This window comes from Coloeus monedula, assembly GCF_965178545.1.
Source record: "Coloeus monedula genome assembly, chromosome: 28".
NCBI classification, from domain to species: Eukaryota; Metazoa; Chordata; class Aves; order Passeriformes; family Corvidae; genus Coloeus; species Coloeus monedula.
In genome coordinates, this window is record NC_138808.1 from 5045226 (window position 1) to 5103751 (window position 58526).

Sequence of the window (58526 nt, forward strand, 5' to 3'; positions counted from 1 at the left end):
GCTGGTCTCAACCAGTGCAGGCACAAGGCCCACGTGTGATGCCAGTTCAGTGCTGGAGTGGGACTGAGCCACGCTGGAGTGCCAGCCCGGTGGTCAGCAGCTCAGTGCCCGCCTGGGCTGGTGCAGCATTGTTGCTGTGCCTGGCACAGGCTGGTCATGCTGGAGCTGAGCAGAGCCGTGCCACATGTGGGCCAGACCCACACGGACCCACACCCGTGCCAAACTGTGTCGGGCTGTGCTGGAGCCCAGTCTGGGCCCTCACAGGTGCTGGGCTGTGCCCGTGCCATACTGGAGCAGAGCCCACATCGGTGCCAAGCTGTGCCAGACGTGCCCGAGCCCAGTCAAGGCCACACCCGTGCGGGACTGAGCCAGACGATGCCAGGGCAGAGCACACATTCGCGGCAGGATGTGCCACACAAGTGCTGGGCCGTGCCAGAGTCGAGTCAGCCCACTATCGGCTTGGGCTGGGCTGTGCCGGGCCGGGTTCGTGCCGGTGCCGGGCCGGGTTCGTGCCGGTGCCGGTGCCGGGCCCGGCCAAGCTGTTCCCGTGCCGGTGCCGGTGCCGGGCCCGGCCATGCTGTTCCCGGTGCCGGTGCCGGCCATGCTGTTCCCGTGCCGGCCATGCTGTTCCCGGTGCCGGTGCCGGTGCCGGCCATGCTGTTCCCGTGCCGGCCATGCTGTTCCCGGCGCCGGTGCCGGGCTCGGCCATGCTTTTCCCGTGCCGGTGCCGGGCCCGGCCAAACTGTTCCCGTGCCGGTGCCGGTGCCGGGCCCGGCCATGCTGTTCCCGTGTCGGGCCCGGCCATGCTGTTCCCGGTGCCGGTGCCGGTGCCGGCCATGCTGTTCCCGTGCCGGCCATGCTGTTCCCGGTGCCGGTGCCGGTGCCGGCCATGCTGTTCCCGGTGCCGGTGCCACCGTCCCTCCCCCCGGGGCCGCCGAGCGCGCACGTGGTTCTCAGGCGCGGGGGGCGGGGCGGGCCCGGGCTCTGAGCTCGGCGCTGTCCAATGGCGGCGCGGCCCCGCCCCCTCCACCGGCGAGCGGACCAATGGCGAGCGAGGGCGGGCCCGGGCCGGCGGGAGGGGCGGGGCCGCGGTCACGTGGGGGCGGAGGGCGGCGTTAAAGCGCGCCGGGCGCCCGTGGCCGCGTCAGTGCGGGCGGCGGGGGCGGGCGGCGCCGGCGGGAGCGGCCGCGAGTGGAGCGGCGGAGCGGGGCCGGAGCGGCAGCGAAGCGGGACCGCAGTTGGGGCTTCCCGGTTAGCGCGGCGCGGCCCGGCCCAGCCGGTGAGCTGAGATGACGGGCAGGGGCGGACGCACGTACACATGGCGGCGGGAGGGGGCGGTGGCGCGCGCGGGAGCGGCCGTTACCGGCGGCGGGAAGGGCCGGTGTCCGGTGCTCGCCCCGCTGAGCTCTTGTCTTTCCCGCAGGATGAAGAGCGGCGCAGGCCATGGCGCGGCACCCAGTCCCCAGCCCCTGCGACCGACGGGCCTGTAGGACGTCGCAGCTCCCCCGAGCCCTATAGCGATCCCTCTATTTAATTTTATACCTAATTTATTAACCCATCGCCCCGCCCCCGCCATGGAGCCGACCCCCGCGGTGCCCACCGCCCCCATGGCTGACTTCCTCTGGATGCTGGTCCTGGGCTTCATCATTGCTTTCGTCCTGGCCTTCTCTGTTGGTGCAAACGATGTGGCTAACTCCTTTGGCACTGCTGTGGGCTCGGGGGTGGTGACCCTGCGGCAGGCCTGCATCCTGGCCAGCATCTTTGAGACCGTGGGCTCTGTCCTGCTGGGAGCCAAGGTCAGCGAGACTATCCGGAAGGGGCTGATTGATGTAGAGATGTACAACTCCACACAGGAGCTGCTGATGGCTGGTTCGATCTGCGCCATGTCTGGTAAGGAGCAGGGAGGTCACAATGTAGGGGCAGTGTGTCCCATGGTGCCCTGGTGATGGCTTTCTTAGGCTGCTTCTTCTCCAGGATCAGCTGTGTGGCAGCTGATGGCTTCATTCTTGAAGCTCCCCATTTCTGGTACCCACTGCATCGTTGGAGCAACCATTGGCTTCTCACTGGTTGCTCAAGGACAAGAAGGTGTCAAGTGGTCTGAGTTGCTGAAGATTGGTAAGTCCAGCTGGTGAGACCACCCCAGCCATGTCCCTCATGTGTCCCTGGGCTTCCTTTTCCAGCAGCAGGATGCTGATTGTGCCTCCCACTTTCTAGTGTTGTCCTGGTTCATCTCACCCCTTCTTTCGGGCATCATGTCTGCTATCCTGTTCTTCCTCGTCCAGAGATTCATCCTCTGTAAGGTAAGGGCTATCTGCCCTGCTTTCTGTCACTTTGGGGCTCTTGGCTGTTCTCAATGGACTCGTTAGTCGGCTTATGGTCACCAGGGATTCTCCTGGCACATCCTGGAATGTGTGTGTTGGCACCAGGGGAGCCCTTTGGGAGCTGAAGAGGTGAGAAAATGAGGCCTGTGGCCACTCCACAGAGTGGACCTGGAGGGTTTTGGGGCATCATCTCCCCTCTGAAAAATGGGAGTTGTCTTGCCTGGCTTCAGCAGGAACAGCCCTGTTTCCCAGTAGTGAAGTAGCCCAGAATTGATAAGACCTGAGCTGTCAGCTGGGCATTTCCAAAAGCCTGGTGTAAGGATTTTTTTCCTTGGGATAGGCTGCAGGTGAAGGTGGTGATCCACAGCCATGGCTTTCCTTAGCTGGGAGGGACAGAATTGTTCCTGGGGCTGGGGAAACCACATTCTTTCCACCTGGAACCCCAGCTATGCAGAGAAACTCCTGCATACCTGAGGTTAAATTCCTTTAGGTCTTACCTCTAATGATTCAAGAGACATTAAGATCTTATCACTGGCCAGCCCTTTAAAACAGCTCAGCATCACCACTGTCACAGTAACCTTGTGTAACCAGCCTCCCAAAGTGGGGCTGGCCCTGTCAGCTCCATTCTGGTGCTGAACAGTCCAGTTGCTCCGTGCTGCTTGGCATTCAGGAAGGCTTGGTGTGCTTGTCCTGGTGCCAAACCCCAATTGCTGGGCAGCAGTGGGGATTAAATGCTCCTGCTGCTGGGGTGAGGGCCTTGCTGTCAGGTATGTGGTCAAATAAGCTCCTTTGTGAGTAATGGACTTTTTGTTTTGTCCAAGTCAGCTGGAAAGAGGTAAAAGCTTTGAAAGTTCCTGGGGAGTTGAAAGAAAAATGTATGTGGATGTGGCAGTTTGGGGAGCCGAGGAAAGGGTTCAGAAGCTAGGTAGAGATGAGTTACTCCAGGCTTGGGAGTGCTGGAACCTTGGGCCTGCCTTGGCTCTCTGGGGAGCCTTGTGGGACCCAGGGTATTGTGCTACCTCCTGCCCTCCCAGCCCGGGGGGCATTTGACTGTGGGTTGTTCCCTAAAGGCTGCTGGGAGCTGCCATCTGTAGGTGACTGAGGGCACAAACCCCTTCTGGAAAGGATCTGTTGCTGAGCTGCTCCTTGGCTGCTGCACAGCCCCCCAGTCTACCTCTCTACAGCACTGATTTGTGTTTTCCAGGCAGATCCTGTTCCCAACGGCCTGCGAGCTTTGCCCGTCTTCTATGCTTGCACTGTGGGAATCAACCTCTTCTCCATCATGTACACTGGGGCGCCCTGTAAGTGCACCGAAGAATGCTTGAACGTGAATTTTGAAATTCTTTCTAAAGCCTCCATTAAATGCACGATTTACCCCTTTTTTGCTTTACAGGGCTGAGATCTCCTAGAAGGCGGCTGGCCTGTGCCAGTTACGGAAGGCGGCAGGCTGGCCTGCACTGTCTGGGCTAGGTAGTTGCCCAACCAAAGAGACCTGCTCAAACTAAACTCCTCCAGACCTTTCTCCTTAGACTTGCCAGGACTGGCCAATAACATGACTTCCCCTTCCCTTCTCTTACCTGTGCTAAAACTCAGGTATCTGCTGGCTGCTGAAGAGACTCTTCAGGCCGCCAGTAGTGGCACTAGGAGCAAGGTTGGGGGCTGTGCCTCCTGATTCCTCTTGTCCCTAAAAACAAGCTAATTACTCCCTTTGAGAAGAGCTGGCCTGTCTGCTGCAGAGTCTGAGTTTCAGTTGGAAAAGCCAAACTAAGGTGCTGTGTGGCAGGGGACAGGTCACGAGCAGGACTAGGAAAGGGCTCAGCAGGGACAGGAGGGATTTTGCCCGCAGAGCCAGAGGCTCAGTTACATCCGTTGTTTGCTGGGATGACTCGGCCTGAGCTGTTTTTTGGTGTGAGCGTGGGTTTCCTGTTGTGGAAGAGCCTCTGGAGGTGGGATGCGGGCAGGCAGTGCTGGCTCTGGCAGGGTTTGCACTGTAAACAGTGGCTGGAAAAATTTTTGGAGGGATGTCAGCTTCCCCTTCCCTGGGCTCTCCAACATGGGAGAGAGGAGGACAGGCCTGCAGTGGTGCTGCTGGGGGCACTGGGGCTGCTCCAAAATCACTAGATCACTTGGCATGCCCAAAATGGATCTGTGTTTATCCTGAGCCCTGAATTGCTGAGTGAGCTCTAGGTTGCTTGAGCACAGGGTTTGCAGGCAGACCTGTGCCTGGGTGAGGTGTCTGGTCTGCTTTAGGAGCAGTAAATGCAGTGTCTGCCTGCAGCAGCAAATGCAGATGCTGATGCCCTACCTGGGGTTGCGTGATGCCAGTCTTCTGCTCAAAGTCAGGCTGCCTGTGAGAACGCTCCTAAGCGGGTCATGTATCACCTCAGATGCCGTGAAGCCTAAATTCCCATTGACTCCTGGAGCAGAAGAGCTGCCCTCCCCAGCAGCCGGAGGGGCTGGTGACCTCCTGTGGCAGCAGCCCAAGCTTCCCTGTCCTCTCCAGAGCAGGGAAGCAGCAGTGGCGCTGCAGCAGCCAAGCTGGGAGGTGTTTTTTCCTTTGACATTGCAGCAAATGAGGAGACAGGAGCTGTGTGGAGCCAGGGGCATGCACCACTCCCGACAGGGTTTGGCTGGGGGAAGGGGCTGTGAAGGGTCAGCTGCTGATGGGAATATGACCCATGGGGCTGCTCAGAGAGTATACCTGGGGTCTCGGCGTGGTCAGTGATGCCTTCCCAGCAGTGTTTCTCCCTGGCAGGTGGATTAGCTCAGGGCTGTTGCAGGGGATGGGAATCCCTGTGCCTGGGAAAACCAAAGTCATATATTGAGGAGGGTTTTGCCCAGAGGTTTTCAAAGATCCATTGTTTTATTTCCTAGTGCTGGGCTTTGACAAACTTCCTCTGTGGGGTATCCTCCTAATATCGGCGGGGAGTGCTGTTGTCTGTGCTCTCGTCGTCTGGTTCTTTGTATGTCCGAGAATGAAGAAGAAAATTGACCGTAAGTACCGCGTCCCTCTGCAATCCTCGGGGAAGGGCAAACTCTGGCTAACAGACTTCTCTTCCCAGTGGGAGATCCCATTAGCTCTGGGGCTGTTATTAGCAGAATCCTTATCTTCGCTCTGGGATTAACCTGCTCTGAGTCACTGGGGCACTCACCACACTGGGCTCTGCCTGCTCCCAACCAAGGCACCCAAAACCCCCCAGGAGCAGCTGTTGTGCTGCTGAGCAGTGTCTGGGGGCTGATTGATCTGCGGGGTGATCTCTCCAGGAGCTGTGGGCAGTATCAGACAGCTTGTCCCACTCTAAGAGAGGAGAGAGAAGGGCAAGAGACAATGTGCCTGTTGTAACCTTTAATCTTCTCATACCTGCTGAGCAATCCTTGGCCTGGCTGGTGCAGATCACAAGTTTAAAGCTGACAAAATCTTTTCCCTGTAGCAAAAAAACCCAAAACACTGTATTGAAAGGCATCCAAAGGAGCAGCCCTGAGGTCTGCCTCCAGAGCCATGCCTGGAACTGCATGTGGTCCTGAATATCAATGATGTGTGCAAGCTGGGGCCTCGGGAGTTGGTGATGAGGGGATGTCCTCGTTGTGCTGGCGTAATTGGGGTGTGACTAACAGCTTTATGGCTGCTCTTGACAATCCTCCAGCTGTTCAACTTAACTCCTGCCTGTGAGGTGAGGTGGGCTCTTCTGCCAGCCAGACGTGCTCCCGGCCTGCCCACAGCATCCCTGGGAGGAGGTGGGCATGCAGGGAGAGACAGTTCTGCTGGGACTCGATGCCAGGGTCAAGGGTTGATGCCACAACCCAGCCCTTGAGGCAAACAAAGTGACAGGGAAGTGGTCATGTTTATGACAAGAAGGTGGTTTTGGCTGTTGTGTGAAGGAGCTGACCTCATGTTTTCACCTGGAGAAAACATGCTTTTCCTGGTAGAGGTGGAGGAACAGCCTCAGCTTCCCGGGCTGGGTGCTGCTGGCTTGGTTCCTCAGGGTGGACAGGAAACCAGGCTGCCTTTGGGAGGTGGAGGCCAGCTCCTCTTTGGGTTTGCCATTCACCAGTGGAAGCTGGAGAGGAGCCCAGGCTGGAGCTGCTGGGCTGGAAGAGGAGCTGGGCTCTTCTGGGTGCCTTTTTGTCAGCTTCAGGGGTCATAGCTGCTCCAGAAGTGAGTCCAGAGCATCCCACTGCCCGCAGGGATGGGACAAACATGGCCCAAAGAGGAACCTCTGCACTAGACATTACTGACATAAAAGCCCCATAATGGTGTTCACCACACCCCGTGTGGGTGGGGGTGTCTAAAAATAGGGGATGAGCTGGCTTAGATGGTTTGGCTGTTGTGACTGGGACAAGGTGTGACTGCCCAGCAGTTTCCAAAGTTCAGGATGGGAGTGAGCTGGAAATTTTATTTGGCTGCCATAAATCTGAGTGGCAAGGGGTGTGTGGGCTTGTTGCTGGCATTGGGTACAGTGGTGGAAAGGGGTTTGATTGCAGCTGCCCCCCCCCCCCCCCCTTCACAGGAGAGATAAAATCGAGTCCTTCTGAAAGCCCCTTGATGGAGAAGAATGTTGGCTCAAAGGAGGAGCAAGAGGAGGCCAAGATGCCCCTGGGTGATGCCAAGAGCCCTGCTGCCGATGCAGAGTCGGCCATGCCGCCCCGGGCAGCAGTGGAAGAGAGGGTGGTCTCCTTCAACCTGGGTGAGCTGGAGGAGGCCCCAGAGCAGGAGAGGCTTCCCAGCCTCGACCTGAAGGAAACAAGTATTGACAGCGGTAAGTAGCAGGGGGTGATACAGTTGGTAAGACTTCCCCAGCCCCAGGCACCCCTTGGTGCTAACCCCTTCACCCACTGTCCCCATTGGCAGGAGCTGTGCGGCTGCCCAATGGCAACCTGGTCCACCTGAGCCAGGCTGTGGGCCACCAACTGGGCTCAGGCGGGCAATACCAGTACCACACTGTGCACAAGGACTCCGGCCTCTACAAGGAGCTGCTGCACAAGCTGCACCTAGCCAAGATGGGGGACTGCATGGGGGACTCGGGGGACAAGCCCCTGCGGCGCAATAACAGCTATACCTCCTACACCATGGCCATCTGTGGCATGCCCCTGGACTCGCTGCGTGCCAGGGATACCGAGGAGGGGGAGAAGCTGAGCTGGTCTGTGGCGGACACTAAGAAGAGGGTCCGCATGGACAGCTACACAAGCTACTGCAACGCAGTGGCAGATGCCCACCCGGCTGCAGATGTGGACCTGAACACAGCCCAGGCAGAGCTGGGTGCCAGTGCCCACAAGGGCAGCAGCAGCTCCCTGGAAGAGTGGCATGAGCAGGACAAGCCTGAGGTGTCCCTACTCTTCCAGTTCCTGCAGATCCTCACGGCCTGCTTTGGCTCCTTCGCTCATGGTGGCAATGATGTCAGGTCAGTGGGAGTCAGTGGGAGCCAGGGAGGCTGCTAGCTGGAGCTAGTGCTTACAGAGAATCATGGAATCACAAAATAGTTTGGGTTGGAAAGGACCTTTAATATTGTCTTGTTTCAACCCCCTGCCATGGACATGTTCCTCTTGACCTGGTTGCTCCATGCCCCATCCAACCAGGCCTTGAACACTTCCAGGGATAGTCTATCTTGCCAAGAGCCTCTGGTCCTCTAGACCAGATCCCCTTTCTCTTCCAGCAATGCCATTGGGCCCCTGGTCGCACTCTTCCTGGTCTATCAGACGGGCGATGTGGCTACCAAGGTGGCAACTCCCATCTGGCTGCTTCTCTATGGGGGTGCAGGAATTTGCATCGGCTTGTGGGTCTGGGGAAGGAGAGTCATTCAGACGATGGGGAAGGACCTGACTCCCATCACACCATCCAGGTAAGGGCTGCCATGGAGCAGAGGGGAGGCTCCAGGCAGCCTGAGAGCTGCATTCTGCTCCAGGAGCCCCTCTTCCTTCTCTCTTGGGAGTTTCAGTGGTCAAGCTGGGGTGTGTGTAGCTCCAACACCTCACTGCATCCTGGGGGGTTCAGCTGGGGCTCTGGAGAGCCAAGCTGTGCTGCCTTGAGCTGAGCCCATGGGATGTTTTGGAGTATCCAGTGCCCCTGTTCTGATCTGCTTTTTGTCTGCAGCGGCTTCAGCATTGAGCTGGCATCAGCACTGACGGTGGTCATTGCCTCCAATGTTGGCCTCCCAATCAGCACAACCCACTGCAAGGTAGGAGGGGGTGGCAGGGGGATGGCTTTGGCTCAGTGTGAGCTCAGCATTCCTGAATCTTAGTGTTCATAGGGCTGAGCTGTGTGGGAGGCCCCTCTCTGGGCTGCTGGCCACTGTCAGCTCCCAGCTCTGCCTCTTGCATCTCAATGTGAGGTGGCAGTGGCTGCCTAGGCTCAGGGTGGGTCCCTGGGCCACTTGGGAGATGATGGGAGAACAAAACCCCTTTCATGGTCCCCTAGGCTCTGCCAAGAGGCCATGGGAACCCAAGTGCCACAGGGTCCTGGTCCTGTCACCCCTCTGGGTGGCAGCTCCTTGCCTTGCACTCTGCCCTGCTCGGAGAGGTCCCTACAGACTGGAGCAGGACCCAGGGCTCTGGGTGGGGGTGAAGGAGTGCATGTTTGGGGGGTGCAAATGCCTGCTCTGGTGCTGAGCTGTGTGCCCTGACTCTTTGGGCAGGTGGGCTCAGTGGTCTCGGTGGGCTGGCTGCGCTCCAGGAAGGCAGTAGACTGGCGCCTCTTCCGAAACATCTTCATGGCGTGGTTCGTCACCGTGCCCATCTCTGGCCTCATTAGTGCTGCCATCATGGCTGTCTTCAAGTTCGCTGTCCTGAAGGTGTGAGGGCATCAGGGCTCCCACCACTCCTGCTTCCCACTGCTGTCCTCCCTCGAGGAGCCACTGAGGCTGCCTGCTGTGGGGTGGGGGCTGCGCCCATCTGCGCATAGTGCTGTCACTGAAGTATCTTTTTTTTTTTTTTTTTTAATATAACTGTCTTGGCGCTAACTTTGGGGGGGGGGTGTACTGCCATGGCTGTATCTGCCCCCAGGTGCCCCCCCCACCCCCCCTGATCTGCTGTAGCTGTAGATAAGCAGTTACTGGGGGCGACTTTCTCACTTATAATACTCCCCTGGCAGTGCTCTCTTGGGGGAAGGACAGAGGATTGTCCTTGCCTGTCCTGGAACAAAGGGCTGGGGAGTTGTAGGGTACCCCCCTTGCAGACTGTGCAGTGTTCAGCTTTGCCTCCATTGCCGCAGTGCTGTGGACACCATCCTGCTCGGGGGCCCTGGGGGCTGCCCTCTGGCCCTCTGTCACTGCTGCTACCTCGGACTCAATAAAGATTTCCTTCGTATGCCAGTGCTGCCTGTGGTTCTGGGGGTTTGGGATACAGTGGGGGCCCCAGGTGCTGCCCCATAGCCCTCCCTGCCTTGGCCCTGTGCCCCAGGAGGGAGCTGGGGACAAAGATAAGAGCCCCACGTGCCCCCTGTGTCGGGGGAGGGGCTGTAAACAGCCCTGCGCAGGGGTTATCAGGGCCCCACACCTGGGGGCGGCTCCTGCTCATCTCACCAGCCCCACTCCCGGTGTTGAGGGGTGGATGTGTGTGTGTGTCTGGCCGTGGGTCCGTCCCTCCCCAGCCCTGGGCCAACAACTGCTCCGCTGCCCCCCTCCCTGTGCCCTGGGCTGCTCCTTCCTGCCTGGGTCAAGGCCAGGCCCGGGGCCCTATGTCAGCGGCCCCGGGGTGTCGCAAGAGGCACGGTGGGGGCGGCCGCGAGTGCTGGGGGCGGGAGCCACACGCAGCGTTCGAGAGGTGCTTTGGGTGCTGCGTGGGGCGCAAACTCAGCACCCCAGGGGTCGGAGGGCGCTGTGTCCCACGGGCCGTGGGTGCTCCATCCTGTCCCGATCGCCCCGCGGTATCCGCCCCGGCCCTGCTCCCGGCCTCGGGGCGGTGGCGAGGCCGGTCCCTGACCCCGGTTAATGATTCGCCGCCGGGCGCTTCCCGCTGCCAGCGGCGCCGCTGGGCAAACAGCGGCCCGGGGCTCCGGGCTCGGGGAAAGGGGGCGGGGGTGGCACGGGCGGGGAGCCCCGTTCAGGGGGCCACGGGGAGCACTCCCCGTGTGCGGGGGCCACGCTTGGGGAGGTGTCAGTACCCCATGGGCGGAGCACGGGGGGATGTCTGCCCCATTTGGGGGTCACTGCCTTCGGGGTGCCCCGGGTCCGTCCCGGCTGTGCTGCCCGAGGGGGGCCGGGCCCGGCCGATGGCCAGGGCGGGGCGGTTCCGCAGGCCCCCGTTAAAGCGGCGGCGGCCGGAGGCGGTGGCCGGAGGCGGTGGCGATGGGCAGCGAGGGGCAGCGGGGCCCGGCGGCGGCCCGGGGTCCGGGGCAGGGCGACCCGCGGGCCCTGCGGAGGGACTGCCAGCACCGGTGGGCTGGGGACTGGCGGGCAATGGGGGCAGCAGGACTGGGGATGCGGGGCGAGGGCTTGGGGAAGGACAGGTGGGGAGAGCACATGGGGAGGGGAGCAGAACCCGAAGGAAGGGCCCGGCGGTTCAGGTACGGGAGAGGACCCTTGGCGGACCGGGAGGGGGCAGAGGCCCTGGGCGTCATGTAGACATGCCGGGGTGGGGGCAGGTCGAAACAGGGGCTCACTATCCCCCCCCCCCCCCTGCGCTGCACACCCTCTGCCTCCCCCCCCATCCCCCCCACCCCAGCTCCATTTCCAGCTCTACAGCCCATTTTTCTGCTCCAGTAATTTGCTGTGGGGGCCCTGGGCTGGGATGAGCACACGACCCTCCCAGAGCACTGACCAGGGACTGGGATAGGGAAACACGACCCTGTCTCCCTCTGTGCCACCCCAGCCCTAAACCTCTCCTCACCCCGTAACTCCTGCCGTGATCACCCCCAGGATCTTTGTCAACCGGAGCTTGGCACTGGAGAAGATCAAGTGCTTTGGCTTTGACATGGACTACACCTTGGCCGGTGCGTTTTGGAGGAGCCCTAAGGCAGGGTGGGGTGGTAGTGGGAGCCCCTGCCCACATCGCCCCTTCCCCCCATACAGTGTACAAGTCCCCTGACTACGAGGAGTTGGCCTTCAACCTGTTGCTGGAGCACCTCGTTGCCATTGGGTACCCTCCTGAGATCCTTGCCTACAAATATGACCCCACCTTCCCCACCCGGTGAGTTTGTGGAGGGGGTCCCGGAGCCGGGAGGGGGAGGGAAGTGAGCCCCCCACGCACTGACAGCTGTGTGGTGCAGGGGGCTGGTGTTCGATGCCCTGTACGGGAACCTGCTGAAGGTGGATTCCCACGGGAACCTGCTGGTCTGTGCTCATGGCTTCCGCTTCCTCAAAGGGTGAGTCTGGGAATCCCCCACCCCTGGGGCAGGGGGGGGTTGGGGGCCCCTCAGGGTGGAGTGCAGCTCCATGCTCCCTCCCCAGAGCCGAAATCCTGCACTATTATCCCAACAAGTTCATCCAGCGGGATGACATGAAGCGCTTCCACATCCTCAACACCCTCTTCAACCTCACAGGTGAGTGAGAACCCCTATCGTCCTGGCCCTCCCACCACCTTGGGGCGCTGTCCTGTCCCGCACCCCCTCTCATAGCCCCCTCCCCCACAGAGGCCCACCTCTATGCCTGTCTGGTGGACTTCTTCACCAACTGCTCCAGATATGTCAAGTAAGAGGGAGGTGATGGGTAGGGGCTTGGATCGGACAGGGGGTAAACCCTGGAGGGAGTTTCCCTTGGCAGGGCAGCCCCTTCACCTCTTCTATTCCTGACTGTTGCAGCTGTGACACCGGCTACAAGCATGGGAACCTCTTCATGTCCTTCCGCAGCATGTTCCAGGATGTGCGCGAGGCCATGGACCATGTCCACCTCTCTGTGGGTGCAATGGGCAGGGGGCTGCTGGTGGTGGGAGCTGAGAGTGCTGGGGTTTTCCCACACGCACACCCTGCAAGATTTTGGTCAGCCCCACCCCGTCCCTTCTGCAGGGCTGCCTCAAGGAAAAGACGCTAGAGAACCTGGAGAAATATGTGGTGAAGGATGTGAGTTGTGCAGACCCCCATAGACTCCTCCCTCCTCTGCTCCCCTCAGTCAGTTCCTCGTGGCCCCCCCGGGCTCGCTCCCACTGACTTGCCCCACACCAGCCCCGTGTGCCACTGCTGCTGAGCCGCATGAAGGAGGTGGGGAAGGTCTTCCTGGCCACCAACAGTGACTACACCTACACTGACGTGAGTTAGGGGTGTCTGTGTCCCCCACCACCAGGTCCAGCTTGCCCTGGATGGGGGAGGCAGAGGGGATGTGCTGAAGCACAGGCAGGGTCTGCCTGCCCTGGGGGCAGCAGTGATGATGCCAGATGTCCTTGCAGGCCATCATGTCCTACCTGTTTGACTTCAGCCAGGGGGACAAGGTGAGTCTGTCCTCACTGTGGGCTGGGTGGAGGACGCAGAGTGCCATCAGCATTCTCCTGTTGACCCCCTCCCCGGCATCCACAGGCTGACGTCCCACAACGCCCCTGGAGGTCCTATTTCGACCTGATTGTGGTGGACACTCGCAAGCCCCTCTTCTTTGCTGAGGGCACCGTCCTGCGCCAAGTCGACACGGTGGGGACCTCTCCCCTGCTACGGGGCTAGTTGGGGTGGTGGGCACTGTTTAGGCACTGAGGGGGCTCCTGTGAGTACAGCAGGGTAGATTTCATGGCTGATTGGGCACCAAGCAGGCACAGATACCAGTGTCCCCATCCTGGAGTCCTCTTGTCTTGCAGGACACGGGGAAGCTGCGCATTGGGACATATACCGGCCCCCTCCAGCACTGCGCTGTCTACTCCGGTGGTAAGCGCCCAGCTGGGCTCTGTCTGGGCTCTGTGGGTGGCACGGGGGAACACGCCCACTCGCCCCCCACCTTGACCCCCGGCTGTTGCAGGCTCCTCAGATGTGGTGTGTGACCTCCTGGGTGTGAAGGGCAAAGACATCCTCTACATGGGTGACCACATCTTTGGGGACATCCTCAAATCCAAGAAGCGGCAGGGCTGGCGCACCTTTCTGGTGGTGCCTGAGCTGGCCCGCGAGCTGCAGGTCTGGACAGAGAAGAGCGGTGAGCAGTGTCAGGCTGGGGACACAGACTTTGCCATGCAAGGGGAGGTGGCCTGGAGCCTCCTACACCCCTCGATGGCAAAACTGCGTCAGTAGGCCGTGCCCTGACCCTCTTTGTCAATCACGCTGGGCAGTGGGTGACGCTCCTGCACTGAGCTGGCCCCATTGCACTTGCAGAGCTGTTTGAGGAGCTGAGGAGCCTGGATCTCTTCCTGGCTGAGCTGTACCAGTGAGTTGGTTGAGATGGGATAGAGGCAGGGGTGGGAACACCTGTGGGGAACCCTCCAGGTGAGCCCTCAGCTGGGTCTGTTCCATTCCAGGCACTTGGACAGTGGCAGCAGCGAGCGCCCGGACATCAGCTCCATCAAGCGTCGAATCCAGGTGACACGCAGCTGACACACAGCTCAGCTCCCCACCCTGCCACAGCTTCCTCCGTGGGGGGGCCCCCAGGGGGCGTTGGGGGCCCTGACTGTCCTGCTGTGCCCACAGAAAGTCACACATGAGATGGACATGTGCTATGGAAAGATGGGCAGCCTCTTCCGCTGTGGCTCACGTCAGACGCTCTTTGCCAACCAGCTGATGCGCTATGCAGATCTCTATGCTGCCTCCTTCATCAACTTCCTCTATTACCCCTTCAGCTACCTCTTCCGGGCACCCCCTGTCCTGGTACGCAGCCCCCAGCCCCTGCTGCTCACCTGCTGTGCCTCAGTTTCCCTCCCTGAGGGGGGCATGGGGCTGATAGAGGTGTTGGGTGGGCACCCAACCCCTTGGCTGGCTGGTGCCAGCCTCTCTCTGGGAGCCTTGTCCACCCCCCTGCAGATGGCCCATGAGTCAACAGTGGAGCACTCTCGCCTGGACTCAGGGGATGCGGTCACTGCCTTTCCTCCCTGGCTGGCCCAGCACAGTGACCCTGGCCAGCAGGTGGGTGGCAGGGAACAGAGGGGCAGAAGGACATGGGCATCCTGCCACCCTGATGCCCTCAGGGTCCTGTGCCCACTGAGCCCTGTCTGTTCTGTCTCAGGTCCCCCAGGACTCGAGTGGGGAGGAGGAAGATGATGGAGAAGCCTGAGCACACCCCAGCTGCTGCCATGGCAGGTGCCAGCCTCACGGGAGGGCATTTGGGGGCCCTGGACCACTTGCACTGCCAGATGGAAGCTATCCACGGTCATCTACCACCTCTGGTGGCCACAGGATGGCTGCTGGCCCTGACCCATGGCCCCTGTCACACCTGTCCCTGGGCAGTTGGGACCTTCTCCTGACTGTGCCCAGAGCCAGGAGAGGGCCCCCCCAAGCCTGCCAGCTCCTGCCCCTTTAACTCATATTTCTCCCACCAGCTCAGTGCCAGCCTGGGGCCACCCCACACCAGGGTGAATGGGCAGTGCCACTGCTCCAGTATCACTGGAAGCCCCACCGCAGCAGTCGGGGTCCCAGCAGCTCCTGCCCCTTCAGTCTCTGGGCCTGGCCCTGAGCACTGCAGTGCTGGGTGGAGGGGGTGGGGCTCTGGAGGTGACAGCTGCTCCAGGGGAACCCTCTTCACCAGCTGTTCCCCTCTTCTTTTTTCTACCCTTTTCTATTTATAAAGATACTCAAACCTCCTGGCACCAAAGAGACATAACATTGACTGTTTTAAAGGAAAACTGCTTTGTCCCTGCACCTGAGAGGTGGGGGCAAAAGGGCAGTCCCCAAATCCTTGTCCAGCAGCTGGGACAAGTGCAAGCCCCTGGGCAGAAGGTGGTAGCCCCGAGCTATCCCCACATCTGCAGAGGAGGGCCAGGCCAGCAGCACTCCACAGAGTGGAGCCAGCCCCGTGCCAGAACTCCAGCACGCTGCTCCCAGACTTCTTCCAGCATCCATGACTCAACAGAGATGCTGAGGCAAGGCTGGGGTTGGGTGCATTGTGAGGGAGAGAGGAGGCAAAAGACCGTGATGGGGCCAGGACCACTGCTTGCTGGGGCTGGGTGGATGACAGTAGGGCTCCCCTTCTGCAGCTGCCATATGGTCACTGTTCACAGCAGAGAGCACCTGCCAATCCCCTCACCAACCTCTTGCCTGGTACCTTGTGCCGCTGCCTGCTCCAAGTGCAGGGACAGCAGTGGAGGGGGCCCAAGTGCCCTTACAGGGCTCATCTGTCCCCAGACCCCCACCCCATGTCCAGGTGTTGGGGGCCTGGCCTGCTGCACCCCAAGGTCCTCTGCAACCCTTGGTGCTGCTATCAGTCTTGGGACCTGCACAGAAGCTGCTGGAGCACTGCAGGTCCCCCAGCCCCTCAGGCACAAGCACCTGTGCTTCTGGACACCAGGTCTGCACATGCCTCTCAGTAGGGGACATACAGATGCTGTCCAGGCAGGGCACAAGGCAGCTCCAGAGAACGTTCCTCAGGACATTGCTTCTGAACACTGGGAGGTACCTGGAATATTGCAGTCCAACTGACACCATTCTACAGCAGGAAAACCACAGTGTGTGTTGTGGCAGAGGAGCTGAGGGCAGTCCTGGGGAGACAATCCCAGGAGACGCAGCTGGTGTCTCCACACCACTCACTAGCTGACACACATCTCTACTGCAAATTTTAAACCAGCATTTAGATATTTGATACAATGCCATCCCCCTCGCCTCTACATCTGAGGGGCAGCAAGAGCAGTCAGTGGAGCAGCACAGTGGCCAGGTGGCCTGCCCCTCCTGGGAACCCCTCAGGAGCTCTTGGGGGGATATGAACTCAAATCCTCCAGCTCTGTCACTTCTGGCAAAGCCAGGTTTTTCCGGAAGAAGAAGCAAGTCTCCTCCTCAGCATCCAGGATTTCCCTGAGGGATGACACCACAGGGTCATGGTCCTTCAGCATCTCTGGGTAGAGACTCACAGCTCGCTCAATCCGTAGCGAGCGCCGCACGGGCGTCAAAAATTTCAATTCTGGGCCTTCTGGGAACTCCCTTCCTCTATGGAGAGGACAAGAGCCTTGGTTAAACCCTGTGGAGGAGCACTGACATGGAGGGTGTGTGCTACCAGGAGCAGGAGATTCAGCCTTACCTGGATGCAGACGTAACCTGTAACTTGATTGAGGGGGGAAGTGAGGTCAGGGGCCTCCCCATCAGGCCTGGAGTCGATGCTGTGGGCTGCCTCTCACCTGGACAAGGTGTCGTAGGCCCCCAAGGAATGGGTTCCTCGGCCTTTTCTCCTGGCAGGAGAGGAAAAGGGCAATGCAGTTGCAGAGAGCAGCAGCTGGCACTCTGGACAGGGGCCAGGGCGCATGGCTGTAGAGACTTGCCAGTCCAGGACCCTCCCTAGCCCAGGCAGAGTAACATTGTCCCATTTTTGAGATCAGGATTCCAGACTTTCACAACACTCGTCAAGAGGGACACAAGGTGCTGGAACGGACTGTAAAGCGCGTTGCTCCTCGGCTGGGAACACCAGGGACACCCCACCTACCCATGCTCCAGCCGGCCCCACAATGTTCAGGTTACCTTCCAAGTTTTGGCCTGCATCCTTCAAAATACTGAGAGCAGTTTCCCTGAGCTCCTCAACTGGCTGCAGGAAAAGCAGAACATGGGTCAGGGCAGATCTGGCATGGGAATGGAGACCAGAGTTACAGGTGAATAGGAGGAAAGGTTTTTGCTGCATCGCAACACCCTGTGCTGAGGACAGCAGGAAGAGGCTGCAGGATTCCCCTTTGCCCAGTGGGATCCATCAGCACCCAGCACAGCTGGCCAGGTGCCCACCCTGCATGGGCACATCCTGCAGCATGGAATGGGACAGGCAGCTCTAAGGGACTTTTTCACCAGTGACTAATGCTGCTAAACTCATTCCAAAACCTGGCCCTTGGATCTCAAGGAAGCCCTCCAGTGTGGAGGCAGGGAACACAGGGAGCTGGTATGCCCCACTCACCTCAGCCCCAGCGCTGACTGCTTCTCTGTACAGCTGCAACACGTCAAAGGGGCCATTCCGGGCCAGCAGCTTTGCTTGGCAGATCCAGAATTTGGCAAATTTCTCTGCCTGGGGCACATGGGACAGGACTGACAAGAGCTCCTCTGCAGGGACACCCTGCAAGGAGAAGGGAAAGGTGTCCATGGCATGGATGAGTGTGTGCACCAGGAAGTAGTCTGTGCCTAACCACAGCTCCCAACACTCCAACACTCTCCAGGAGGAGGGCCTCAAAAGTCTGGGTTTGCAAGTCTCCTACATAACTGTTGCAACATTATTGAGGGATCAGGGACATGGATCACTGATAGAATTATGGGATCAATAAAAGAACTGTAGCAAGAGCCTGCAAGCAAAAGGCCTGTGTGAGAAAGACTCTCCATGAGAAAATTCTTGTGTGAGAACCAAGCCTGAGAAACAAAGAAGGGAGTTGGAAGCGATGCAGCTGTGCTGATAAGATGTGCTAACCGGGAGAGAAGGGAGGCTGAACTCTGAATTCTTTTAATCATAACATAACTGTAGAAGCTTGCCAATGTAAGTCCAATTATGTAGAAGTAAAAATGTGCTTTGATAAGTTTTAAGCCACTTAAGAGTTACCAAGCTGGTATACTATAGAAGTGCCTCTGGATTGCTAATGAACAGAGCTTGCTCTTATCAACCACATTGGTTTGGGACTGCAATTTCTCCCCCCGCTGGAGTCGTCGGACTCTTTTTCATTTCCAACACATAACCATGGCAGCTAAAAGCTGTCCTGACTCTATCTTCCCCTTGAGTAAGTGAGTCTAGTATTCCAGAGGGGTGTCAAGGGATAGACTCCAGTGCTGGCATTAATTGGGGCCAGTAAATCCTGGAGCAGGGCTAGCAGTCAGTGGTCCTAGCAACTGTAGCTCACCAGGGCCATACCTCAAGCTGTGACACCCACCAGGGATCTACCTCGAGTTGGCTCAATCAGCCTGGGCTGCTGCTGCAGACTGCACTGCCAGGTTCCAGGACACCATCAGTGTCACGCAGAAGGCCCATGCTGGCTTTGGCTGGGCTAGAATTAATTTCCTTCCCAGTGGTTGGTATGGGGCTGTGTGCTTGGAATTTGTGCTAAACACAGTGATGACAAGAGGTATTTTCATAATTGCTGAGCAAGATTTACACAGCACCAAGGCATTTTCTACTTTTTGTACTGCCACACTGTCAAGGATGCTGGGGATCTGTGGGAAGTTGAAAGGAAACACAGCCAGGAGAGGTGACCCCAAGATATATTCTGGACCCTGTACTCAGTGTATAAAGTGGGGGGAACATTTGGAGTTGACAAACAGTTGATGCTGTTTGTCTTCCCAAGTCACCACTGCATGTGATGGGGCCCTGCTCTCCTGGAAGTGGCAGAACACCTGCCTGACCATGGGAAGCAGGGAGTCGATGTTTTGCTTTGCTTGTGTGCATAGCTTTTGCTTTCCCAATTAAACTGTCTTTATCTCAACCCATTAATTCTTTGGCTTTTACCCTTATGATTCTCTCCCCAGTCCTGCTGGTGGAGGACTGCGTGAGCAGCTGCATGGGGCTTGGCTGCTGGCTGGGGTTAAACCACAGCAGTCCGTTTGGACAGGGTACCTCTCCATTCTCCCGGCCAGCACAGCTCACCGCATGCCTTTGGCCTACCCATAACTTCATGAGGACTTTTATTTTCCTGTGTTTCCCCTCTGGCAACTGAACACTTGCTCCCAACCCCTCTTAGCTACTGGAGGGACATGGCCCCTCATCCCCTGGCATGCTCCAGGAGAGGAGAAGCTTGTTCAAGCAGCTCCTCTCCCATTCTCACCTCCTCAGCGAACTTCAGGCACTGAGTTAATACGTTGTTGATCTCCGCTTGGCAGCGCTGCTCTGGATTCTCTTGCTTCTCTTTTGCTTTGACGCTTCTGCAGGATGGCTTCACTGCCTGCTTCTGAAGCAGTGCCATCGGTGGCCGCTTGTACTTCTTGCCTTTAGATGCCAACCACTCCTCCAGCTGTTTCCTGTCCAAGGACCGAGAGATCAGTTACCACCCCAGCAGACAGTAGCTTGGCAAGAGCTGGCTGTTTTTTCCTTGGAATCTCCCTTTAGCCAACTTCAGCTGCTCAAAAACAATCAGTATATCTATGTCAGAAACACATCTGAGCTCTAGACTGGGAAAGGAAAACACTCTCAAGTGTAAGCCTTGAGGCTAAAACAGGAGAGTGGCCACACACTCTCCTTCCACTTACTGAATCGGTGGGAGAGGAACCCAGGGTGACACCCAACATTGTCCCCAACCCTTTCTTTTTCAGGGCATCAACCTCCCAAAACGCTTTTGCTGATAAAAGACTTTGGACTCCGTTTTCAGCAGGCTCACCCAGTCAAACCTTTTAAACTCTGCTGTTTCCTGGAGGCAAGGACCCAGGTGGCCAGAGCTGCCACTTACTTACGATCTGCAGCTGATGGGATCCTTGGAATGCGCCTAGCCTGCATACCACCTGCCTTCGGTAGCTCTGGTTGAAGCTCATCTCTCCTACTTCTCAAGTCATCCTCAAGTACAGGAGTTTTGGAGTTGTGTATGCTGTGAGACTGGTTTGGGTGGCCTGTCCCTTGGGATGCTGCTGTGTGTCCAGGAGGCACCACCTTCATGTCCTTCCTGTCCATCCCCTCTTTAACCATGGGCCTTGGCAAAGTGACACCTGGGTTCAGGCTGGATTTCAGGATTGTGGTCCCCTCGGGCTTGCCCATGGTGGGAGGCTTGGTGGGAAATCTTCTCACTGGGGGAGGTTGGCTGTGGTGCTTGAGACTTTCCCCTGGAGCTGTGCCAGGTGGCTTTCCTACAGGTTGCCTCACTGTAGTAGTTGTTCCCTGGTTTTTCCCTGGGTTTTTATGTAGCAAATTATCAGAAGCAGGAAGGAACCGAGAGGGCTGCAACGGCCGAGTTCTGGTACTTGTATTTTGAGACACACTCTTTGACTCTGGCAGGGTTTTCCTGAATTTATCCAGAACTGGCTCTTCCTTAGGCTGGTGGTTACTAATTCTGTCTTTTGGACCCAGAACAGGCCTTGACGTTACGGCTGAGCTTTGCCTGTGGGCCAAGACTTTCTTCTTCCCGAGACCGTTTCCATCAGATTGTAAAGCTCTGATCAGCACCGGGGGTGTGGAGGCTCGTGGGCCGAGGTTTTCCTTGTGGCAGACTAGCCTGTCCTGCAGCCCCTCATTCAGGGAGTGAGGTGCTCCAGGAGGGGGGTGGTCACTTCCCACCTGAGGTGCTGCTGCAGTGACAGTATCCTGTGCAGACTTCGGGTTCCTTTCTGGATTTAGGTGACCTGAGCTTGAAGGTGGGAGCCTGTCTCTGGTCTGTGCAGAAGCAGGAAGCTTCCCATTGTTCCCCGGCTGCACTGGACACACCCCTGCTGCTCTCTGGGATATATCTGAAGGCTTCTGCTGAGCAGTGTGGCCAGAGTGCTGTGTGGATTTTGCTCCAAGCTTGCCATGCCCTTGAGCACCCTCCATCACGTTCCCAAGAACATCCTCCTGGTTCCTCTCAATCTGGAAAGACAAAGCAGCCCTCAGCTCCAAGGAGACCGCAGCTTGGTCAGACCCTGACAGCTGGCCCAGGGGACAGTCATGACAAAGCAGCCCAGGGGACAGTCATGACAAAGCAGCTGTCAACAGACCAGTAACACAACACCCACCAGGACATGGGCAAAGGACCAGTCTTCCAAACTGAAACTCCTAACTAAGCTAAACTCCTTTGAAAAATAATTAGTTGACTCACTGCCAGCTACTTAGCTGTCTGTTGTATGCCCCCATTTGGAGTCAGAAACTCACAACCCTGACTTGGGGATGTGGTTTTCAAAGCAAGTTACAGATCTGAATTGCAGCCAGGATGAAAAATTATTATGACTAGAGTACATTCTCTTGTGACCCTGTAAGTAGCAATCCTGAGTGAGACCCTTTGAGCTCTCTTGGACTGCTGTGGGCTGTGACCAGCATCTCCCTCTGAGCGGGACATCTCAGAGCCAGCAAACTCTCACGTTTGCTGTACTTGGAGGAACAGCAAATGATGTCAACAGAGCCTGGGCTGATGCCCCCTCTCCCCAAGGCTCAACCCTTTGCCTGTTGAGAAGATACAAAGGCATCAACATGAGTCCTTCACTGAATTTGAGGGGAAGTTTTTTCACAGGTATCTACCTTGTAGAAACTCTTTAGGTCTATACGTGTGTAAGTATGCTACAGCAAATGTTCCATGAATGTGGCTTTCCTTGGTTCTTAAGTACTTTAGATGTTTAAGTCAGGCCTGTAAGCAAGTTACTGTTGTGCTACAGTAAATTCTATATGAATCCTTTGTTAAATTGTTTAATTTAACCTATTCAATAAATACTGTTAAGTGCTGTTAAAACCTTCAGGCCTAAACTGTTGGTCAAGTCCAGTGCTCAGATTAGCAAGACTGTCCGCTCTGAATCTTGTGACTCAATGGACCTTCCTTATTCCTTTCTATCCTTACCCTGCCTCACTCCCCCAGTCTCCACGTAGGTAATTTTTGAGTGGGTTTTGGTTTTAGATTGATTGATTTTAGATTTTAGCTTGCTTTTTCTCTATGTGCTTTAACCATCCAGTTAGTAGAGTGAACCTTGACAATGAACGTTGTCGTGCTTTCACTTTTATATTACACCTGCTTTTGCTGATACCTTTGCCAGTGATTCTTTAAGCAACCATGAAACACTCATTCGTGAGAGGGGACCCTGTTCTGCCCAGACTCACTTAAAGCATGAGAGACCCAAAAGCTTCCTACTTACATGCTTGAGTTTAGAAACTGGCTCGAAGGGTGGATTCAGGTGATGAGTCCAGTTCTTTAAAAAGTGTCTGTAAAAGTCAAACAAATTATCAGGTTATTTATCAGCCATAAGAAAAGCAGAGAGTTAAATATCTAACCCACTGCTGGTTGTCTCAGACACAGGAGCTTAGGAGTAGTTTTCAGAAATCAAAAACCTGTCAAGGAATACTAGCCCATACTACGAATTCTTTTTCTTTTGTGTGGCAACAGAAAAGCAACACAAACCATTAACATCCAAGGTTGTCACCAAACTTCCATGGACAACAAAGCTAACCAAAATGATTCCTGCAGGCAACTGTCTGCCTGCCAGGTAGGGGGTTTGGAGGCTCCCAAATTGCCCTGTGTGTCACAGACAGATGGGGTCACGCCGCTGCCACGCTGCAGGTCATAGCGGTGCCTCAGAGAGTCCTGAGCGGGGTTCACTGCAGTGTAGCTGATCCACAAGCCTTGCAGCTGTCCAGGCACTGGCAGCTAAGCAGGAAGGTGGGACAGCAGGCCACTGTCAGCTCCCACAGTCCTGTCCTCTCCTCCTCACAGAACTGGAGCCCTCTGACAGCAGCCAGCTGGGGAGTTCTCCCATCCCTGTGCTCCAGGGTAGCAGCTCAGCCCTCTGGGAAGATGAATGCCTGCACAAGTACTTTTCCATAAGAAAGAGCCTAGAGAGTGAGGGGATCATCTTCTGTTCTGCCCAAGTGCTGCCCTATGCCAAAAAGAAAGGTCGTGAATCTTCTCTCATTTCTATTACATTAGTGGCGTTTCCCAGAGCCTGGTGACAGGAACTGGTTTGCTCTTTGATCCTGCTTCTTCTCTTCCTATTTTCCTGCCAGATGCACTGAAAACACCCCTTCCTGATACGAACATATTCCAAAGGCCACTGGAAGCTGCCATTAAAAACCAGTGGTGAGACTCCAATCACCCTTTCCTTGAGACCTGGTTCTGAATCTGAGTTTTTAGCAGCAAGGCTTGTTCTGCCAGAGCCAGGAGCTGAGATGAGAAAGTTTCACAGAGACTCATAAAATATGCAGAAGAGACACCATCAGCCACTGGGAAATGCCAGCACTCAAACCATCCCTCTGCTCCTGCTGCCAGTAACCATAGACCAGTGCCAGAGTGCTGTGGGGGCAGAGCCCAGACAGCGAGGCCCTGGCAGGAGCTGGTTCTTTGTACGCAGGCCAGAGAAGGCAGACACTGGCCAGTGGGGAGAGCCAGCTATACCTCAGACCTTTACATATTGTCTCATCCAAGCCCAGCATCCTCCTAACTTACTTTGCGCTTGGGCATTTCAGCCTTTCCTTGGCTGCTTGGCAGTTCTGCGGCCGGCTCCTCCGTTGCTCTGCAGAGAGATGACAGGAAATGCAGTGCACACAGCACGGTCTCAGTTCTGAAAGAACAAATATCTGTGACAATGGATTTCTCTTAGTCTCAAACACTACATTGCACATCTCTCAAGCTCCCTGCCTGGGGAACCTGGCAATGCTGTTCCCAGAAATTCCCATGCACATGATACTGCCCAGAGGCTCACTGGCACTTGAGCTTCCCGACCCTCACAGAGTGATGCCACTCAACACCCCAGCTGTGCAGGGTTCAGTTTGCAGAAGGAGCGGGGAGATGCTGCCCACGATTCCGTTTCAGCTGTATATGCCGCAGGCCTGCGCCCACTAGCAGCCAAGCCCTCTTCTAACACAAGTAAGAGGGAAAAGCAAGGAGCGTCTCAAAAGGAGGAGAAAGGATACTTCCGACACTCCCAGTTTGGCTGCGGCACCAGGGCACCTGTCATAGGTTAGCAAGCATAGTCCCGAAAGGGATGTCCTTGCTAAGGGGTGCTTACAGCTTCCTCTGGGACCTGACAGAACCTATCAGCGGCCAGTTTGAATATGGACAATTCTCTGAGCCACTTAAAGTTGTGAACACCTCTGTGATCCACATTTAAGAATAGGCAAACTCCCCCTCCAAGCTCTCTCTCGTTTCCGGCGCTGGGACAGGTGGCTGCGGGCCCCGTGCGGGGGCCGGCGGGCCTGGCCAGTCCCTGCTTGGGCCAGGCCGGGCCGGGCCACGGCCATCCTGGATTCGATGGACCTGTTCCAGCCGTGGAACCCCCCCCACTGCCTTGCCGTGGGCAGCCGGAGCGGCTCGGCTCTCCCCCCTCTCCACTTCGATAAGAAAAATTCAACATTCCAGCTGCAAAGCTGCAAGGCCGAGGTGAGATTAACCCTTTTATTGCTGTGAAGAGCTGAAAACCTGAGGGAAGAGAGAGAGGAGATGCTTAAAGCTGAAAGTCTGTTGTGAAGCTATGATATATCAGAGTATCCTGTTGTAATTTCATGAAGATATGGGGGGTGGAGTGTTCAACTCGTAAGCAAAAGCACCTGCGCCGAGATAGGCAGATGCTGACGCAGCTGTAATGTCATGAGAAGTTTGGACAGGGAGAGATGGACCAGATGAGGACTTTGGCTCCAAACGGGAAAGGAGAAAACCTCAGTCCCTAGAGATGCTCTCAGAGATAGTCCTAACGATGAAGATGAGGAAGACCCTTTGCTCCCAGGGAAGGAGAAGGGCCTCTGTTTTTTGTTTCTGAACGGCTCAACCTTAAAATTGTACCCCAAAAAACTTCAAGAGTGGACCCTCGAAAGCAGTTGCGGGAAAAGCTGCAAGTCGGGGGAAGGGACTCACACGCAGGCAGAGAGAGACTCCTCTTCCTAAATGGACTGAACAATATTTGGAAGTGGGCGGCTCTCTCGTTGTGATACTGTTTTCACAGCACGAGCAAGAAGAGACTTCTGTTTCTAATGGACTGAACAAGGTTTTTATGGAAATGGTAAACAGACTGAACATCTTAAGGGTTGTCTTTTTACATTGTCAGTGGGAGAAGGGAGGAAGGTGGGGGGAGGAGGAGAGTTCTGAAGGTGGTATAACTTTTTTTCCCTTCTTTTAGGTCTGTTAATAAATTTCTTTATATTCTTTCAAGTTTGGTGCCTGCTTTGCGTTTCTCCTAATTCTTATCTCACAGAAGATAAACAGTAATGAGTATTTTAGACCAAACCACTACACTAAATTGGTGTTTCCGCCCGGTTACAAACCCAACCCGCGACAGCACCTCACAGCCAAGAGTCCAGCATCACCCCATCCCGAGGGCCCCCGTCCCTAACACTCTCCCAGTCTCACCCGATCACCCACATCTCGCCCTGGGCTTTAGGGACATGTCAAGCCCCCTCTGCTCTCCAAGGCTTCCACTGAGCCCCAAGAGCAGCACGACCCCCCCCCCCCCCAAAACGCCCCCAATCCTTCCACACTGCCTTCTCCCAAACCGCGTCCCTGGGCCCGTTTTGGGGCACCTCCCGCGGGTTCCCACACCCCTAACCACACCGATCCCGCGGCCCCCACTCAGCCTCCCACCCAGCAGCCTGCAGGCCACCCCTGACACCCTCCCCACAGCCCCGTCTTCGCGCGCCTCCAGTCCAGCACTCCCACAGAACTCGCGGCCTCCCCGCAGGGTACCCGCCCCAGAGGGTCCGCAGGTCGCACCACCCCCACATCGCAGAGCCTCATAGCTCCATTCTCCCCCGCGTCCACAGGGCCCCCAGACCGCCCGCACCCCTCAGTACCGGCACCCCTCAGAGCCAGCTCCGGGGCTCCCGCCCGCTCCATCACGGCACCGCCGCAGAACAACCGCCCGCAGCTCCAGCAACCGCCGCGCCGCATTCATTGGCCACCGCCTTCTTCAAACCGACCAATGGAGAGAGCCAAGCGGCGGCTGCGGCTCTGTCATTGGTCGGAGGGGGCGAGGGCGGGGACAACGCGCCCCCAGCGGCGGCCTCAGCCACAGGGGAGGGCCGGGGAGGGCCAGGTCCGAGCCGAGCCGAGCCGAGCCGAGCCGAGCCGAGCCGAGCCGAGCCGAGCCGAGCCGAGCCGAGCCGAGCCGAGCCGAGCCGTGCCGTGCCGTGCCGTGCCGTGCCGTGCCGTGCCGTGCCGTGACATACTGTGCCAGGCCGCAACGTTCCACGGCACGGTGTGCGATGCCGTGCCACGTCTGGCCTCGCAATTTCATGCCGTGCCATGCTGTGCAATGCCACATAACGCCACACCACGCCATGCAATACCACGCAGTGCCACACCACACCATGCTGTGCTGCACCATGCTGTGCCACATAAGGCATGGTGTGGTGTGAAATTGCATGACATGGTGCGCCACATCATAGTATGTGATATCATGCCACACCCTGTAATGCCACGCCACACCACTCATTGTCCTGCCGTGCTGTGGTCCACCATGCCATGTGCTGGCAGCAGCTGGCTCAGAGGTGACAGCTCCAGGTGGCTGCCAGGGCTGCTGGGGATCCACCATGGGATGCCCACCCCAGTCACCTCCCAGCTGTGGTGTGGGCATGGAGACAGGGTGGTGGAAGGTCCTGCGTGGGTCTGACCAAGTCAGGATGGTTCCTGGGCCGTGGGGTGGCCACCCACTCCCTGGGTTTTCACCCAAAAAGCAGCCAAAACAGAAGGATTTTCCCATCCATAACCCTATCCCACATGAACAATGAGCTGAGCAATGCTGTCCTAGAAAACTTTTTATTTCCACCTCCATCCACATATAAGTTAAAAGCAATCATAAATAAGAGGGCGCAATAAGTAAGTACAAAAGCAATGGGCAGATACAATAAATAAATAAATACATACATACATACAGATTGGGGTGGCTCGAGCCCATGGGGCCCAGAGCTGCTATTTCACACGAAATAGATGGGGAGGGGGGTTGCGTCCCAGGGGGTTGTACTTAGTACATACAGCCTGAAAACCAGTGACTGCTGGTTGGGTTGATGCAGGGTCCTCAGCGCCCGCTCAGCTCATAGGTAGCAATGTTCACCTGGTCTGGGGTGTTCGTGATGCTGACAGGCTGGCGGGGCTGCAGGGATGTGCAAACGAACCAGCCGGGGAAGGCAGCCGACTCGAAGCGGGTGGTCCCCTCAGCTGGGCTGTCCAGGCGATAGAAGATGAAGCGGGTCAGCTCCACACTCTCAATATCCCTCCTGACGTCTGCTTCCTATAACCACGGAGGTGAAATGGGAGTTAAGGTGGAATAGAGCCCCCAGCCCCACAGAGGACACACTGGTGGGACCCCCTGCTCACCTCCAGCTGCAGCACGGGCTTGGTGCCACTCATCACACATGACATGTAGAGCCGGTAGCCCTTGATACCCAATGCCACCGGCACCCTTCCAGACCCTGGGCTGCCCTGTGATGACCGGGGACGGTACAGAGCGATGTTAAGCTTCACTGCAGAGAGAAGGGACAGGTAAATAGGCGGTCCTGGGATTGTGGGTCAGCTCCTGGATGGTCCTGGGTTTGGGGAGAGGGACGGTGGGACGGGACCATATGCTCTCACCTTTCCGTCCAGCAGAAGGTCCCTGCAGGTGCAGTGCCACCAGCTGGGTGGGTGACTCCAGTACGAAGCATTTATGGTCAATGTCCAGGATGTCAAAGGACTGGGAGCGAGTGTAGCGGAAAACGGGTGCCCCAGTATAACTGCCCTTGATGCACTGGAAGGAGACGGGCTCTGTAGGGAGTGAGACAGTCAGGGGGACGCTGATGCTCCCAGGTCCAAGAGTATCCCCCAAGAGTATCCTCTGGCTGGAGTGACACCCCTGACATCACCCTCCTACCGAAGATATCGTCCAAGAAGCTGCCAAGGTCACTATCGGCAAAGTCCTTGTGCGACGGCTGCTTTAGGAGCTTGGTCACAGCAGCCACCAGGACGGCAGCCTGGCGAAAGGTCCTGGAAAGGTGTCCTTTTGTCACTGCCACCTGGATGCCCACCCCAGGCGATGTCACCTCCAAGTCCAGTTGGGGCTTTTGGGGAGGAAAGGGGATGCAGAGTGAGAGCCTGGCTTCCATACCACACGGACCCCACTGCTCCCACCACCCCAGCGTTACCTTCTGTGGGCAGAAGCAGTTGGGGCCATACAACGTCTCCTCATTCAGGCTGAAAGGCAAAGGGAGATGGTGAAGCCAGGGTCAGGAACGCAGCAATCACATCCCCAAAGTCTTCTCTGGCACATCTGTTCTTACCTGCTGCTCTCCAGTGTGTCCAAATCAGGGACGAATGCCATTGCCGTCACTGGCTGCAGAGTCCTGGGCAGAGACTTCACAGCACCTGCAAACTGCTGAGGCGCTTGGCTGCCTGCTCCTGCCTGTCCCGCCTGCAGGGCTGCTTGGCTGCTCTCTGAGCCCGGCGTCAGTGGGGCTGGTTTTCAAGAGTCTCTAGAAGGAAGCGTTGTCAGAGTGGGATTTCCAGGTTTCGCAATGCCCAGTTTTGCCCAATTACTCTGTTGAGACTGGAGGGCTGGAGGGGTTGGTTGCCCCCAAGCAGTGCAGTGGGGAGGCAGAGCATGGAGCAGAGCAGGGGATGCTCCAGGACCAGAGTGTGGGGCAGAGCAGTGAATGATCCGGAGCTGGGGTGTGGGGCAGAGCCAAAGCTTCCCCACAGCTTCCTTCTGCACTGCCCAGACCCCTGGTGCCATGGCCAGCTGTGTGCCCTCTGTCACCCCTCTTGTCCCCACTGCTCCAGCACCAGTGAGTGCAGGACCCTCCTGTCCCCTCGGTTTCTTGTGCCCACGCATGCCACCCTGGGGACATGGCCTCCAGGGCCATGGCCTTCAGGGACACCCCTCATCCTCATGTCCATCCAGTGTGCCGGAGATTGCACCATGCTGGGGAGGGCCGGGGATGTGCGTGGCCGGGCTTGCATGGACTTGGGCTGTTGGGGTGCTTTCCTGGCACCTGTTTCACTTCCTGAAAGTGCCGTCCAGCCCTGCACAACTCCTGGGGCCGAGACTGGCACCACCATGACTCAGTGTCAGGAAATTGCCAGAAACCCAGAGCTCCCGGAGCACTTCCTGTGCCCTGCTGAGCATCCGCTGGCTGTCACACTTCCTGGGATGTCCCCAAAGGCCTGAGGTCCCCCAGGGCAAGGGGTCCTCCACGACACAGTGGAAGTCCCCAGGCCGTGGTAGAGGTCCCCAGGCCACGGTTGGGGTCCTGAAGCCACGGTGAGGGTCACCAAGCCATGACGAGGGTTGTGGGCCATGGACCACGGTGCGTGTTGCCAGGCCATACCAAGGGTCTCCAGGCCACGGTGAGAACTCTCTGGCCATTCCGGGGGTCCCCAGACCCCACACGGGATCCCAGGCCCCGCCAGGGCCTTGCCCCGGCCCGGCCCGGCCCGGCGCTCCCCGCCCCACGGCGCAGCCGCCCTGGGCCGGGATGGAAGGGCGGGGCAAAAGGGGCGGGGCGCCGCGGCGTAGTGACGCAAGGGCGGGGCGGGGCGGGGCCAGAGAGCGGGGCCGCTGTCAGAGCCGGGGCCACGAGCGGGCTGTGCGGACGTGCCGGTGGGTTCCACGGCAGGGCCGGACGGTGGGGCCGGACCCAGCCGGGCCGGAGGGCCGGGAGCGAGGGCCGGGGCCGGGGCGGGGCGGGGGTCGCGCCGGGGGCCGCGCTGGGCCGGGGGCCCGCGGTCGCGCCCCGGTGTCCTTGGCGCCGCCCGGGCGCCTGGGAGGAGGGGAGCCGGGGGGCGGGGCTGTGGCGAGACGGACAGCCGTGCGGCCAATGGCAGAGCCCAGCCGTTGGCTCCGCTCCTATAGACGGCGCGGAGCGCCGAGTGCGGGCGGCGGCGGCGGGCGGTGATTGGGGGGCGCGGGGCGGGGGCGGTCCTGGCGCGCTCTCGGGGGCGGGGCGGGGGTCCCGCTGCCCCTTCCCGCGCCCGCCGGCACGCGGGGCCGCCTCGCGCCTCACGGGTCCCCCCCGCGCCCTCTCGGCAGGGCCGCTTCGTTCCGTTTGCCCGGTCGGAGGATGCCGTCCGAGCCCGCGGCGCTCCCTGGCGATGTCTGGTGGGCTCTGGTGGGCCGGGGTCGGCGGTGTAGCGGCCACAGAGGGTCTGCCCCGGACCCCGCCCGCCGTGAGGCCCTCGCCCGCCGCGGGCCCGGAGGTGCCCGGTGCTGGATCGGCTGTGGCTGCAGCCGGTGGCTGTGGCCCCGCTGCTTCCTGGAAAGTGGAGTTTATGCTGTTTTTAACCTAGGACGCGTTCCTAAATTCCAAGTCGTTCCCAAGTACCCGCCATCTAGGCTGACGTCCCCATCCCGATTGCGGGTGGGTCACATTTAGCACTTTAATCTGCTTATTGGTGAGCTCTGGGCCGTCATCTGTTGTGGGTATTCCTGAGGTTTGACCTTTTGGTGAGGTTTGGGCTGTGGCTGGCTGCCCCTCTGCACTTTCCTCAGTCATCACTCCCAGTGTGACCTTTGCATTCCTATTTGACCCTGATATCCCTTATCTCAGGCTCGGTTTACTACGTCTTTGCTTCTGGTTCTGTATTTTGATCCTACTTGCAATTATCCCAGCTCCAAGCTTGTCTTGTCTCTGTCCAGGCTCCTAGCCAACCGTTCCTGCAAGAGATCCTCAAAGAGGATCCTCAAAGCTAGTTCTGCTTGCTTTGGGTCAACCTCCGGCATTAACCTCACTGTTTTCCTGAGAGGTCGCTGGATGCTGCTGAGTGACAACACCGAAACTGGACATGAAACTGGAGATGTTGATGCTGCTTCTGTCCTAAAGCTTTTTCCCTGCCATATGCATGCCTGTGCTCTGGCACCTGATTCAGTTGACTCTCTGAAATGCCACAGAATTGTGGAATGCTTTGAGTAGGAAGGGACCTGAAAGATCGTCCAGTAGCACCTCTCCCCCCCCCACCCACCGTGGGCAGGGACACCTTCCACTATCCCAGGTTGCTCCAAGCCCCATCCAACGTGGTCTTGAACTTCCAGGGATGGGACAGCCACAGCTTCTCTGGGCAACCTGTGCTAGTGCCTTAGCACCCTTGCAGGGAAGAATTTCCTCCCAGTATCCCATCTAACCCTGCCCTCTGGCAGTGGGAAGCCAACCCCCCTTGTTCTGTCGTTCCAGGCCCTTGTCTAAAGTCCCTCCTCAGCTCTCTTGGAGCCCCTTTAGGGATTGGGAGAGTCTCTAAGGTCTCCCTGGAGCCTTCTCTTCTCTAGACTGAACATCCCTGACTTTCTCAGCCTTTCAGATAAATACCTGTGTGTGTTATGCTGTGCAGATCTGAAGAGGGTGAATCCCCAGTGCTGTGGCACTTGTGGTCCTGCACCTTTCTTGCCAGGTGTGATTGTGGGCAGGGTGGAAAGGACAAGTGGTTCCCTTTTTCCTATGGGTAAATCTGTCAAACACTTTGGCTGAATTCAGGTGACTCTGGGTCTTCCTCAGGCTGTTTGAACCAAAACCTTATGGTTTGTGATGGGAAGTGTAGGCGCTGTCATGCCAGGCAGACAGAACTACAGAATCGCAGAATATGCTCAGCTGGAAGGAACCCACAAGGATCATCAAGTCCAACTCCTGGCCCTGCACAGGACCATCCCCAAGAGTCACACCCTGTGCCTGAGAGCGTTGTCTAAATGCTGCTTGAAGTCTTGCCAGGCTCGGTGCTTTGAGCACTTCCCTGGGGAGTCTGTTCCAGTGCCCAAACACCCTCTGGGTGAAGAACCTTTTTCTAATACCTAACCTAAAGCTCCCCTGACACAACCCTCGGGTCCTGTTACTGAGAAGAGATCAGTGTCTGAACTAGATTCAGCAAGACAAACCTGGAAGGCTGGCTGGCAAAACGCTGGCCATGGAGGTGTGTTGTTTTCTCTAGTCCCTTGTGAAATTTCTTTTTAATCTGGCGAACGCATGATAAGTGCTTTGACATTGGGCTGCTGCTCGTTAAACTCTTCTGGGATATGGAAACCAGCCAGCTGGGTCACCTCTAGCCTTGGGCCCTGCCTCTTGCGGGAGAAGCTGGGTGGAAAGGGCAGCTCCAAGAAGAGCAGCTCCAAGAAGAGCAGCTCCAAGTGCCTGCACTTCCTTCGGGATGATCCTGCTCCAGTGCTTTCCTTGGGCTGCGCTGGTTGGTTGGATGTGTGTAAACCCCATGGCTGACCCTGTGGCCAACCCCCTGGCTAACCCCAGGCCTCCCGGTACATGCCCTACTGAAAGCTGCAAGTTGGGAGCTCTCAAAGGTCCCACGCCGGCTCTGGGTTACTTTTCTGGGTTCTCTGAGCAGGGGAGAGTCCCTCTCTGGGTCTTTCATCTGCATTGACATTCTTGGGTGTGGGCTTTTGAGGAGAAGCAGTCTGTCCTGGAGTCCACTTCTCAAGTGCTTTGCAGTACTATACCCCTACTTTGCAAGCACTTTCCCCTGTAAATGGTTTGTTCCCAGCCTTATCCTGGTGCACGTCACAACAAACCAAGAAGAAGAAAACCTCGGCCAAGCAGAGTGGTCACAGAAATTGAAGCCCAGACCTACCTGGGAGGCAGAGCGATGGAAGAAGCTGAAATTAAGAGATGTGGGTGGCTTTGGTGTGCAGCGGCTCCTTCGAAGCCAGTGTTGGGTACCCAGCAAGCAAATTTGCTTCGCACTGTCATGACAGGGGAGATGATGATGCCACGCTGCCAGGGATGGGAGAGGCAGACCTGGCCATGCCAAGTGTACTGAGCGTAAACTGCATTTCCAAGCCGTGAGGGACCTGGCTGTGAGACAGGGTGGATGGATGAATCCAAATTAGAAACTGATCCTAAGCTCAGTTCTCCGTGCTCAGGGGAGGGGGTGGTCTCTGTTCAGTGCTCTCCTGCAGTTATTCGTAACCCACTTTTCTGTTCTCTCTCAACAGGAACTTGTGTGAGGCAACAGGACAAAAATGCTTAACTTAAGGACTTGTGCGGCAAAGCTGAGGCCGTTGACGGCCTCACAGACTGTAAAGACAATTTCCCAGCACAGACCGGCAGCACCTAGGACGTTCCAACAGCTCAGGTGCTACAGTGCACCGGTGGCTGCTGAACCGTTTCTGAGTGGGACTAGTTCTAACTATGTGGAGGAAATGTATTATGCTTGGCTGGAAAATCCCAAAAGTGTACATAAGGTAAGGATCAACCTTGCCAGGACGTCACCTTCACTTCTCTGTGTGTCTGAGCAGTGGGTGCAGGTAAGTGCCAGCTCTTGAGGAGGAGTGAATTCATCTGTAGGGGCCAGACGTTTGTGGACGGTCCTTCTGCCTCACTTTGCCCAAAAGAAACAGCAGTGATTCCTTGAGCAAGAGCCAAGAGGAGCTTTTTCTGTTCAAGAGGGAACGCCGTGGGCTTGGGACACGGGCAGCATCCTGGATCACAAGCGGATACAAGGAATGGCTTCTGGGAATCCACCTGTAGCAAGCTCCCAATACTGTATTTTTTCCATCTCTGGTGGCTTATCAAGAGGGTTTATTCTGGAGTGGAGGATGGGGAAGAGGGCCAAGGAGGGTATTCTCCACATTGTGGCTGTTTTTTCCTTGGAATCTCCCTTTAGCCAACTTCAGCTGCTCAAAAACAATCAGTATATCTATGTCAGAAACACATCTGAGCTCTAGACTGGGAAAGGAAAACACTCTCAAGTGTAAGCCTTGAGGCTAAAACAGGAGAGTGGCCACACACTCTCCTTCCACTTACTGAATCGGTGGGAGAGGAACCCAGGGTGACACCCAACATTATCCCCAACGCTTTCTTTTTCAGGGCATCAACCTCCCAAAATGCTTTTGCTGATAAAAGACTTTGGACTCCGTTTTCAGCAGGCTCACCCAGTCAAACCTTTTAAACTCTGCTGTTTCCTGGAGGCAAGGACCCAGGTGGCCAGAGCTGCCACTTACTTACGATCTGCAGCTGATGGGATCCTTGGAATGCGCCTAGCCTGCATACCACCTGCCTTCGGTAGCTCTGGTTGAAGCTCATCTCTCCTACTTCTCAAGTCATCCTCAAGTACAGGAGTTTTGGAGTTGTGTATGCTGTGAGACTGGTTTGGGTGGCCTGTCCCTTGGGATGCTGCTGTGTGTCCAGGAGGCACCACCTTCATGTCCTTCCTGTCCATCCCCTCTTTAACCATGGGCCTTGGCAAAGTGACACCTGGGTTCAGGCTGGATTTCAGGATTGTGGTCCCCTCGGGCTTGCCCATGGTGGGAGGCTTGGTGGGAAATCTTCTCACTGGGGAAGGTTGGCTGTGGTGCTTGAGACTTCCCCCTGGAGCTGTGCCAGGTGGCTTTCCTACAGGTTGCCTCACTGTAGTAGTTGTTCCCTGGTTTTTCCCTGGGTTTTTATGTAGCAAATTATCAGAAGCAGGAAGGAACCGAGAGGGCTGCAACGGCCGAGTTCTGGTACTTGTATTTTGAGACACACTCTTTGACTCTGGCAGGGTTTTCCTGAATTTATCCAGAACTGGCTCTTCCTTAGGCTGGCGGTTACTAATTCTGTCTTTTGGACCCAGAACAGGCCTTGACGTTACGGCTGAGCTTTGCCTGTGGGCCAAGACTCTCTTCTTCCCGAGACCGTTTCCATCAGATTGTAAAGCTCTGATCAGCACCGGGGGTGTGGAGGCTCGTGGGCCGAGGTTTTCCTTGTGGCAGACTAGCCTGTCCTGCAGCCCCTCATTCAGGGAGTGAGGTGCTCCAGGAGAGGGGTGGTCACTTCCCACCTGAGGTGCTGCTGCAGTGACAGTATCCTGTGCAGACTTCGGGTTCCTTTCTGGATTTAGGTGACCTGAGCTTGAAGGTGGGAGCCTGTCTCTGGTCTGTGCAGAAGCAGGAAGCTTCCCATTGTTCCCCGGCTGCACTGGACACACCCCTGCTGCTCTCTGGGATGTATTTGAAGGCTTCTGCTGAGCAGTGTGGCCAGAGTGCTGTGTGGATTTTGCTCCAAGCTTGCCATGCCCTTGAGCACCCTCCATCACGTTCCCAAGAACATCCTCCTGGTTCCTCTCAATCTGGAAAGACAAAGCAGCCCTCAGCTCCAAGGAGACCGCAGCTTGGTCAGACCCTGACAGCTGGCCCAGGGGACAGTCATGACAAAGCAGCCCAGGGGACAGTCATGACAAAGCAGCTGTCAACAGACCAGTAACACAACACCCACCAGGACATGGGCAAAGGACCAGTCTTCCAAACTGAAACTCCTAACTAAGCTAAACTCCTTTGAAAAATAATTAGTTGACTCACTGCCAGCTACTTAGCTGTCTGTTGTATGCCCCCATTTGGAGTCAGGAACTCACAACCCTGACTTGGGGATGTGGTTTTCAAAGCAAGTTACAGATCTGAATTGCAGCCAGGATGAAAAATTATTATGACTAGAGTACATTCTCTTGTGACCCTGTGTTGGAAAGGGAAAAATGGCCTGGTGGCTCCGGTGGGGGGAGAAATTGCAGTCCCAAACCAATGTGGTTGATAAGAGCAAGCTCTGTTCATTAGCAATCCAGAGGCACTTCTATAGTATACCAGCTTGGTAACTCTTAAGTGGCTTAAAACTTATCAAAGCACATTTCTACTTCTACATAATTGGACTTATATTGGCAAGCTTCTACAGTTATGTTATAATTAAAAGAATTCAGAGTTCACCTCCCCCTCTCCAGATCTTATCCACACAGCTGTACATCTTCAAAACTCCCTCTTTGTTTCCCAGGCCTTTTTCTCACACAGGCCTTTTTCTCATGCAGAGTTTTTGCTTGTACAGTCCTTTTATTGATCCCAATAATTCTATCAATGATCCATGCCCCTGATCCCTCAATAATTCTGCAACAAATTCCCTCTTTTTCTTTTGGACAAGCTATACTTGATTGGCTAAAGATGTAGTGACTTTGTATGTTATCTTTTGCAAGCATTGGAAGGCAAGGTGAACACACTATTATTAATAATATTACTAGTCCTACAGTAATCAAATGCTACACAAATAAAACTAGCCATGATTTTTAATCCTAATAACTTTAACCATCCCTCTAAGCTGAGACCATCTTCTTTTTTCTGTAATTGTGTAGTTAATTGATGTAACTCACTTATCTGCTTGTGAAGTAGGAAAAAGTGGTTAGAATGATTTATACAGCACATACCTTGGAACTTTTCACAGCCGTGGCTGTGAGCTAATAGAAAATCAATGGCTACTTAATTTTATAATATTATATGTCTAACACTAATAACATTCACACTTAACTCATTAAGCATTTTCAAGGCTATATTAAACTTATCCCTCTCCCAGCAAGCAAGTTTATGCAAAATAGCGTGAGCCCTGGCTGCTAAAGTACCAGGTAAAAACATAAATGCTAACTAAATTAACTGCTTTTACTTGATCTAAATGGGCAGACAGCTGATTGAAAATGCCTGCTAATGCTCTTGTCTCAAGACAGTCAAAAAACAATTTTTCACTTTACTTCTGTGTCTGGTGCTATACCCAAAAATTTATGTAATATACCCAAAAATTTATGCAATTCTTCTTCTTAGTTTTGTCTTTGGAAAGGGTTCCCCAACACCCACCACAGGTCACTAGCAACCACCCAGGGCAGCTGTTACATTTGCCCCAGAGTCTCACTATTTCTCTTGCTACAGAGAGTGGTGGATCTGGCAAGTCCTCAGTTCCTTCACTCAGCCACGTCTGCAGCCTCTCTCAAGGCTCCTCAGGACAGGTCTCAGAGTCCCAGCTGTTGAAGTAGTGGCATCACTTTTCTCAGGAGCTGATGCTGACTGTGCCTTCTCGTTTCGGGGTCTGTAGCATGGCACCACTTTGCTGGGCACAGCTCTGGTCAGTGATGCAGCGATGACTTGTCCCTGTTGTTGCAGGACATTCTGCAGCATTGCAGTCAGTCCATGTTTGTTCCCAGAGCAGGAACTGTGAAGGGGTTAATAACAACTGTGCGATGCTGGTGCAGTCCTTTGAACACAGGACATCTGCTGTAAAGATAGACTGCAAAATGCCTTGTGTAGATAAGTCAGCAAGCTTTTTGATTACTTTTTGCATTATTTGTTGGTACTTCTCCTTCTTTTGGGGCTGCTTCCGGGCCACCCTGGCCGGCTTTGGCTTTGCAGGAGATGAAACCGCAGAAACCGCACTGCTGCTGGACGTCCCATTGTTCGGCGGGGGGGGGTTACTCTCTGCCGCTTTTGGAGGGGCTTTAGGACCTCGGGGTTGCTCTGCCGCTTTCGGTCGGACAGCAGGGCTGCCTGTGTCTGCTTGGCCCGCCTGTGCCCCGCTCCCTGGGTCGGGTGTCTCAGCTTCCGCGTTCGCAGCCATTTCTCCCTCGGTCGTCGGAGAGATAACATCCGGCTCTGCCGAGTTTAGCAGCTCCTGCACTGAGCGGACGGGTGCTGCTGTGTTTTTAATCGGTTTTCTCACGGCCAGCCCGAAGGACCGTGCTACCCCGGACTCGGCTCCGGTCTCTGCCCGCCGCTCCGTAAGACCTGCGTCTGTTTCTTTCCTGGAGCTGCTACAGCCGGCACTGCCACTCTCTAAAGTCTCTATGGCAGCTGCAGCCACTGTCTGTTCTGTTTTTATTTCTGCGAGAGTGCCAGTTACTGCTCTCCAGGTGAATTTGAGAGCTTTTGTTTCTTTAGCTTTCTTTTTAAACGATCTTGGATCAGCTAGTTCCTTATAAAGTGCACTTCTTTAAGTCCCCGCTTTTCTAAAAAGCATAAACCAAGGGCCACCTCTGTTTCCATAACTGCGTCTCACCGCAAACTGCATCTACCCGCAAAACCGCGTCTCACCGCACTGTCCCTGCTGTCAGGGTCGTGCAGCCTTCAGGTTTAGCCCTTGTCAGCCAAACGGCGGACCCCGATGTCAGGTCAGTCCAGACTGGGATCAGGCGAGCCGCTGATCCTTACGCCCGCTGGCGCTGCTCCAGCACCGCAGTTGGCTCCCGCCGGGTCGAGAACAACGAAGTGCCAGTCCGAGTTCGAGTTCTGAGTTCGGGCGCCAAATGTTGGAAAAGAAAAAAATGGCCCAGCGGCTCCGGCGGGGGGAGAAATTGCAGTCCCAAACCAATGTGGTTGATAAGAGCAAGCTCTGTTCATTAGCAATCCAGAGGCACTTCTATAGTATACCAGCTTGGTAACTCTTAAGTGGCTTAAAACTTATCAAAGCACATTTCTACTTCTACAGAATTGGACTTACATTGGCAAGCTTCTACAGTTATGTTATGATTAAAAGAATTCAGAGTTCACCTCCCCCTCTCCAGGTCTTATCCACACAGCTGTACATCTTCAAAACTCCCTCTGTTTCCCAGGCCTTTTTCTCACACAGGCCTTTTTCTCATGCAGAGTTTTTGCTTGTACAGTCCTTTTATTGATCCCAATAATTCTATCAATGATCCATGCCCCTGATCCCTCAATAATTCTGCAACAACCCTGTAAGTAGCAATCCTGAGTGAGACCCTTTGAGCTCTCTTGGACTGCTGTGGGCTGTGACCAGCATCTCCCTCTGAGCGGGACATCTCAGAGCCAGCAAACTCTCACGTTTGCTGTACTTGGAGGAACAGCAAATGATGTCAACAGAGCCTGGGCTGATGCCCCCTCTCCCCAAGGCTCAACCCTTTGCCTGTTGAGAAGATACAAAGGCATCAACATGAGTCCTTCACTGAATTTGAGGGGGAAGTTTTTTCACAGGTATCTACCTTGTAGAAACTCTTTAGGTCTATACGTGTGTAAGTATGCTACAGCAAATGTTCCATGAATGTGGCTTTCCTTGGTTCTTAAGTACTTTAGATGTTTAAGTCAGGCCTGTAAGCAAGTTACTGTTGTGCTACAGTAAATTCTATATGAATCCTTTGTTAAATTGTTTAATTTAACCTATTCAATAAATACTGTTAAGTGCTGTTAAAACCTTCAGGCCTAAACTGTTGGTCAAGTCCAGTGCTCAGATTAGCAAGACTGTCCGCTCTGAATCTTGTGACTCAATGGACCTTCCTTATTCCTTTCTATCCTTACCCTGCCTCACTCCCCCAGTCTCCACGTAGGTAATTTTTGAGTGGGTTTTGGTTTTAGATTGATTGATTTTAGATTTTAGCTTGCTTTTTCTCTATGTGCTTTAACCATCCAGTTAGTAGAGTGAACCTTGACAATGAACGTTGTCATGCTTTCACTTTTATATTACACCTGCTTTTGCTGATACCTTTGCCAGTGATTCTTTAAGCAACCATGAAACACTCATTCGTGAGAGGGGACCCTGTTCTGCCCAGACTCACTTAAAGCATGAGAGACCCAAAAGCTTCCTACTTACATGCTTGAGTTTAGAAACTGGCTCGAAGGGTGGATTCAGGTGATGAGTCCAGTTCTTTAAAAAGTGTCTGTAAAAGTCAAACAAATTATCAGGTTATTTATCAGCCATAAGAAAAGCAGAAAGAGTTAAATATCTAACCCACTGCTGGTTGTCTCAGACACAGGAGCTTAGGAGTAGTTTTCAGAAATCAAAAACCTGTCAAGGAATACTAGCCCATACTACGAATTCTTTTTCTTTTGTGTGGCAACAGAAAAGCAACACAAACCATTAACATCCAAGGTTGTCACCAAACTTCCATGGACAACAAAGCTAACCAAAATGATTCCTGCAGGCAACTGTCTGCCTGCCAGGTAGGGGGTTTGGAGGCTCCCAAATTGCCCTGTGTGTCACAGACAGATGGGGTCACGCCGCTGCCACGCTGCAGGTCATAGTGGTGCCTCAGAGAGTCCTGAGCGGGGTTCACTGCAGTGTAGCTGATCCACAAGCCTTGCAGCTGTCCAGGCACTGGCAGCTAAGCAGGAAGGTGGGACAGCAGGCCACTGTCAGCTCCCACAGTCCTGTCCTCTCCTCCTCACAGAACTGGAGCCCTCTGACAGCAGCCAGCTGGGGAGTTCTCCCATCCCTGTGCTCCAGGGTAGCAGCTCAGCCCTCTGGGAAGATGAATGCCTGCACAAGTACTTTTCCATAAGAAAGAGCCTAGAGAGTGAGGGGATCATCTTCTGTTCTGCCCAAGTGCTGCCCTATGCCAAAAAGAAAGGTCGTGAATCTTCTCTCATTTCTATTACATTAGTGGCATTTCCCAGAGCCTGGTGACAGGAACTGGTTTGCTCTTTGATCCTGCTTCTTCTCTTCCTATTTTCCTGCCAGATGCACTGAAAACACCCCTTCCTGATACGAACATATTCCAAAGGCCACTGGAAGCTGCCATTAAAAACCAGTGGTGAGACTCCAATCACCCTTTCCTTGAGACCTGGTTCTGAATCTGAGTTTTTAGCAGCAAGGCTTGTTCTGCCAGAGCCAGGAGCTGAGATGAGAAAGTTTCACAGAGACTCATAAAATAGCAGAAGAGACACCATCAGCCACTGGGAAATGCCAGCACTCAAACCATCCCTCTGCTCCTGCTGCCAGTAACCATAGACCAGTGCCAGGGTGCTGTGGGGGCAGAGCCCAGACAGCGAGGCCCTGGCAGGAGCTGGTTCTTTGTACGCAGGCCAGAGAAGGCAGACACTGGCCAGTGGGGAGAGCCAGCTATACCTCAGACCTTTACATATTGTCTCATCCAAGCCCAGCATCCTCCTAACTTACTTTGCGCTTGGGCATTTCAGCCTTTCCTTGGCTGCTTGGCAGTTCTGCGGCCGGCTCCTCCGTTGCTCTGCAGAGAGATGACAGGAAATGCAGTGCACACAGCACGGTCTCAGTTCTGAAAGAACAAATATCTGTGACAATGGATTTCTCTTAGTCTCAAACACTACATTGCACATCTCTCAAGCTCCCTGCCTGGGGAACCTGGCAATGCTGTTCCCAGAAATTCCCATGCACATGATACTGCCCAGAGGCTCACTGGCACTTGAGCTTCCCGACCCTCACAGAGTGATGCCACTCAACACCCCAGCTGTGCAGGGCTCAGTTTGCAGAAGGAGCGGGGAGATGCTGCCCACGATTCCGTTTCAGCTGTATATGCCGCAGGCCTGCGCCCACTAGCAGCCAAGCCCTCTTCTAACACAAGTAAGAGGGAAAAGCAAGGAGCGTCTCAAAAGGAGGAGAAAGGATACTTCCGACACTCCCAGTTTGGCTGCGGCACCAGGGCACCTGTCATAGGTTAGCAAGCATAGTCCCGAAAGGGATGTCCTTGCTAAGGGGTGCTTACAGCTTCCTCTGGGACCTGACAGAACCTATCAGCGGCCAGTTTGAATATGGACAATTCTCTGAGCCACTTAAAGTTGTGAACACCTCTGTGATCCACATTTAAGAATAGACAAACTCCCCCTCCAGGCTCTCTCTCGTTTCCGGCGCTGGGACAGGTGGCTGCGGGCCCCGTGTGGGGGCCAGCGGGCCCGGCCAGGCCCTGCTTGGGCCAGGCCGGGCCGGGCCACGGCCATCCTGGAGCCATGGACCTGTTCCAGCCGTGGAACCCCCCCCACTGCCTTGCCGTGGGCAGCCGGAGCGGCTCGGCTCTCCCCCCTCTCCACTGCGATAAGAAAAATTCAACATTCCAGCTGCAAAGCTGCAAGGCCGAGGTGAGATTAACCCTTTTATTGCTGTGAAGAGCTGAAAACCTGAGGGAAGAGAGAGAGGAGATGCTTAAAGCTGAAATTCTGTTGTGAAGCTATGATATATCAGAGTATCCTGTTGTAATTTCATGAAGATATGGGGGGTGGAGTGTTCAACTCGTAAGCAAAAGCACCTGCGCCGAGATAGGCAGATGCTGACGCAGCTGTAATTTCATGAGAAGTTTGGACAGGGAGAGATGGACCAGATGAGGACTTTGGCTCCAAACGGGAAAGGAGAAAACCTCAGTCCCTAGAGATGCTCTCAGAGATAGTCCTAACGATGAAGATGAGGAAGACCCTTTGCTCCCAGGGAAGGAGAAGGGCCTCTGTTTTTGTTTCTGAACGGCTCAACCTTAAAATTGTACCCCAAAAAACTTCAAGAGTGGACCCTCGAAAGCAGTTGCGGGAAAAGCTGCAAGTCGGGGGAAAGGACTCACACGCAGGCAGAGAGACTCCTCTTCCTAAATGGACTGAACGATATTTGGAAGTGGGCGGCTCTCTCGTTGTGATAATGTTTTCATAGCACGAGCAAGAAGAGACTTCTGTTTCTAATGGACTGAACAAGGTTTTTATGGAAATGGTAAACAGACTGAACATCTTAAGGGTTGTCTTTTTACATTGTCAGTGGGAGAAGGGAGGAAGGTGGGGGGAGGAGGAGAGTTCTGAAGGTGGTATAACTTTTTTTCCCTTCTTTTAGGTCTGTTAATAAATTTCTTTATATTCTTTCAAGTTTGGGGCCTGCTTTGCATTTCTCCTAATTCTTATCTCACAGAAGATAAACAGTAATGAGTATTTTAGACCAAACCACTACACTAAATTGGTGTTTCTGCCTGGTTACAAACCCAACCTGCTACACCACACAGTGCCACACCACACCATGCTGTGCTGCACCATGCTGTGCCACATAAGGCATGGTGTGGTGTGAAATTGCATGACATGGTGCACCACATCATACTACGTGATATCATGCCACACCCTGTAATGCCACGCCACACCACTCATTGTCCTGCCGTGCTGTGGTCCACCATGCCATGTGCTGGCAGCAGCTGGCTCAGAGGTGACAGCTCCAGGTGGCTGCCAGGGCTGCTGGGGATCCACCATGGGATGCCCACCCCAGTCACCTCCCAGCTATGGTGTGGGCATGGAGACAGGGTGGTGGAAGGTCCTGCGTGGGTCTGACCAAGTCAGGATGGTTCCTGGGCCGTGGGGTGGCCACCCACTCCCTGGGTTTTCACCCAAAAAGCAGCCAAAACAGAAGGATTTTCCCATCCATAACCCTATCCCACATGAACAATGAGCTGAGCAATGCTGTCCTAGAAAACTTTTTATTTCCACCTCCATCCACATATAAGTTAAAAGCAATCATAAATAAGAGGGCGCAATAAGTAAGTACAAAAGCAATGGGCAGATACAATAAATAAATAAATACATACATACATACAGATTGGGGTGGCTCGAGCCCATGGGGCCCAGAGCTGCTATTTCACATGAAATAGATGGGGAGGGGGGTTGCGTCCCAGGGGGTTGTACTTAGTACATACAGCCTGAAAACCAGTGACTGCCGGTTGGGTTGATGCAGGGTCCTCAGCGCCCGCTCAGCTCATAGGTAGCAATGTTCACCTGGTCTGGGGTGTTCGTGATGCTGACAGGCTGGCGGGGCTGCAGGGATGTGCAAACGAACCAGCCGGGGAAGGCAGCCGACTCGAAGCGGGTGGTCCCCTCAGCTGGGCTGTCCAGGCGATAGAAGATGAAGCGGGTCAGCTCCACACTCTCAATATCCCTCCTGACGTCTGCTTCCTATAACCACGGAGGTGAAATGGGAGTTAAGGTGGAATAGAGCCCCCAGCCCCACAGAGGACACACTGGTGGGACCCCCTGCTCACCTCCAGCTGCAGCACGGGCTTGGTGCCACTCATCACACATGACATGTAGAGCCGGTAGCCCTTGATACCCAATGCCACCGGCACCCTTCCAGACCCTGGGCTGCCCTGTGATGACCGGGGACGGTACAGAGCGATGTTAAGCTTCACTGCAGAGAGAAGGGACAGGTAAATAGGCGGTCCTGGGATTGTGGGTCAGCTCCTGGATGGTCCTGGGTTTGGGGAGAGGGACGGTGGGACGGGACCATATGCTCTCACCTTTCCGTCCAGCAGAAGGTCCCTGCAGGTGCAGTGCCACCAGCTGGGTGGGTGACTCCAGTACGAAGCATTTATGGTCAATGTCCAGGATGTCAAAGGACTGGGAGCGAGTGTAGCGGAAAACGGGTGCCCCAGTATAACTGCCCTTGATGCACTGGAAGGAGACGGGCTCTGTAGGGAGTGAGACAGTCAGGGGGACGCTGATGCTCCCAGGTCCAAGAGTATCCCCCAAGAGTATCCTCTGGCTGGAGTGACACCCCTGACATCACCCTCCTACCGAAGATATCGTCCAAGAAGCTGCCAAGGTCACTATCGGCAAAGTCCTTGTGCGACGGCTGCTTTAGGAGCTTGGTCACAGCAGCCACCAGGACGGCAGCCTGGCGAAAGGTCCTGGAAAGGTGTCCTTTTGTCACTGCCACCTGGATGCCCACCCCAGGCGATGTCACCTCCAAGTCCAGTTGGGGCTTTTGGGGAGGAAAGGGGATGCAGAGTGAGAGCCTGGCTTCCATACCACACGGACCCCACTGCTCCCACCACCCCAGCGTTACCTTCTGTGGGCAGAAGCAGTTGGGGCCATACAACGTCTCCTCATTCAGGCTGAAAGGCAAAGGGAGATGGTGAAGCCAGGGTCACGAACGCAGCAATCACATCCCCAAAGTCTTCTCTGGCACATCTGTTCTTACCTGCTGCTCTCCAGTGTGTCCAAATCAGGGACGAATGCCATTGCCGTCACTGGCTGCAGAGTCCTGGGCAGAGCCTTCACAGCACCTGCAAACTGCTGAGGCGCTTGGCTGCCTGCTCCTGCCTGTACCGCCTGCAGGGCTGCTTGGCTGCTCTCTGAGCCCGGCGTCAGTGGGGCTGGTTTTCAAGAGTCTCTAGAAGGAAGCATTGTCAGAGTGGGATTTCCAGGTTTCGCAATGCCCAGTTTTGCCCAATTACTCTGTTGAGACTGGAGGGCTGGAGGGGCTGGTTGCCCCCAAGCAGTGCAGTGGGGAGGCAGAGCATGGAGCAGAGCAGGGGATGCTCCAGGACCAGAGTGTGGGGCAGAGCAGTGAATGATCCGGAGCTGGGGTGTGGGGCAGAGCCAAAGCTTCCCCACAGCTTCCTTCTGCACTGCCCAGACCCCTGGTGCCATGGCCAGCTGTGTGCCCTCTGTCACCCCTCTTGTCCCCACTGCTCCAGCACCAGTGGGTGCAGGACCCTCCTGTCCCCTCGGTTTCTTGTGCCCACGCATGCCACCCTGGGGACATGGCCTCCAGGGCCATGGCCTTCAGGGACACCCCTCATCCTCGTGTCCATCCAGTGTGCCGGAGATTGCACCATGCTGGGGAGGGCCGGGGATGTGCGTGGCCGGGCTTGCGTGGACTTGGGCTGTTGGGGTGCTTTCCTGGCACCTGTTTCACTTCCTGAAAGTGCCGTCCAGCCCTGCACAACTCCTGGGGCCGAGACTGGCACCACCATGACTCAGTGTCAGGAAATTGCCAGAAACCCAGAGCTCCCGGAGCACTTCCTGTGCCCTGCTGAGCATCCGCTGGCTGTCACACTTCCTGGGATGTCCCCAAAGGCCTGAGGTCCCCCAGGGCAAGGGGTCCTCCACGACACAGTGGAAGTCCCCAGGCCGTGGCAGAGGTCCCCAGGCCACGGTTGGGGTCCTGAAGCCACGGTGAGGGTCACCAAGCCATGACGAGGGTTGTGGGCCATGGACCACGGTGCGTGTTGCCAGGCCATACCAAGGGTCTCCAGGCCACGGTGAGAACTCTCTGGCCATTCCGGGGGTCCCCAGACCCCACACGGGATCCCAGGCCCCGCCAGGACCTTGCCCCGGCCCGCCCCGGCCCGGCCCGGCCCGGCGCTCCCCGCCCGACGGCGCAGCCGCCCTGGGCCGGGATGGAAGGGCGGGGCAAAAGGGGCGGGGCGCCGCGGCGTAGTGACGCAAGGGCGGGGCGGGGCGGGGCCAGAGAGCGGGGCCGCTGTCAGAGCCGGGGCCACGAGCGGGCTGTGCGGACGTGCCGGTGGGTTCCACGGCAGGGCCGGACGGTGGGGCCGGACCCAGCCGGGCCGGAGGGCCGGGAGCGGGGGCCGGGGCCGGGGCGGGGCGGGGGTCGCGCCGGGGGCCGCGCTGGGCCGGGGGCCCGCGGTCGCGCCCCGGTGTCCTTGGCGCCGCCCGGGCGCCTGGGAGGAGGGGAGCCGGGGGGCGGGGCTGTGGCGAGACGGACAGCCGTGCGGCCAATGGCAGAGCCCAGCCGTTGGCTCCGCTCCTATAGACGGCGCGGAGCGCCGAGTGCGGGCGGCGGCGGCGGGCGGTGATTGGGGGGCGCGGGGCGGGGGCGGTCCTGGCGCGCTCTCGGGGGCGGGGCGGGGGTCCCGCTGCCCCTTCCCGCGCCCGCCGGCACGCGGGGCCGCCTCGCGCCTCACGGGTCCCCCCCGCGCCCTCTCGGCAGGGCCGCTTCGTTCCGTTTGCCCGGTCGGAGGATGCCGTCCGAGCCCGCGGCGCTCCCTGGCGATGTCTGGTGGGCTCTGGTGGGCCGGGGTCGGCGGTGTAGCGGCCACAGAGGGTCTGCCCCGGACCCCGCCCGCCGTGAGGCCCTCGCCCGCCGCGGGCCCGGAGGTGCCCGGTGCTGGATCGGCTGTGGCTGCAGCCGGTGGCTGTGGCCCCGCTGCTTCCTGGAAAGTGGAGTTTATGCTGTTTTTAACCTAGGACGCGTTCCTAAATTCCAAGTCGTTCCCAAGTACCCGCCATCTAGGCTGACGTCCCCATCCCGATTGCGGGTGGGTCACATTTAGCACTTTAATCTGCTTATTGGTGAGCTCTGGGCCGTCATCTGTTGTGGGTATTCCTGAGGTTTGACCTTTTGGTGAGGTTTGGGCTGTGGCTGGCTGCCCCTCTGCACTTTCCTCAGTCATCACTCCCAGTGTGACCTTTGCATTCCTATTTGACCCTGATATCCCTTATCTCAGGCTCGGTTTACTACGTCTTTGCTTCTGGTTCTGTATTTTGATCCTACTTGCAATTATCCCAGCTCCAAGCTTGTCTTGTCTCTGTCCAGGCTCCTAGCCAACCGTTCCTGCAAGAGATCCTCAAAGAGGATCCTCAAAGCTAGTTCTGCTTGCTTTGGGTCAACCTCCGGCATTAACCTCACTGTTTTCCTGAGAGGTCGCTGGATGCTGCTGAGTGACAACACCGAAACTGGACATGAAACTGGAGATGTTGATGCTGCTTCTGTCCTAAAGCTTTTTCCCTGCCATATGCATGCCTGTGCTCTGGCACCTGATTCAGTTGACTCTCTGAAATGCCACAGAATTGTGGAATGCTTTGAGTAGGAAGGGACCTGAAAGATCGTCCAGTTGCACCTCTCCCCCCCCCACCCACCGTGGGCAGGGACACCTTCCACTATCCCAGGTTGCTCCAAGCCCCATCCAACGTGGTCTTGAACTTCCAGGGATGGGACAGCCACAGCTTCTCTGGGCAACCTGTGCTAGTGCCTTAGCACCCTTGCAGGGAAGAATTTCCTCCCAGTATCCCATCTAACCCTGCCCTCTGGCAGTGGGAAGCCAACCCCCCTTGTTCTGTCGTTCCAGGCCCTTGTCTAAAGTCCCTCCTCAGCTCTCTTGGAGCCCCTTTAGGGATTGGGAGAGTCTCTAAGGTCTCCCTGGAGCCTTCTCTTCTCTAGACTGAACATCCCTGACTTTCTCAGCCTTTCAGATAAATACCTGTGTGTGTTATGCTGTGCAGATCTGAAGAGGGTGAATCCCCAGTGCTGTGGCACTTGTGGTCCTGCACCTTTCTTGCCAGGTGTGATTGTGGGCAGGGTGGAAAGGACAAGTGGTTCCCTTTTTCCTATGGGTAAATCTGTCAAACACTTTGGCTGAATTCAGGTGACTCTGGGTCTTCCTCAGGCTGTTTGAACCAAAACCTTATGGTTTGTGATGGGAAGTGTAGGCGCTGTCATGCCAGGCAGACAGAACTACAGAATTGCAGAATATGCTCAGCTGGAAGGAACCCACAAGGATCATCAAGTCCAACTCCTGGCCCTGCACAGGACCATCCCCAAGAGTCACACCCTGTGCCTGAGAGCGTTGTCTAAATGCTGCTTGAAGTCTTGCCAGGCTCGGTGCTTTGAGCACTTCCCTGGGGAGTCTGTTCCAGTGCCCAAACACCCTCTGGGTGAAGAACCTTTTTCTAATACCTAACCTAAAGCTCCCCTGACACAACCCTCGGGTCCTGTTACTGAGAAGAGATCAGTGTCTGAACTAGATTCAGCAAGACAAACCTGGAAGGCTGGCTGGCAAAACGCTGGCCATGGAGGTGTGTTGTTTTCTCTAGTCCCTTGTGAAATTTCTTTTTAATCTGGCGAACGCATGATAAGTGCTTTGACATTGGGCTGCTGCTCGTTAAACTCTTCTGGAATATGGAAACCAGCCAGCTGGGTCACCTCTAGCCTTGGGCCCTGCCTCTTGCGGGAGAAGCTGGGTGGAAAGGGCAGCTCCAAGAAGAGCAGCTCCAAGAAGAGCAGCTCCAAGTGCCTGCACTTCCTTCGGGATGATCCTGCTCCAGTGCTTTCCTTGGGCTGCGCTGGTTGGTTGGATGTGTGTAAACCCCATGGCTGACCCTGTGGCCAACCCCCTGGCTAACCCCAGGCCTCCCGGTACATGCCCTACTGAAAGCTGCAAGTTGGGAGCTCTCAAAGGTCCCACGCCGGCTCTGGGTTACTTTTCTGGGTTCTCTGAGCAGGGGAGAGTCCCTCTCTGGGTCTTTCATCTGCATTGACATTCTTGGGTGTGGGCTTTTGAGGAGAAGCAGTCTGTCCTGGAGTCCACTTCTCAAGTGCTTTGCAGTACTATACCCCTACTTTGCAAGCACTTTCCCCTGTAAATGGTTTGTTCCCAGCCTTATCCTGGTGCACGTCACAACAAACCAAGAAGAAGAAAACCTCGGCCAAGCAGAGTGGTCACAGAAATTGAAGCCCAGACCTACCTGGGAGGCAGAGCGATGGAAGAAGCTGAAATTAAGAGATGTGGGTGGCTTTGGTGTGCAGCGGCTCCTTCGAAGCCAGTGTTGGGTACCCAGCAAGCAAATTTGCTTCGCACTGTCATGACAGGGGAGATGATGATGCCACGCTGCCAGGGATGGGAGAGGCAGACCTGGCCATGCCAAGTGTACTGAGCGTAAACTGCATTTCCAAGCCGTGAGGGACCTGGCTGTGAGACAGGGTGGATGGATGAATCCAAATTAGAAACTGATCCTAAGCTCAGTTCTCCGTGCTCAGGGGAGGGGGTGGTCTCTGTTCAGTGCTCTCCTGCAGTTATTCGTAACCCACTTTTCTGTTCTCTCTCAACAGGAACTTGTGTGAGGCAACAGGACAAAAATGCTTAACTTAAGGACTTGTGCGGCAAAGCTGAGGCCGTTGACGGCCTCACAGACTGTAAAGACAATTTCCCAGCACAGACCAGCAGCACCTAGGACGTTCCAACAGCTCAGGTGCTACAGTGCACCGGTGGCTGCTGAACCGTTTCTGAGTGGGACTAGTTCTAACTATGTGGAGGAAATGTATTATGCTTGGCTGGAAAATCCCAAAAGTGTACATAAGGTAAGGATCAACCTTGCCAGGACGTCACCTTCACTTCTCTGTGTGTCTGAGCAGTGGGTGCAGGTAAGTGCCAGCTCTTGAGGAGGAGTGAATTCATCTGTAGGGGCCAGACGTTTGTGGACGGTCCTTCTGCCTCACTTTGCCCAAAAGAAACAGCAGTGATTCCTTGAGCAAGAGCCAAGAGGAGCTTTTTCTGTTCAAGAGGGAACGCCGTGGGCTTGGGACACGGGCAGCATCCTGGATCACAAGCGGATACAAGGAATGGCTTCTGGGAATCCACCTGTAGCAAGCTCCCAATACTGTATTTTTTCCATCTCTGGTGGCTTATCAAGAGGGTTTATTCTGGAGTGGAGGATGGGGAAGAGGGCCAAGGAGGGTATTCTCCACATTGTGGCTGTTTTTTCCTTGGAATCTCCCTTTAGCCAACTTCAGCTGCTCAAAAACAATCAGTATATCTATGTCAGAAACACATCTGAGCTCTAGACTGGGAAAGGAAAACACTCTCAAGTGTAAGCCTTGAGGCTAAAACAGGAGAGTGGCCACACACTCTCCTTCCACTTACTGAATCGGTGGGAGAGGAACCCAGGGTGACACCCAACATTATCCCCAACGCTTTCTTTTTCAGGGCATCAACCTCCCAAAATGCTTTTGCTGATAAAAGACTTTGGACTCCGTTTTCAGCAGGCTCACCCAGTCAAACCTTTTAAACTCTGCTGTTTCCTGGAGGCAAGGACCCAGGTGGCCAGAGCTGCCACTTACTTACGATCTGCAGCTGATGGGATCCTTGGAATGCGCCTAGCCTGCATACCACCTGCCTTCGGTAGCTCTGGTTGAAGCTCATCTCTCCTACTTCTCAAGTCATCCTCAAGTACAGGAGTTTTGGAGTTGTGTATGCTGTGAGACTGGTTTGGGTGGCCTGTCCCTTGGGATGCTGCTGTGTGTCCAGGAGGCACCACCTTCATGTCCTTCCTGTCCATCCCCTCTTTAACCATGGGCCTTGGCAAAGTGACACCTGGGTTCAGGCTGGATTTCAGGATTGTGGTCCCCTCGGGCTTGCCCATGGTGGGAGGCTTGGTGGGAAATCTTCTCACTGGGGAAGGTTGGCTGTGGTGCTTGAGACTTCCCCCTGGAGCTGTGCCAGGTGGCTTTCCTACAGGTTGCCTCACTGTAGTAGTTGTTCCCTGGTTTTTCCCTGGGTTTTTATGTAGCAAATTATCAGAAGCAGGAAGGAACCGAGAGGGCTGCAACGGCCGAGTTCTGGTACTTGTATTTTGAGACACACTCTTTGACTCTGGCAGGGTTTTCCTGAATTTATCCAGAACTGGCTCTTCCTTAGGCTGGCGGTTACTAATTCTGTCTTTTGGACCCAGAACAGGCCTTGACGTTACGGCTGAGCTTTGCCTGTGGGCCAAGACTCTCTTCTTCCCGAGACCGTTTCCATCAGATTGTAAAGCTCTGATCAGCACCGGGGGTGTGGAGGCTCGTGGGCCGAGGTTTTCCTTGTGGCAGACTAGCCTGTCCTGCAGCCCCTCATTCAGGGAGTGAGGTGCTCCAGGAGAGGGGTGGTCACTTCCCACCTGAGGTGCTGCTGCAGTGACAGTATCCTGTGCAGACTTCGGGTTCCTTTCTGGATTTAGGTGACCTGAGCTTGAAGGTGGGAGCCTGTCTCTGGTCTGTGCAGAAGCAGGAAGCTTCCCATTGTTCCCCGGCTGCACTGGACACACCCCTGCTGCTCTCTGGGATGTATTTGAAGGCTTCTGCTGAGCAGTGTGGCCAGAGTGCTGTGTGGATTTTGCTCCAAGCTTGCCATGCCCTTGAGCACCCTCCATCACGTTCCCAAGAACATCCTCCTGGTTCCTCTCAATCTGGAAAGACAAAGCAGCCCTCAGCTCCAAGGAGACCGCAGCTTGGTCAGACCCTGACAGCTGGCCCAGGGGACAGTCATGACAAAGCAGCCCAGGGGACAGTCATGACAAAGCAGCTGTCAACAGACCAGTAACACAACACCCACCAGGACATGGGCAAAGGACCAGTCTTCCAAACTGAAACTCCTAACTAAGCTAAACTCCTTTGAAAAATAATTAGTTGACTCACTGCCAGCTACTTAGCTGTCTGTTGTATGCCCCCATTTGGAGTCAGGAACTCACAACCCTGACTTGGGGATGTGGTTTTCAAAGCAAGTTACAGATCTGAATTGCAGCCAGGATGAAAAATTATTATGACTAGAGTACATTCTCTTGTGACACTGTGTTGGAAAGGGAAAAATGGCCTGGTGGCTCCGGCGGGGGGAGAAATTGCAGTCCCTAACCAATGTGGTTGATAAGAGCAAGCTCTGTTCATTAGCAATCCAGAGGCACTTCTATAGTATACCAGCTTGGTAACTCTTAAGTGGCTTAAAACTTATCAAAGCACATTTCTACTTCTACATAATTGGACTTACATTGGCAAGCTTCTACAGTTATGTTATAATTAAAAGAATTCAGAGTTCACCTCCCCCTCTCCAGATCTTATCCACACAGCTGTACATCTTCAAAACTCCCTCTTTGTTTCCCAGGCCTTTTTCTCACACAGGCCTTTTTCTCATGCAGAGTTTTTGCTTGTACAGTCCTTTTATTGATCCCAATAATTCTATCAATGATCCATGCCCCTGATCCCTCAATAATTCTGCAACAAATTCCCTCTTTTTCTTTTGGACAAGCTATACTTGATTGGCTAAAGATGTAGTGACTTTGTATATTATCTTTTGCAAGCATTGGAAGGCAAGGTGAACACACCATTATTAATAATATTACTAGTCCTACAGTAATCAAATGCTACACAAATAAAACTAGCCATGATTTTTAATCCTAATAACTTTAACCATCCCTCTAAGCTGAGACCATCTTCTTTTTTCTGTAATTGTGTAGTTAATTGATGTAACTCACTTATCTGCTTGTGAAGTAGGAAAAAGTGGTTAGAATGATTTATACAGCACATACCTTGGAACTTTTCACAGCCGTGGCTGTGAGCTAATAGAAAATCAATGGCTACTTAATTTTATAATATTATATGTCTAACACTAATAACATTCACACTTAACTCATTAAGCATTTGCAAGGCTATATTAAACTTATCCCTCTCCCAGCAAGCAAGTTTATGCAAAATAGCGTGAGCCCTGGCTGCTAAAGTTCCAGGTAAAAACATAAATGCTAACTAAATTAACTGCTTTTACTTGATCTAAATGGGCAGACAGCTGATTGAAAATGCCTGCTAATGCTCTTGTCTCAAGACAGTCAAAAAACAATTTTTCACTTTACTTCTGTGTCTGGTGCTATACCCAAAAATTTATGTAATATACCCAAAAATTTATGCAATTCTTCTTCTTAGTTTTGTCTTTGGAAAGGGTTCCCCAACACCCACCACAGGTCACTAGCAACCACCCAGGGCAGCTGTTACATTTGCCCCAGAGTCTCACTATTTCTCTTGCTACAGAGAGTGGTGGATCTGGCAAGTCCTCAGTTCCTTCACTCAGCCACGTCTGCAGCCTCTCTCAAGGCTCCTCAGGACAGGTCTCAGAGTCCCAGCTGTTGAAGTAGTGGCATCACTTTTCTCAGGAGCTGATGCTGACTGTGCCTTCTCGTTTCGGGGTCTGTAGCATGGCACCACTTTGCTGGGCACAGCTCTGGTCAGTGATGCAGCGATGACTTGTCCCTGTTGTCGCAGGACATTCTGCAGCATTGCAGTCAGTCCATGTTTGTTCCCAGAGCAGGAACTGTGAAGGGGTTAATAACAACTGTGCGATGCTGGTGCAGTCCTTTGAACACAGGACATCTGCTGTAAAGATAGACTGCAAAATGCCTTGTGTAGATAAGTCAGCAAGCTTTTTGATTACTTTTTGCATTATTTGTTGGTACTTCTCCTTCTTTTGGGGCTGCTTCCGGGCCACCCTGGCCGGCTTTGGCTTTGCAGGAGATGAAACCGCAGAAACCGCACTGCTGCTGGACGTCCCATTGTTTGGCGGGGGGGGGCTACTCTCTGCCGCTTTTGGAGGGGCTTTAGGACCTCGGGGTTGCTCTGCCGCTTTCGGTCGGACAGCAGGGCTGCCTGTGTCTGCTTGGCCCGCCTGTGCCCCGCTCCCTGGGTCGGGTGTCTCAGCTTCCGCGTTCGCAGCCATTTCTCCCTCGGCCGTAGGAGAGATAACATCCGGCTCTGCCGAGTTTAGCAGCTCCTGCAGTGAGCGGACGGGTGCTGCTGTGTTTTTAATCGGTTTTCTCACGGCCAGCCCGAAGGACCGTGCTACCCCGGACTCGGCTCCGGTCTCTGCCCGCCGCTCCGTAAGACCTGCGTCTGTTTCTTTCCTGGAGCTGCTACAGCCGGCACTGCCACTCTCTAAAGTCTCTATGGCAGCTGCAGCCACTGTCTGTTCTGTTTTTATTTCTGCGAGAGTGCCAGTTACTGCTCTCCAGGTGAATTTGAGAGCTTTTGTTTCTTTAGCTTTCTTTTTAAACGATCTTGGATCAGCTAGTTCCTTATAAAGTGCACTTCTTTAAGTCCCCGCTTTTCTAAAAAGCATAAACCAAGGGCCACCTCTTTTTCCATAACTGCGTCTCACCGCAAACTGCGTCTACCCGCAAAACCGCGTCTCACCGCACTGTCCCTGCTGTCAGGGTCGTGCAGCCTTCAGGTTTAGCCCTTGTCAGCCAAACGGCGGACCCCGATGTCAGGTCAGTCCAGACTGGGATCAGGCGAGCCGCTGATCCTTACGCCCGCTGGCGCTGCTCCAGCACCGCAGTTGGCTCCCGCCGGGTCGAGAAGAACGAAGTGCCAGTCCGAGTTCGAGTTCTGAGTTCGGGCGCCAAATGTTGGAAAAGAAAAAAATGGCCCAGCGGCTCCAGCGGGGGGAGAAATTGCAGTCCCAAACCAATGTGGTTGATAAGAGCAAGCTCTGTTCATTAGCAATCCAGAGGCACTTCTATAGTATACCAGCTTGGTAACTCTTAAGTGGCTTAAAACTTATCAAAGCACATTTCTACTTCTACATAATTGGACTTACATTGGCAAGCTTCTACAGTTATGTTATGATTAAAAGAATTCAGAGTTCACCTCCCCCTCTCCAGGTCTTATCCACACAGCTGTACATCTTCAAAACTCCCTCTGTTTCCCAGGCCTTTTTCTCACACAGGCCTTTTTCTCATGCAGAGTTTTTGCTTGTACAGTCCTTTTATTGATCCCAATAATTCTATCAATGATCCATGCCCCTGATCCCTCAATAATTCTGCAACAACCCTGTAAGTAGCAATCCTGAGTGAGACCCTTTGAGCTCTCTTGGACTGCTGTGGGCTGTGACCAGCATCTCCCTCTGAGCGGGACATCTCAGAGCCAGCAAACTCTCACGTTTGCTGTACTTGGAGGAACAGCAAATGATGTCAACAGAGCCTGGGCTGATGCCCCCTCTCCCCAAGGCTCAACCCTTTGCCTGTTGAGAAGATACAAAGGCATCAACATGAGTCCTTCACTGAATTTGAGGGGAAGTTTTTTCACAGGTATTTACCTTGTAGAAACTCTTTAGGTCTATACGTGTGTAAGTATGCTACAGCAAATGTTCCATGAATGTGGCTTTCCTTGGTTCTTAAGTACTTTAGATGTTTAAGTCAGGCCTGTAAGCAAGTTACTGTTGTGCTACAGTAAATTCTATATGAATCCTTTGTTAAATTGTTTAATTTAACCTATTCAATAAATACTGTTAAGTGCTGTTAAAACCTTCAGGCCTAAACTGTTGGTCAAGTCCAGTGCTCAGATTAGCAAGACTGTCCGCTCTGAATCTTGTGACTCAATGGACCTTCCTTATTCCTTTCTATCCTTACCCTGCCTCACTCCCCCAGTCTCCACGTAGGTAATTTTTGAGTGGGTTTTGGTTTTAGATTGATTGATTTTAGATTTTAGCTTGCTTTTTCTCTATGTGCTTTAACCATCCAGTTAGTAGAGTGAACCTTGACAATGAACGTTGTCGTGCTTTCACTTTTATATTACACCTGCTTTTGCTGATACCTTTGCCAGTGATTCTTTAAGCAACCATGAAACACTCATTCGTGAGAGGGGACCCTGTTCTGCCCAGACTCACTTAAAGCATGAGAGACCCAAAAGCTTCCTACTTACATGCTTGAGTTTAGAAACTGGCTCGAAGGGTGGATTCAGGTGATGAGTCCAGTTCTTTAAAAAGTGTCTGTAAAAGTCAAACAAATTATCAGGTTATTTATCAGCCATAAGAAAAGCAGAAAGAGTTAAATATCTAACCCACTGCTGGTTGTCTCAGACACAGGAGCTTAGGAGTAGTTTTCAGAAATCAAAAACCTGTCAAGGAATACTAGCCCATACTACGAATTCTTTTTCTTTTGTGTGGCAACAGAAAAGCAACACAAACCATTAACATCCAAGGTTGTCACCAAACTTCCATGGACAACAAAGCTAACCAAAATGATTCCTGCAGGCAACTGTCTGCCTGCCAGGTAGGGGGTTTGGAGGCTCCCAAATTGCCCTGTGTGTCACAGACAGATGGGGTCACGCCGCTGCCACGCTGCAGGTCATAGTGGTGCCTCAGAGAGTCCTGAGCGGGGTTCACTGCAGTGTAGCTGATCCACAAGCCTTGCAGCTGTCCAGGCACTGGCAGCTAAGCAGGAAGGTGGGACAGCAGGCCACTGTCAGCTCCCACAGTCCTGTCCTCTCCTCCTCACAGAACTGGAGCCCTCTGACAGCAGCCAGCTGGGGAGTTCTCCCATCCCTGTGCTCCAGGGTAGCAGCTCAGCCCTCTGGGAAGATGAATGCCTGCACAAGTACTTTTCCATAAGAAAGAGCCTAGAGAGTGAGGGGATCATCTTCTGTTCTGCCCAAGTGCTGCCCTATGCCAAAAAGAAAGGTCGTGAATCTTCTCTCATTTCTATTACATTAGTGGCGTTTCCCAGAGCCTGGTGACAGGAACTGGTTTGCTCTTTGATCCTGCTTCTTCTCTTCCTATTTTCCTGCCAGATGCACTGAAAACACCCCTTCCTGATACGAACATATTCCAAAGGCCACTGGAAGCTGCCATTAAAAACCAGTGGTGAGACTCCAATCACCCTTTCCTTGAGACCTGGTTCTGAATCTGAGTTTTTAGCAGCAAGGCTTGTTCTGCCAGAGCCAGGAGCTGAGATGAGAAAGTTTCACAGAGACTCATAAAATAGCAGAAGAGACACCATCAGCCACTGGGAAATGCCAGCACTCAAACCATCCCTCTGCTCCTGCTGCCAGTAACCATAGACCAGTGCCAGGGTGCTGTGGGGGCAGAGCCCAGACAGCGAGGCCCTGGCAGGAGCTGGTTCTTTGTACGCAGGCCAGAGAAGGCAGACACTGGCCAGTGGGGAGAGCCAGCTATACCTCAGACCTTTACATATTGTCTCATCCAAGCCCAGCATCCTCCTAACTTACTTTGCGCTTGGGCATTTCAGCCTTTCCTTGGCTGCTTGGCAGTTCTGCGGCCGGCTCCTCCGTTGCTCTGCAGAGAGATGACAGGAAATGCAGTGCACACAGCACGGTCTCAGTTCTGAAAGAACAAATATCTGTGACAATGGATTTCTCTTAGTCTCAAACACTACATTGCACATCTCTCAAGCTCCCTGCCTGGGGAACCTGGCAATGCTGTTCCCAGAAATTCCCATGCACATGATACTGCCCAGAGGCTCACTGGCACTTGAGCTTCCCGACCCTCACAGAGTGATGCCACTCAACACCCCAGCTGTGCAGGGCTCAGTTTGCAGAAGGAGCGGGGAGATGCTGCCCACGATTCCGTTTCAGCTGTATATGCCGCAGGCCTGCGCCCACTAGCAGCCAAGCCCTCTTCTAACACAAGTAAGAGGGAAAAGCAAGGAGCGTCTCAAAAGGAGGAGAAAGGATACTTCCGACACTCCCAGTTTGGCTGCGGCACCAGGGCACCTGTCATAGGTTAGCAAGCATAGTCCCGAAAGGGATGTCCTTGCTAAGGGGTGCTTACAGCTTCCTCTGGGACCTGACAGAACCTATCAGCTGGCCAGTTTGAATATGGACAATTCTCTGAGCCACTTAAAGTTGTGACCACCTCTGTGATCCACATTTAAGAATAGGCAAACTCCCCCCTCCAAGCTCTCTCTCGTTTCCGGCGCTGGCACAGGTGGCTGCAGGCCTTGTGTGGGGGCCAGCGGGCCCGGCCAGGCCCTGCTTGGGCCAGGCTGGGCCGGGCCACGGCCATCCTGGAGCCGATGGACCTGTTCCAGCCATGGAACCCCCCCCACTGCCTTGCCGTGGGCAGCCGGAGTGGCTCGGCTCTCCCCCCTCTCCACTGCGATAAGAAAAATTCAACATTCCAGCTGCAAAGCTGCAAGGCCGAGGTGAGATTAACCCTTTTACTGCTGTGAAGAGCTGAAAACCTGAGGGAAGAGAGAGAGGAGATGCTTAAAGCTGAAAGTCTGTTGTGAAGCTATGATATATCAGAGTATCCTGTTGTAATTTCATGAAGATATGGGGGGTGGAGTGTTCAACTCGTAAGCAAAAGCACCTGTGCTGAGATAGGCAGATGCTGACGCAGCTGTAATTTCATGAGAAGTTTGGACAGGGAGAGATGGACCAGATGAGGACTTTGGCTCCAAACGGGAAAGGAGAAAACCTCAGTTCCTAGAGATGCTCCCAGAGATAGTCCTAATGATGAAGATGAGGAAGACCCTTTGCTCCCAGGGAAGGAGAAGGGCCTCTGTTTTTTGTTTCTGAACGGCTCAACCTTAAAATTGTACCCCAAAAAACTTCAAGAGTGGACCCTCGAAAGCAGTTGTGGGAAAAGCTGCAAGTCGGGGGAAAGGACTCACACGCAGGCAGAGAGACTCCTCTTCCTAAATGGACTGAACAATATTTGGAAGTGGGCGGCTCTCTCGTTGTGATACTGTTTTCATAGCACGAGAAAGAAGAGACTTCTGTTTCTAATGGACTGAACAAGGTTTTTATGGAAATGGTAAACAGACTGAACATCTTAAGGGTTGTCTTTTTACATTGTCAGTGGGAGAAGGGAGGAAGGTGGGGGGAGGAGGAGAGTTCTGAAGGTGGTATAACTTTTTTTCCCTTCTTTTAGGTCTGTTAATAAATTTCTTTATATTCTTTCAAGTTTGGGGCCTGCTTTGCATTTCTCCTAATTCTTATCTCACAGAAGATAAACAGTAATGAGTATTTTAGACCAAACCACTACACTAAATTGGTGTTTCTGCCTGGTTACAAACCCAACCTGCTACACCACGCAGTGCCACACCACACCATGCTGTGCTGCACCATGCTGTGCCACATAAGGCATGGTGTGGTGTGAAATTGCATGACATGG

General features: G+C 54.8%; 6 protein-coding genes and 1 long non-coding RNA gene across 7 annotated transcripts; 3 read left to right on the forward strand and 4 right to left on the reverse strand.

Moving 5' to 3' along the window:
- The first annotated feature begins 1154 nt into the window (after positions 1–1154).
- On the forward strand, positions 1155–9577 carry SLC20A1 (solute carrier family 20 member 1). The gene is made up of 11 exons (XM_082298381.1): positions 1155–1279; positions 1424–1890; positions 1975–2115; positions 2215–2300; positions 3526–3622; positions 5196–5315; positions 6830–7078; positions 7171–7720; positions 7973–8158; positions 8410–8494; positions 8951–9577. Exons 2-11 carry the CDS (start codon positions 1575–1577, stop codon positions 9110–9112), a joined length of 1992 nt encoding a protein of 663 aa, XP_082154507.1. The 5' UTR covers positions 1155–1279; positions 1424–1574; the 3' UTR covers positions 9113–9577.
- A 1023-nt stretch (positions 9578–10600) lies between these two features.
- Positions 10601–14799, forward strand: LOC309582944 (cytosolic purine 5'-nucleotidase-like; the record flags this gene model as incomplete). The annotated part of the gene is made up of 18 exons (XM_082298382.1): positions 10601–10689; positions 11171–11244; positions 11324–11441; positions 11521–11616; positions 11702–11793; positions 11884–11941; positions 12052–12145; positions 12256–12309; positions 12412–12495; positions 12633–12674; positions 12760–12867; positions 13029–13095; positions 13187–13357; positions 13534–13585; positions 13677–13737; positions 13846–14022; positions 14176–14277; positions 14378–14799. The coding sequence occupies 18 exons, from the start codon at positions 10601–10603 to the stop codon at positions 14423–14425; spliced, it is 1587 nt and encodes a 528-aa protein (XP_082154508.1). The 3' UTR covers positions 14426–14799.
- A 1244-nt stretch (positions 14800–16043) lies between these two features.
- Positions 16044–25264, reverse strand: CKAP2L (cytoskeleton associated protein 2 like; the record flags this gene model as incomplete). Its single annotated transcript, XM_082298305.1, has 10 exons — positions 16044–16287; positions 16379–16526; positions 16813–16876; positions 17234–17389; positions 19077–19269; positions 19695–20800; positions 22051–22117; positions 23005–23072; positions 23355–23421; positions 25251–25264. 10 exons carry the CDS (start codon positions 25262–25264, stop codon positions 16044–16046), a joined length of 2127 nt encoding a protein of 708 aa, XP_082154431.1.
- A 1649-nt stretch (positions 25265–26913) lies between these two features.
- LOC309582802 (interleukin-1 beta-like) lies at positions 26914–28219 on the reverse strand (the record flags this gene model as incomplete). The annotated part of the gene is made up of 6 exons (XM_082298172.1): positions 28151–28219; positions 28016–28064; positions 27745–27931; positions 27468–27638; positions 27213–27358; positions 26914–27126 (listed from the first exon to the last, which is right to left on the reverse strand). Exons 1-6 carry the CDS (start codon positions 28189–28191, stop codon positions 26914–26916), a joined length of 807 nt encoding a protein of 268 aa, XP_082154298.1. The 5' UTR covers positions 28192–28219.
- Positions 28220–33673: 5454 nt separating this feature from the next.
- LOC309582801 (uncharacterized protein) lies at positions 33674–41597 on the reverse strand. The gene has a single exon (XM_082298171.1). The coding sequence runs from the start codon at positions 34872–34874 to the stop codon at positions 33801–33803; it is 1074 nt and encodes a 357-aa protein (XP_082154297.1). The 5' UTR covers positions 34875–41597; the 3' UTR covers positions 33674–33800.
- Positions 41598–43035: 1438 nt separating this feature from the next.
- On the reverse strand, positions 43036–44313 carry LOC309582814 (interleukin-1 beta-like; the record flags this gene model as incomplete). Its single annotated transcript, XM_082298196.1, has 5 exons — positions 43036–43248; positions 43335–43480; positions 43590–43760; positions 43867–44186; positions 44273–44313. 5 exons carry the CDS (start codon positions 44311–44313, stop codon positions 43036–43038), a joined length of 891 nt encoding a protein of 296 aa, XP_082154322.1.
- A 1222-nt stretch (positions 44314–45535) lies between these two features.
- LOC309582904 lies at positions 45536–57625 on the forward strand. The gene is made up of 3 exons (XR_014227134.1): positions 45536–45601; positions 48929–49177; positions 49803–57625. It is a non-coding gene; the product is annotated as an uncharacterized lncRNA (long non-coding RNA).
- The last annotated feature ends 901 nt before the right edge of the window (positions 57626–58526 follow it).

What these genes read in the sequence shown, in the direction of transcription:
- SLC20A1 (XM_082298381.1), top strand. Translation starts at nt 1,575, where the DNA reads ATGGAGCCGACCCCCGCGGTGCCCACCGCCCCCATGGCTGACTTCCTC. An exon ending in CATGTACACTGGGGCGCCCT is followed by an intron (nt 3,623 to 5,195) that starts GTAAGTGCACCG and finishes TTTATTTCCTAG; the next exon opens with TGCTGGGCTTTGACAAACTT. An exon ending in GGAAACAAGTATTGACAGCG is followed by an intron (nt 7,079 to 7,170) that starts GTAAGTAGCAGG and finishes CCCCATTGGCAG; the next exon opens with GAGCTGTGCGGCTGCCCAAT.
- LOC309582801 (XM_082298171.1), bottom strand. Translation starts at nt 34,874, where the DNA reads ATGGAGGGTGCTCAAGGGCATGGCAAGCTTGGAGCAAAATCCACACAG.